General features: G+C 40.8%; 3 protein-coding genes across 3 annotated transcripts in view; 1 reads left to right on the top strand and 2 right to left on the bottom strand.

Annotated features, from left to right (window-relative positions):
- The first annotated feature begins 14,979 nt into the window (after window positions 1-14,979).
- LOC149298423 (G protein-coupled receptor 37-like 1) lies at window positions 14,980-25,184 on the top strand. The gene is made up of 2 exons (XM_089487580.1): window positions 14,980-15,465; window positions 24,420-25,184. Exons 1-2 carry the CDS (start codon window positions 14,980-14,982, stop codon window positions 25,182-25,184), a joined length of 1,251 nt encoding a protein of 416 aa, XP_089343706.1.
- A 9,125-nt stretch (window positions 25,185-34,309) lies between these two features.
- LOC149298422 (ADP-ribosylation factor-like protein 8A) lies at window positions 34,310-45,468 on the bottom strand. Its single transcript, XM_089487539.1, has 7 exons — window positions 45,346-45,468; window positions 43,616-43,696; window positions 39,858-39,931; window positions 37,642-37,735; window positions 36,101-36,168; window positions 34,739-34,809; window positions 34,310-34,359 (listed from the first exon to the last, which is right to left on the bottom strand). Exons 1-7 carry the CDS (start codon window positions 45,466-45,468, stop codon window positions 34,310-34,312), a joined length of 561 nt encoding a protein of 186 aa, XP_089343665.1.
- A 22,380-nt stretch (window positions 45,469-67,848) lies between these two features.
- Window positions 67,849-72,089, bottom strand: part of LOC149298421 (ubiquitin-conjugating enzyme E2 T-like) — a 6,385-nt gene continuing 2,144 nt past the window's right edge. Inside the window, exons 2-6 of the mRNA XM_089487579.1 lie at window positions 69,357-69,426; window positions 68,861-68,966; window positions 68,663-68,761; window positions 68,206-68,289; window positions 67,849-67,956 (exon numbers count right to left, since the gene is read on the bottom strand). Of these exons, the coding sequence (XP_089343705.1) occupies window positions 67,849-67,956; window positions 68,206-68,289; window positions 68,663-68,761; window positions 68,861-68,966; window positions 69,357-69,426 (467 nt within the window). The remainder of the gene's footprint in view (window positions 67,957-68,205; window positions 68,290-68,662; window positions 68,762-68,860; window positions 68,967-69,356; window positions 69,427-72,089) is intronic.

The following is a 72,089-nucleotide window of genomic DNA, read 5'->3' as shown; positions in this document are numbered from 1 at the left end:
TTCTCAAATGCGCATGATTCAGTAAACTTTGAATGTAATTGGTAGCAGGGCTTTATATTATATATAATAATGTAAAAAAAGAATAGTGCATTGCATATTTTCAGAATGTGGATTTCGCTTTGATGGTATGGCTCTCAAGTGGTTAACAAGATAAGTTATTAGCAGATATGTCCTTTAACCAAATTTGCATATGCACGATCCTTGGGGATTTCCCATAACCGCAAAACCAAAAGCAAGCTTGGTCAAAGGGCTTTTACAGTTAGCAATTTAACCTGTAAACGGGCTTTAAGTAGCTTAGAACAGTACATAAGTTAACGTCACCTGCTGGATTTTATTATATAACACAATTACCTTTAGATCTTCTTTTACGTGTAGGCCTTAGCAATACCTCTTTTTGCTCACAGGTTATGATTGTATAATATATATTTTTATAAATATAATAAGCTTAATATAGCATACTAGAATGACAACTATTCATTTAGACCATTCTGGTCTAAATAAACAAGTACATGAGAAAAAAATGTTTTGTGGATTTCACTGAATGACTTTCCATATGTATGATATGTGTCATGCGTGCAACAGTGTCTTGGCCCCAAGGTGTAGTCAATGTTGGTAAATATGCAAGCCCTTCAAGAAGACACAAAACATAAAAGTTATGTCATCATTCTTAGTTCTTCCCGTAAACCAGCTACACTAATACATAATTTCCGAAGGATCTCACCAAACTAGTTTTTTTCTTTTTTTGACAATCTGATGCGTGTTGAAGTTCAAGGACAGTACTTTCCAGTCAAGTTTTATGTGTGCTCCTAAGATTCAATCACAGTATAAGTGACAGCCCAACATAGGCGTCTCTACAGGGGGGCGAGGGGGGGGCAATTGCCCCTCCAAGATTATTCCTTGCCCCCCACCGAATGTGGAACCCCCATCTAAACGTATGGGCATACGGGACAGTTGTCCAAGTGCCCTACATTTTGGGGTCCCCATGGTGAATCACATTGCTGACAGCAATGTGATTCACCATGAAGCCCCTAAAACAGTAGCGTATCTATAGGGGAGGGGGCGAGCGGAGAGGCCGCCTTCCCTGGCATGGTCTTCAGGGCCACGCCGAGACAGCTGTAAGATAGTGATTTCCCCAACCAGCCCTGCCGGGATATGACATCTAATTCTGGCGTTCTGCATCAATAGAAGGTGCATAGTAATGAGGGAGCACTAAAGCAGAGGTCTGAAATGACAGACCCCATGCTCCTATGACAGGATGGAAGATGAGAAAGGTAAGATATGGGGAGAAAGGTAAGCTGGTATGTGTAAGGTCAGTGTATGTTTATGGGCAGATGTGTGTAAGAGCAGTGTAGGTAAATGTGTGCTTGTAAGCTGGTGTGTGTATGTGTATATGTGTGTTTATAGGGAGGTGTGTGTAAGGGCAGTGTATGTGTATATGTGTGTTTATGGGCAGGTATGTGTAAAGGCAGTGTCAATTAAATAACCTCTGTAAAAAAAAATAGTGGGGGGGCATAATTTTCCATTCCTGCCTTGGACGCAGAAGGAGCTAGCTACAACTCTGCTCACAACAACCAGGCGGCACGAGTGCTGAGTCTCTGTACTTATTTGTAAAGAAAAGTTTTCCTCTCTTCCTCAGGTCTGAAGCAATACCTGAGAAAGACAGGAAAACTTTTAAGTATTATGTTACTCCAATAAAAAAGGTATCATTGCATACTGCAATACTCTGGTATTCTGGCATCTTATTTATATATATTTAGTTTTTTCAGTGGTATGATTTAGTTGTGGAACTTATTAGTGCCCCCTTCCCCAGTTTTGACTGTGGTATCTTATGTGCCCCTCCCCCCATATATAGTTCTTAGAGTCGCCACAACAGCCAAGGATTTAAGAGTGTTAATATTCTTCATTAAAGTACGTCTGATGCTGCATTACATTATTGTTTGGGTAAAATAAAGAAGTGCAGTGCCATGTGTACAGTGACGGTTTCTGTGCACAGTGCCCAGTGAGTTAATCAAACAATTAAACAGACATTTCCTGGTTACACCAGTAGACAGGTTTCTGTACGTTGAATGTGAACTTTAATGTTAAAATGAGAAATCATAAGAGTCGTAGGTTAGTTGTTGACATGATTGATGGTATGCACTAGAGACAAAGATCTTAAAGCTGTCAGTGCTTAAGATGTGATAGAGGTGAAAAGAGCATCATTTCAAAGTTGATGCTTTAAAAAAAAAAAAATACCTTGCCTCACCAAGGCGAGATTAAGGGGTTTATGGCGTGTGTAAGGGCAGTGTATATCTGTGTATGTGGGCAGGCATGTGTAAGGGCAGTGTATATAGAAACATAAAAATATAGAAAGTGAAGGCATCCAGTCTGCCCAACCTCTGAATACTTTTCTTAGTCCCTGGCCTTATCTTATATCTAGCTTAGCCTTATGCCTAGTCCATGCTTGCTTAAACGCCTTCACTGTATTAACATCTACCACTTCTGCTGGAAGGTTATTCCATGCATCTACTACCTTTTCAGTAAAGTAATATTTTCTGATGTTACTTTTAAACCTCTGCCCCTCTAGCTTAAGACTATGTCCTCTTGTTGTGGTATTATTTCTTCTAAATAAACTCTCTTCCTTTAACATGTTGACTCCCTTTAAGTATTTAAATATTTCAATCATATTCCCCTGTCACGTCTTTCTTGCAAGTCATAAATGTCACAGAATTCTATCGCCTAGCAGTAGAGACCAGCTGGAACAAGCCAGCCCTGTTCCATCAGTTTCAACTCGGGTTAGCGGCACCACTGATAGGTAAGACGTCTGACAACTGTACACCCGTATCATTAAACGGTGCGGTCACTCACCTCTCTATTCCGGTGTTGTTACAGTGGGGAGAAGAAGGTTCCACTGCACACCATCTTATTGACCGTCCGATTGACCTGCTACCTGGTGCAGACATCCCATTTGGTCGCATGTCCCAGACAAACCAGATGGGCATTGTTTTTCACCTGATTCAGGTTACACATCACTTATCGACCTGGGACTAAAAACACCTATCCCGTCTACATGACCCCTCGGGGAAAGCCCACATGCACACAACACCAACCAACTCACTTCTTGGCCCTAACCACAACGTTAAGGGACCAGCTCCTGAAATATAGCGGGACCCTGGACAACCATCCCGAAACTGCTTCCTGCAGGCTCACACAGGGTCTGTATGTTCGGAACAAGTTGTTTTACGTTCCACTACCCGCCGTTCTCCGTTATGTGCATGACCTCCCAGTAGCCGGCCATAGTGTTTTTTCGTCAGACCCTGGACCTAGCCCAGCTCACATTCTGGTGACCCACAATGCCAAAGGATGTTGACATATACGTCCGTTCCTGCTCCGTATGCTCCCGGTCCAAGAACCCCACAACCTCCGCTACAGGACTCCTCCAACCGCTTCCCATACCCGATCATCGTTGGAAAGAGATAGCCGTCAATTTCGTAGTGGATCTTCCACCCTCCCAGGGACACAGCATGGTGATTATGGTGGTTGTGGACTGACTAAGATGGACCACTTAATTTCGACTGCCGGTCTGTCTACTGCCTCCAAGACCTCTGACCTGTTCCTGCGTTCCGTGTTTCGTCTTCACGGGACACCAAGTACCATTCTCTCGGACCAGGGCACCCAATTCACTTCCTGGTTTTGGAAGGCCTTCTGTGCGGGCCTCAACATACAACGCTGTTTGACATCTGCCTATCACCCCAGAACCAACGTGCAAACCGAGAGGGTGAACCAGATATTAGAACAATACCTCTGCTTTTATGTGTCCCATTTGCAGGATGACAGGTTTTCGTTGTTACCCCTGGCTAAATTTTCCTACAACAATCATCATCAAAGGTCCATACAGATATCCCTCTTTCGGGCCAACTATGGATATGATCCTTCCTTCCTCTTTGATATACCCTCAGCCCTGGGCGTCCCCCCAGCAGGAGACCATCTTCAGCTCATACATAGCACCATACCACTGTCATGAGCCTCGCTCCAGAAACACTGGCCGCTTACAAGCGGCAGTTTGACAAGCACAGAAGGCCCCATCCCGTGTACATCTCCTCCCGTCACATTGCAATGGAAAACCTGTCTAAGAAACTCAGCCTGAAATTCCCGGGCCTGCAGTTGTACGACTGCAACTCCCCACCTCATGGCACATCCATCCTACTTTCCACGTCGCCTTGATAAAGAAATGTCGGTGCCCCCTCCTACAGTCCTGGCAGATGACACCGAGGAATTCGAGTTGGATCGTGTCCTTGACTCTTGCGTGCGGAAAGGACAATTTGAATACCTGGTCCTCTGGAAGGGCTACGGCCCTGAAGAACGCTCCTGGCAACCCTTAGCTGATGTTCATGCTCCAGCAAAGCTCAGGGCATTCCATCGTGCCCATCCCGGTCGTCCCAGACCACTGACTGCCCGGAGGTCGCTCGTACAGGGGGGGTGTCTGTCAGGCATGGAGGCCCCCTCCCACCGTGTCCGGGTGACCTCCGTCCCAACTCGACGCTCCCGTCTACCGCATGGCCGCATCGCCGCGTCGCAGGCCGCATCCTCCTCCTCGCGGTAGGCGTGCACTGCGTCTCTCAAACGCGGAAGCGCCTCCGGCGGGGAGGGGGCGTGGTGTAGTCTCCCGAGGTGTGACAGCCAGGCAAAGATATGCTAGGGGAATGAGAGGAGGCGTATTCCTCTGACTCCACCCCTCTCACAGCTACGAAAGGGGAAAGGAGGAGATACCAAGAAAGGGGGAGGGACTATTACTAACCCAGCAACCACAGAGTGTACACCTGTGTGTTACCTGCTGTCTTGCTGTGGAGATTACTTGGATTTTGACCCTTGATTGTGATCCCGATACTGCCTGTTTACTGCCTGTCTTGACCCCTGGACTGTGACCCCAATATTGAACGTGTACCGCCTGCCTCGACCTTTGGACCGTGACCCTGACTATTCTCTCTGGATTTGCCCCTTGTGTACTGTTGCTGGACTTTTTTCCGCATCCTGCACTACACTCCACATCCTGACCTGACAAAAGCCTTTCAGAAATCTAGATATGCAATGTCTACTGCACCACCTTGATCAATTACTTTAGTCACCCAATCAAAAAAAGAATATTAGTTTGGCATGATCTTCCTGGTGTAAACCCATGTTGTTTTTGATCTTAAAGCCCATGTGACTTCAGATGTTCAACAATCCTATACTTTAACATAGTTTCCATTAATTTCCCCAGTACAGATGTAAGACTTACTGGCCTGTAGTTGCCCGACTTCTCCCTACTGCCTTTTTTGTGAATGGCTCAACATTTGCTAATTTCCAATCCTCTGGGACTATTCCAGTTAACAACGATTCAATAAATAAATCTGTTAGCAGTTTTTCTAGTACACCACCAAGCACTTTTAATAACAGAAGTATTAATTAAGGCAGTCAGCTAGGCTTAACTCTTCTACATACCTTCCTTCATTTGTTTTTAATCTTACCACTCCTTGATTTTCTTTTATCATTTATATATCTAAAAACATTTATCTCCCTTTTTTACTGACAGGGCAATTCTCTCTTCTGTGTGTGCTTTGGCAGATCTTATAACTGTGTGGACAGATATGTGTATGGGCAGTGTATATGCGTGCGTATGGACAGTACATATGTGAGTGTATGGGCAGGCATGTGTAAGGGCATTGTATGTGCATGTTTATGAGAAGTGTATAGGCATGTGTATTGGCCCATATACGTGCATCCCCATACACCCGCATATACACTAACCATAGACATGCATATACACTGCTCATTTACACGCATATACATGCATGCCCCCCAACTGATTTAGGCAGGACAGTCCCGATTTTGTGTTTATGGGCAGGTGTGTGTAGTGGTCCTGGGAGGGAGGCTAACATTAAAAAAAATCTCTGCTGCTGTGGACTACTCTTCCAATGATGCTCAGCCAGCATTATGGTGGACACCTGGCTGGCTGAGAATCATAGGAATTTTAGTTCATAACTAGCATCATGAAAGTAGTATGTCTGGCTGAGCCTTATGGGAATTCAATTCAATGTGTCACTGTGGTGACAAAAATGAAGCGTGTGGCAATGCAAGCTGGACATTTTAAAGTGCAATTGCTTGTATTGGTGAGTTCCGCGAGATTAAAAAAAAAAAAAGTGTGCCCCTCTTTCACATTTTGAAATGCTGGGAGGTATGTACATTGCTTATTCACATGCATATGAACTACCCATACACAAGCCTGCCTTCCTTCACTGTCTATATAAGTGTGTCTAAGGTAGGTTGTCCACATGTCCCGGATTGCTCGGGACAGTCCTGGAATTAAAAAGCCGTTGTTTTTTTGACGAGGAGCAGAGAGAGGCGCCAAGCGGCTGGTCATGAATACATTTTCAGCAGCCATTCGGCCCCCTTACTCTCATCCGCGAGGCCTCTAGCTTGGTGACGGTGCCGGCATTTCATGCTGAGCGCCAGAATATGACGTCATATTCCTGCGCTCAGCAGTGAAGCGGTGTGCACTGCGGCAGAGCAGTGAGGCAGAGGTCTCGTGCAACCACCGCAGGACCTCTACAAGGTAAGTGAACTACAAAGGGGGGGAGAGGGGGTAAATAGTGAGAAGGGAGGGTGAGGAGGGTAGATAGTGAGAAGAGGGTTAGTAATGAGAAGGGAGGGGGAAGACAGTGAGAAGAGAGAGGTTAGATAGTGAGAAGGGAGGGGTGGATAGTGAGAAGAGAGAGGGGGTAGATAGTGAGAAGGGAGGGAGAGGGGTTGATAGTGAGAAGGGAGGGGGTAGACAGTGAGAAGAGAGAGGTTAGATAGTGAGAAGGGAGGGGTGGATAGTGAGAAGAGAGAGGGGGTAGATAGTAAGAAGGGAGGGAGAGGGTGTGAATGAAGATTATGTGAATGAATTATGTGAATTAAAGTGTGAATTAGTGAGTGACTGTAAAAGTGTTTGTATGTATCATATATGAGTAATTGATTTGTAGAAAGGCAACAATGGCACAAACAGGGTGTTTGATCCTTGGGGACCAAGATAGCACAGGCAGGGTGTTTATGGGACAAAGATGGCATAGGACGGGCTGTTTGGGGACAAAGTTGACTAATGCTGGCCTGTTTGGGAACAAAGATGGCAAGTCCTATGTGTGTAATTTGGATGCTGGTCAGGTTCTATGTGGGCTGGCTTTGGAGTTTGCAACCTGTAATTTATGCCTGTAATTTAGTGTTTTATCTTTACCTTTAATGCTGAGTTTTTATGTGAATTCCAAATGATTTTTACCTGCAAAGCTGGGTTTGTGTGTTATTTTGTTGATCCATATCTGCTATGCTATGTTTCCATACATTATTTATGTACACCTGCAAATACAGGGTTTGTATGTCTGATTCTGTTTATTTGATTTATACCTCCGGTGCTGAGTTCACATGTGAATTGTAATTGATCTATATATGCAAAGCTGGGTTTTGTGTGTTAATGTGTTGATCTATTCCTGCTATGCTGTTTCCATACATTATTTATGTTTACCTGCAAATACAGGGTTTGTATGTCTTATTCAGTTGATCTATATGTGCAAGTGCTGTTTCGTGTGTTGTTTATTTGATCTATACCTAAACTACAGGGAGTAAATAAAAGAGAGGTATGGCTTAGTGAATGAGGAGACACTGGGATGATTACGGGGGAGAGGACCTCTCAATGTCACAGTAGGGTCAGAAGGAGGGAAGGCTCTCACAGTCTTCCCCTAATCTGCAGTCGGTGTGGCGAATATTTTTTTGGGGGGGTTTGGGAGCAGAGGAAGGGATTGCATGCTAGGGAGAGTGGAGCGCGGCCCAAGGAAATGCTTGCGTATGGTCCAATTTTCTAAATCAAGATCATCACGATCACAAAAAAAATCAAAACAGCCCTAGTAATGAGAGGGTTAAAACAGCAGAGCTAACTACAACTAACTGTATTATGGTTCCTCTATGCTGCAGCTAAAAGCTAAATTTGACACCCCCTAGTGCTTCTAACTATTCTCTACACTGAGGATCAGTAAGCCTTCCATTCATAAAACTGCCTTCCTAAATCACACGGCTGCAAGATATCATCGGCTGTGTATCGTCAGGTGATTCTTGGAAACATGGGCATCCGCTGGGGCTTTAAATTGCCCGCATATACAGTACATGTCATCGGATAGTCCCTGACACACCTCTATACTCTGATTCATTTTCCCTTCACTTGCATAGTTCTGCAAACGGGTTTTTCTGCTTATCAACACGTTTAAATAATCATCAAGATCCAGAAAGGTCTTCCCCACGGCATAAAATTATAGTGTGTAGAGATGGACGTTATGTCCAGACAACTGTACATAGAATTATATTATTCACCACCCACTACACATAGAGAGCATCTCAACGTTTTTGGAGGAGGAGGAATGCTGCCTATGACCCCAAGGACAACTTCACCACATCAAAGGGACAATGGATGGGGCCATGTACCGTCAAATTTTGGGTGAGAACCTCCTTCCCTCAGCCAGAGCATTGAAAATGGGTCGTGGATGGGTATTCCAGCATGACAATGAAACAAAACACACGGCAACACAAGGCAACAAAGGAGTGACTCAAGAAGAAGCACATTAAGGTCCTGGAGTGGCCTAGCCAGTATCCAGACCTTAATCCCATAGAAAATCTGTGGAGGGAGCTGAAGGTTTGAGTTGCCAAACGTCAGCCTCAAAACCTTAATGACTTGGAGAGCATCTGTAAAGAGGAGTGGGACAAAATCCCTCCTGAGATTTGTGCAAACCTGGCGACCAACTACAAGAAACGTCTGACCTCTGTGATTGCCAACAAGGGTTTTGCCACAAAGTGCTAAGAAAGGTTTTGAAAAGGGATCAAATACTTATTTCACTGAGTAAAATGCAAAACAATGTATAACTTATTTGAAATGCGTTATTCTGGATTTTTTTGTTGTTATTCTGTCTCTCACTGTTCAAATAAACTTACCATTAAAATTATACACCGATCATGTCTTTGTCAGTGGGCAAAGGTACAAAATCAGCAGGGGATCCAATATTTTTTTCCTTCACCGTTCTCGCAAACACCGCAGGTGAGGCTTCAAAGTTTGTAGTTGTAGCCGTGGGTTTTTATATCTGTTGTGGGGACTTTTCAGGATCTCTCATACTATTACTGTTTTGGGTACTTCACTATAACCAGAGGCGTAATTAGAAACCACAATGCCTTGTGATTACCACCTTTCCCCCCAAAGAGCTTGTAAGTGCAACCTTTGCTGCAAGCAGCTAATCAGTGCCCTCCTAACCACCAAACAGCCTGCCTGTGCCATCTTTGCTCCAGCTTGGCATTGTCCCCAAACAGCTTATTGGTGCCATCTTTGCCTCATAACAGCCTGTCTGTGTCATTATTGCCCCTTTGCCCCCTCCAACATACGCTGTGAAACACTTATGTAAACACACTTACACACACGTACACACTCATTCTAACACACACTCGCTCTCACACCACACATGCTAACTCACACTCCATCTCACACCATTTACACATCTATGGTCACACACATACACATCTATGCTCACACTTAAGACATTCATGCTCACACACTTATATATAGACATCCATGCTCATATACATACTAGCATACACTATATGGACAAAAGTATTGGGAAACCTGATCATTACATCAACAGGGACGTTTATGACACATTCTAAATATAAAGACATTAATGTAGTTGGTCACTCATTCATTCACCCTGAATGAGTAAATGAATAAGTATTTGTGAATGACTATTTGAATGAGCGAAATAATATTTTTGAATGAGTGAATGAATATGTGTGTGATAGCATGGATGTGTAAGCGGGGGGGCATGGCACAGGGAGGCTGTTTGGGGGCAAAGATGCCACAGGGAGGCTGCTGGGGGCAATACGCAAGGGTGGGTCATTAATTCACAAGGGGGTGCTGGCTGGAGCATCACATAAATCAATACTAAAGGGGGGCTATCTGGTGTGATAAATGCACATGCATGTGGGGCTGTCTGGTAAGATAAACATACAAAGTGGGGCTGGCTGGGAGCATAAATACACAACGGGGGCTTGCTGGAGTTCACAAATACACGTGGGGGCTGGTGCCATCAATACACAGGAGGTTAGCTGGGGCCATTACATAAATCAATACCAAAGGGAGGGGTAGGCTGGGGGCATAAATACACAAGGGGGCAAAACCACAAAAGACATAAGCAGTGTGGAAAATGTAAAAAAAATTTAGCCCTTAGCTTACCCCATCCGGATGCGCTGTCAGTGTGGCAGAGCCTGTCTTGGTGTGTGTGTGTTTGTGTGTCAGTGTGCCAGAGGCTGTCCTGGTGTGTGTGTGTTTGGGTGTTGGTGTGGTAGAGCCTGTCCTGGTGTGTGTGTGTCGTGTGGTGACATAACAAGTATTGTTGTCAATGTTTTTGCCAGTTGAACTCTTCCTGTATCACGTGTCTTTTGATATGTTAACGAGGGCACACCTACAGTGATTCAATATGCCTGTTCAATGCAAAATCTTAGTTCAGTCTCTCTCTCTGCCCACCATCCTGCATGGATGGGGCTACCGGTGGTGTGCTGGGTTATGTTGGACCTTTAGGTTGCAGGTTAGTCTTGGAAAGTGTTGCATTGTATGTTGGGTTGTCACTCATTTATTGTATGTTACTGTGTGTTTGTCTCTTATTAAATATCTGTTAAAGTAGACAAACCTTTGTGTTATATTTTTAGATTTCTATGTCATCGTTGAAGACCGAGCTGTCCAAGGCAGCTGGACAAATCACCCACCTTACCTCTGACATATGGAGCGCCACTAGTGCACAGCATGCCATTCTTTCACGGACGGCACAATGGTGGCTGCCCAAATATTTGAAAGACAAGGATAAGACCACTGTACCCGGTGTAGGCAGAGGTGCACAGGGTGAAAGGAGTGGCAGAACTGAAGCAGAAGGGCCGCAGGGTTATGGATGAGCAGCACACATCAGCTGACATTTTGGCATCTCTTAGGAAGATGCTGGTGCAATGGATTGGACCACCAGCAGGCACAGCAGTAGAAATGGGAATGATGGTTACTGATGGTGCAGCAAACATGGTTAAAACGGTTAGAGATGGGGACTTTCTGGGTTTGTGTTGCGCAGCACATATACTACACCTGGTGGTAAGGGCAGGTATTCCAACTGAGGGGCAGTGTAGGCTTTCAAAACTGATTGAAAACTGCTGTAAGATTGCCAGGCAATTTTAGCGCAGTCTGAAGGCAAGCAAGCAAGCAGCAGGCCTTCCTCACCACCATCTATGTCAGAATGTAGTCACCCGCTGTAACTCTACCCTGGACATGATGGAGAGGATCCTAGGGCAGCAGCGATCTTTTCATTCCATGTCCTCTGAGCAGAGCATTAGGTTGTCCAACCCATTGGACAGAGGAAAATGGCCATTAATGCGTCAGGTGGTGGCAGTCCTGAAGCCATTTAAGGATTTGTGACTGAGGACTTAAGCCAGGGCACTGCTGGAGATATATCTTTGTCCATAGGGTCCATGAGATGCAACACAAAAGGAGCATGCTAAGAATAGAGATGTAGGAGTTGGAAATAGAAATTCCCACCAGCAGTGGCAGTAGTGAATGTCCCATTCCCAATCCATTGGACTCATGCAGAGCAGCTACACTAGACCCACCGGAACATCATATATTTGGGCAGCAGCCCTTTGATACTCTGGGGGTTGTAGTACCACCCATGCTCCCCAAAGTCAGAGTAGCGCCTCTGAAACAGTGAATCATCTGCCAGTGCTTACCTGTCCAGGCCCACTGACCTACTACTACTGCTGCACCTCTTTGGCCGTCTGGAGAACTTTTTTTTACATTTTTATTATTATTGTGGTAATTTAGTCCTGCTCCATGGGCCTGCATATCCCGATCATCTGCCAGTGTCTTCCTGCCCAGGCCAGGAATATTAAATTAATTGCCCAAAAACTACACAAAAATTTCAGCCAAAGTGATTTTGCTCGCAGTGCACAAGTCTACTGTATACTCTGTGTCTAAATTGTTATCACCTTTGTTCACATTATGTTTGTACATACAGTAAGCACTGTGACATTTGTGAAATTTAACTATATACTAATCCAGTTTCAGTCTCTGTTCTCTATCTGAACTCTACCTTCTGAGAAAGCCTGAATAAAGCACTTAATTGAATTACTTTTACTTAAATTGGGTTTTATACAATTTTTTTTGTATCCGTTTAGCTTTGTACTGGATGTTACCAAAGAGTCCATAGGCTATAGTAAGCTTAGACCTTGGTGGTGGCAGCATATTACTAGTTTGGTGTGGTATTTGTGGATCCTTTGAGGTTAAGTAATTGACCAAAGGACTGGTGTTGTTAACCCTTACATACCCACACCATATGTCTCTGGTTACCTGGTAACAGTGACATCATATCCGGACTGATTGACACAAACTGGTAAACATTTTGAGTTGAGTAAGCCTCCCGAAATCTATTACTCCTTCCTTGCAGCTAATTTAGCTGTAAGTTCTAGATACCTGTTATACCCCATTTCCATATAAAGTGTAAAAAACAAAATCCCATGTGGATAAGCAAATAAATATAAATTGTTACCAGTGGCGGAACTACCAGGGTCGCAGGGGTCGCGAGTTCTGCCACTCAGGGGGGCCCAAGCAGGGCTGGCCCACCGGGATGCCGGGAAATTTCCCGGTGGGCCGGCTGATTCGCGGGCTCGGCGCTGAGCGGCTGGGAGTGGGATTGGAAGCCGCCTCCGGCGCCAGAGGCGGACAATTGCCCCCCAGGCCGTCCGAAATATAATCTAAATGGCCACTGCGTGCTGTTGCGGCCGGCCGGCGCTACTTTCTTTTTTTTATTTTATTTAATATGGCAAGCCGGACCGGACCCATCACTATACGGCCATCAGATTGTTGGAAATCTAATCTAAACGGCCGATGAGTGCTGATCCCGCCGGCCGGAGCTACTTTAATATATATATATATTTTTTTTAATATGGCAAGCCGATCCGGCATATTAAATAAAAAAAAAAAAAAGGATTAAAGCTGCTTTGGCCGGTGGCATCAGCACGCATCGGTCGTTTAGATTTACATTATATGCCTTTTAACCCCCATAATGCCACTCTGTCTCCAGAAATGCCTTTTAACCCCCTATATGGCAGAGTGGTGTATAGGGGTATTTCTGGAGGCAGAGGGGCATATAGGGGGTTAAAAGGCATATCAGGGGGCAGAGTGGCAAGCCTGTGGCAGATGTGCATAACTGGGGGGGGGGAGGTTGGCAAATTAAAGGAAATAAAAACAAAAAACTAAAATGTAGATAGTGGGAAGGGGGGTAGGGAGAGGGTAGATAGTGAGAATAGAGGGTAGGGAGAGGGTAGATAGCCTGAGATCACGATAAATATAATTCATTCTAAGAGAAATATTCCTTTTCTCTGATTTCGATTATAAGACAAGGTATTTTTTCAGAGGATTTTTTAATAAAAAAACTTTTTTTTTTTTTCGGGCACACACGGTACTTTCCCCCTCCTTTCTGTCTTTCTAGCAATTAACTTTCCATTTACACGTTTTCAAAGTATTACAGTATATGCATGCTTATGTACAAGACATGTATGTACTGGATTATTTGTAGTTTTTATTATCCTTTAGTTATATAGCACCAACAGTATCCTCAACATTGTGTTACCCAAACAACAATTTTAAATAAACATATTATCTATTTGGTATTTGTTAAAATATGTTCAAAATGCATGGTTTGCTATTAAACTGCTTGTTTAAAAATAAGTTTGCAGTTGCAGACTCTAGACAGCCATCCCTGAAAAGATACATATTCATCAATACATACATTACATTTCACATACACTTTCTAAATATTAAAAACCACGTCTGTTTACACTAACCTGACATACAACAGAAAGGTAAAATAATGAAGTGTTAAAATCAAATTAAAACCAGCATATTTTACTTGTATTTGTTTAAATCAGTAACTTGTCCCCAGCCCCTTTACTAAACAATTTTATGGCTGAAAAGTATCACTGCTTCTTTAAAAACTGAAATATGGAACCTACAAACTGTTTAAAATAAGACGTGAGTCCAATAAATTAATCTGTAAAAATTCCAAGTAAAAAAAAAAATAAATTGTGCATTTTCCAAATTTATAGATCACAAAACATAGCATATCTATACATGTGAGACATAGATGTATCCAGGGAATATAACCAAATTAGAATTGAGAGTTTTTTGTGTATTTGTAAATATTCTGTTATAGAAATCCACTGCAAAACTGCAATGTGTTTGTGAAAAATTGAAAAAAAATACGTTACGACAATGTGTGGCACAGGTTACATAGTGATCTTTGGGGGAAAATGTGCACAAGAAAAAAAGTATGTAATTTGTTTACCATTTTTCTTTTTATTTTAGTGCTAATACATATTTTGCATGAATATGGTTTAAAACAAAAGCCACACGTGTCCTTAAAAACACAGTGTATTATTTAATTGGGTACACTAAAGGCAATACAGGAAATTTGTACTGTTGAAATTACAAATAGCTCCTATTTTAAAGGTTTGAATTATTTTTGTTATGATAGGGTTAACAAAAATGTCTTTAGTTTTTGTGAAGGTGTTGTGTTTGTTTCCGCTGGGGGGTACCAGAGAGCAGAGAATAGAGACTGCTGCTTCATATTATGCATGGATGGGGAGGGGAAGAGAGATTCTATAAAGTGTTCTATTTTGTGGGAGACACTGAAGCATTCAGAAAGGATTCAGAGCTACAATTGTGTTTTCCACAGCTGGAAATCATTCTCTCCCCCACTCTCACTCTTTCTTCATAGCTCACTTTCCTTCTCTGCACTCCATCGTCTGCAGCTTCATAAGATGAGAGCCTTAAACATCCTATTAGGGTTATTATTGCTGCTTCTAAGTATCCTGTTGAACAGCCCCATCAATGCTACTGATTTGGCGAATAAGGTTAGAGAGTTTATGGATGAGGCTACACTCAAAGAATTTGGCACAGAGAAAGGTGAAGTGGTGGGGCATCGAGCAAAAAGAGGTTCACAAGATAGAACCCTTAAAAAAGCCTCTGAGGTCTATCCCAGGCTTATCCACCCACCTCCCAGCGGGATGTCTGTGGTAAAGCAAATTAACAATGATACTACTCTGTCCTCTACCTGGCATCCTCAACTGCAGAACCCTTTGTATCCACTGGGTGACAGTTCCATCAGTGCCTATGGGGTGTTGTTGCTTTCTTTGGTGGTATTTGCTGTTGGCATCATCAGCAATCTATCAGTCATGTGCATTGTGTGGCATAGCTTATATCTAAAGAGTGCATGGGACTCTATCTTGGCTGGCTTGGCTCTATGGGACTTTCTTTTGCTTTTTTTCTGTTTGCCTATTGTTATCTTTCAAGAGATCACCAAACGACGGTTTCTTGGAGTAATATCCTGTCGAATTGTACACTATATGGAGGTAAGAGTTGTTTGTTATCTTTTACATTTGTTATTCGATAAACACAAAATTCTGCACACTGAAGTACTGCCATTTTATGTATTCTAAATACTACTGAGCTGAAATTCATGCAGCATTTATTGCTGCACATTTTTATATTTTTAAATAGCCTGTGAAAAAGGGGCGTACCTAGATTATTTGGCTTCTGGGGTGGATCCTATATTTGTCACCCAACTTGAAAAATATAAAAATATCCACAAAAAAGTAATGTTTGCAACAATATTTATTGCACAAATTTGTAAATAGCTTTTTCTCATAATTCCTTGTCCCTTTCTACAATTACTTACTTGTTCCCTGGTGATCTAGTGTAGTGTTTTCAAAAGGGGGCACAAAACTACACTCTCCAGGGTCTATCTAGCTAGCAGTGCACAAAACAGTTTGCAGTGCCCCTGTATGTAGGTAGTGTGTATCGTGCATTGTAAACCCAAAACCAGTTTAACCCACCAAATAACGACACGGAGACCGAAATTGGATAAAGCAGGCCACAGCACAATTTTATTATAAAACCATAAAACACTGTGTTGGCCCAAAACACCATAAACCAATAAGAATAATATACAATAACCGATAAATAATAAATACAAATATACAAATATACATAACACATTACCGTAACATATTCAAAACATAACCAACACAGGAACCGAATTAACCCCGTCCTTGCCGGCCTCTCACACTGCACAATCCAGACCACAGGTACTCACCTCCCCCCTCGTCCAAACAAAATTGACAGCTACCTTTCGCTGCCCCACCACCAATGCTAACCACCAGCCGTCCAACAAGCTCGGTGGGCACGTCCAATAAAACACCAGAGGTTAGGGGAGGATTGAGCCTTCCATTACACCAGCATCCAAACTCCATCACTTACCAAAACCAGACCGGCAAGGACACACAAACCGCCAGCTGTGACAAAAGAAAGAAAGGTAGTACACAAGAAATAGGGAGGGAGGGTGGGAAGCAGGTAAGACTGTTGGCCGTGCCTGTAAAAAAGGACAGTGACCGGGGTCACCCAGAGGGCACCTTATATCACCTAGGGTCTCCCACCCCTCAATTAACATACCCCAATCAAAACACGGACATGCCCTGAGCATGCACTAACCCACACACATACATGCTCCCTGTCCATTTAGCTACGCTGATTCCCAGGGGCCTAAAACAGCTTTTCAGTAAACCTCTGTCCCCAACCAGCTTGCCAATGCCCCCAAAATAGCCTGCCTGTGCCATCTTTGCCTCCAAACAGCTTTTCAGTGGCCCCAAACTGCCTGCCTTGGTCATCTTTTTCTCTAAACGGCCTGCCTGTACCTAAGATTACACCAGTGGAGTGTTCTTCTTCCTCTGTGCTGTGTGCAGATTGATTCAGCATGCAGGAAGTGGATGTGATGTCACATCTTGCTTACTGGATCAGATAGACACAGTATGCAGAAAGAGAGTGTGAGAGATTATTTGATCATTTGACTCTATGTGCTAAGTGGAAGATGTTGACTGCACCTAGTGGCTCTATAGGGCGATCACATGGTTGCAAGGGTTTTTCAGTGCCCCCTTTAGTGGCATGCCTGGTTACAGTACCAAACCCTGTGATCTTAATTGTAACACCTGGCTGGAGGTCTGTGTCAGTGCGGCACCCCCTGATGAGTGGCACAGGGGTGTACCGACCCACCCCACTGCCGTAAAGTATCCCTAAGCTTTAGTAGGTGTCATAACTATCTAATGTGTTTTAAAGTGTGTCCCTGATGGGCTCAAGTCAGTCGGTGGCTTTATGTCTTATATTTAGGATAATCATATGTCTACCCTACAGTAGTGTGATAAAGAAAGTATGCCCACTTTGAATTCAATGGGTTTACATATCAGGACATAATAACCATCATCTGTCACTTACCAGGTCTAAAAATTAGGTAAATGCAACCTCAGAGGAACAGCAACACATGACATAGTACACCGTGTCATGATTTTGTTCAATTAAAAAAAGCCGAAATGGAGAAGCCATGTGTGAAAAACTAAGTACACCTTATGATTCATAGCTTGTAGAACCACCTTCAGCAGCAATAACTTGAAGTAAGGTCCCAACACGGCATTTCAATTGGGTTGTGGTCTGGACTTTGACTGGGCCAGATGGCCTCACATTTGACTCTAGAATACTTTGGTATACAGATGAGCATATGGTTGACTCAATGACTACAAGCTTACAAGCTGTGGCTAAAAAACAAGCTCAAATTGCTTATTCATTGTTTTTTGCCAATTGTGGTGTTGTGGGATCCCAGTGGTGTGCCCTGCCAGAGGGCTTCCCAGCGGTGTGCCCTGCCAGAGGGCTTCCCAGCCGTGTCCCCTGCCAGAGGGCTTCCCAGCCGTGTCCCCTGCCAGAGGGCTTCCCAGTGGTGTGCCTTGCCAGAGGGCTCTGGCAGGGCACACAGCTTGGAAGGTAGGTATTTCTGAGACACAAATCAGGATCGAGAACGTAGCCAAGCTCATACACAGGAAATCAGAATAAGCAAATAGATCTTTAGCTGCAAGCAGTCTAACAGGGACCCAGGCCAAACAAATGCAAAGGTCCAGACTGAAGGGGAGAGCAGTTATAAAAGGGCAGGGCTAAACTCAGGTAACAAGGCTCAGCTGTCCCAGGTGGACCCTGACAACTTCTAACCAGGGAGTAAACTGATCAAATATGCTAAAACTTTGGCTTCTATAGCGGTGACCATGCCTGCTGATTATCAATTAAGCAAGTGCATTTCATTGGCAGCACATGTCTGCTACTTAGCATCTTAAGTCCTGTGGGAGCAGTAAGGGTGTACTTATTTTTTCACACTTGGCTTCTCCATTTTGGCTTTATTTTTGTTGAATAAATTATGACACAAAAAACCCTCATTTAATAATCGATTCAACTAATCGATAATGAAATTCGTTGGCAACGATTTTCATTATCGATTATTATCGATTTTATCGATTAGTTGTTGCAGCCCTAGACGTTTTGAACTTTCTCCAAAATTGCAGCTCTCTTGGGGTGTTCACAATCTGAAGTGAAAAGAAAAGAGTGATATTCAGCGCTTTAATAAAAATGCCAGATATCTGGTGTAATGACACAACTTAAACAAGTATAATACCTTGGTGCTGCAGAACCAACACACTGACCACAAGTGTGTAAAAGATAATACATAAAACAAAGAAATAAAGTGCTGCGCAAAATTTACAAACGACACCACAATGTGTGCAGAAATGAAATAATATTTAAATTCATTAAAGTGGATTCTTCAATAGGTTCCTCTGATGGGAAGCCCATAGAGCCCCTTCTGGGGAATGGAGTTTCTTCTTTGTACCGGTGTAACAGAAAAGACCGAAGGGGAAAGAGTTAAAAAAAGTAGTAGCTTTAATATAAATAAAAAAGTAGTATCTTACATATATGAATACTTTAACGCTCCCGTGGAATGGACTGGAATAATGCTGTGTTGTAGCAGTAACAGCTTGGTTCTCACAGGATTCCTCTGTGTCCACTTCCTCAATGGGCGTATTCAGCACAACGCGTTTCACCAATCGGCTTCCTTAGGTGCATGTAATGGACGAAGGCTGGCCTATGTGGTCAAATCCAACAGACTAACTACTTTAGCTCAAATAGCTGTAAAAGTTAATGCTGGTTCTGATGGAAAGGTGTGCATCAGGGGCGTACCTAGAGTATTTGGCACCTGGGGCGGATCCTGTATGTGGCACCCCCCCCCACTTTAAAACTGCATAGCTTCTACTGTTATATACCGGCGCAGACACTGAAGGTGGTACAGCATAACACTTACTGTTATCATTATATACTGAGGCAGACATTGACGGTGGTACAGCATAACACTTATCACTATATACTGAGGCAGAAATTGACGGTGGTACAGCATAACACCTATCACTATATACTGAGGCAGACATTGATGGTTGTACAGCATAACACCTACCACTATATACTGAGGCAGACAATGACGGTGGTACAACATAACACCTATCACTATATACTGAGGCACACATTGACGGTGGTACAGCGTAATCCCTATCACTATACATTGAGCCAGACATTGATAATAGTGCAGCATAACTCCTATCACTATATACTAAGCCAAACACTGATGTGGTGTAGGCCTACCACTTCATTAGTAGTAGGGATGCACCGAAACGAATTCTGGACTGAAACCGAAAATGCAGCATTTACCCCCCACACCATAAAAAAAATTCTAACACTTTTATTTCAAGTAAGTAACACACCAAAATAGGACAAAACAATTAAATAACAATATTAATATATATATATATATATATGATTGTTAACAGCAATCACATTTCTATCATGCCCAGGCATACCCAGATTCCAGGATGTACTCTCAGACTTGGCATGATAGGAGTATGATTGCCCTATCACTCCCTTTTGTCCTACCTACCCCTTCTCACTCCCTTCTCCCTATCTACCCCCTATCCCCCCGTCTGACTTCCTTCTCCCTATCTACCCCCTCCTAACTATCTACCCTCTCCCACTTTGAAGTTCACTTACCTTTCAGGAGTCCTGCGGTGGGGGTGCAAGGCTTCTGTCTCCCAGCTCTGCCACTGTATGGAACAGTATAGAGTGATGGGAGTTATGATGTACTAGAGCATAATTATATAATGAAAAATACATTGGAAATGGTACAGCATAACACCCATCACTCTCACACACTTACCAATCCGCACATATACCAATCCACACACATACCAATCCACACACACACCAATCCACACACACACCAATCCACACACACATCAATCCACACACATACCAATCCACACACACACCAATCCACACATATACCAATCCACACATATACCAATCCACACACATACCAACCCACACACATACCAATCGACACATATACCAATCCACACATACCAATCCACATATATACCAATCCACACATATACCAATCCACACATATACCAATCCACACACACACACACACCAATCCACACACACACCAATCCACACACATACCAATCCACACATATACCAATCCAGACATACCAATCCACATATATACCAATCCACACATATACCAATCCACACATATACCAATCCACACATATCAATCCACACATACACCAATCCACACATACATACCAATCCACACACATACCAATCCACACACATACCAATCAACTCTCACTCACTGAATGCTTTCCTACCTTTCCTCTTTTCTCCTTACAGCTTCTTTTCCTCCTCTTCGCTCCTCTTCTTCAGTTCTTCTGTCTTCTTCCGGGTCAGAGGGCACGGACGGCAGGGGGCGCGGCTTCAGTGTTGTGCGCCGGGATCTGACAACAAATCCCGGCGCACAGCAGCTGTTGCCGCGCGGATCGCAAGGGAGCGATATCGGAGGTTTTTAACAGACCTCCGGCTCCCTTGAGTGGTTTTAAGCCGGGTTCAAGGGTTGAACCCGGCTTAAAATCACTCAAGGGAGCCGGAGGTCTGCTAAAGACCTCCGAGACCGCTCCCTTGCGAGCCTGCTCCTCCAGCGGCGGACATTGCTGTCCGTCTCTGGAGGGGTGCCGGCAAGTTGGCACCCCCCTGATGAGCGGCACCCGGTGCGGACCGCCCCCCCCGCCCCCCGCTAGGTACGCTACTGGTGTGCATCCCAGTTTGTTGCATATGGAGCTGCATAGCCGCAGACCAGTCAGGGTGCCCATGCTGACCTCTGTCAACTGCCGAAAGTGCCTACAGTGGTCATCTGAGCATAGAAGCTGGAGCCTGGAACAATGGAAGAAGGTGGCTTGGTCTGATGAATCACGTTTTCTTTTACATACACATATATTACATATACACTAGGTGGAGAGAATAATGGTCTAACCAAAACCAATATGATTTATACATTTAACTAGTACTGTATACTATCGTGCCTATAAATTGCACATTGATCTGTATCGATCTTTTGCATACCCAGTATGTTGTTACATGTATTATTGCCTGTACTGGGTGCACCTCCTACACCAGGGGCGTCCAACATGCGGCCCGCGGGCCAAATGCGGCCCGTGGGACCTCGAGGTGCGGCCCGCGTGAGATCGGCAGCCAGGATCACAAGAGCCCTGCTGCTTACTTGTGGGAGGGTCTAATTCTCTGCTCCAGCTGCTTCCTCTGTGGGGAGAACGAGGGAGGCCTCGCCCCCTGCTGAAGTCTGTGAGCGGCATCGAGAGCTGTAGAGCAGGTAAGGGGGTGGGGAAGGTTGTGTGAATGAGTATGTCTGATTGAGGGAATGAATCTGTGAATGAATGAATTTGTGTGTGTGATAGCATGGATGTGTAAGTGCTGGAACCTAGGCATGATGGGACTGTGATTGCTGTTAACAATCCCACTCCTATCATGCCAAGTCAGCCAGTACATACTGAAACCTGGCTAGCTGCCCCCCTTGTGTATTGATGCTGCCAGCAGTATGGGGTCTGCACTTACAGCCACCCTGTACCAGCATGTACTGGCTGATTTGGGATGATAGGAGTGTGATTGCTAACAGCAATCTGCTAACAGCAATCACAGTCCCATCATGCCTAGGTTCCAGCCTTTACTGGTTGCCTGGGTATAAAAACAGTATGTTTGCTGTTAGCAATCACGCTCCTATCATGCCAAGTCAGCCAGTACATGCTGAAACCTGGCTAGCTCCCCCCCTTGTGTATTGATGCTGCCAGCAGTATGGGGTCTGCACTTACAGCCACCCTGTACCAGCATGTACTGGCTGATTTGGGATGATAGGAGTGGGATTGCTAACAGCTAACAGCAATCACAGTCCCATCATGCCTAGGTTCCAGCATTTACTGGTTGCCTGGGTATAAAAAGAGTGTGTTTGCTGTTAGCAATCACACTCCTATAATGCCAAGTCATATTGTTGATTTTTTTTGTCCAATTGTGGTGTGTTATTTTTAATAAAAGCGTGGTTACACACTAAAATTGGACAAAAAATACCGGTACAATGCCCAGCCAACCAGTACATGCTGGAATCTGGGTATGCCCGAGATTGCTGTTAACAATCATAATATATAATTTTTTGTACAATTTTGGTGTGTAACTTACTTTTATTAAAAGTGTGTGGGGGGTCATTTTCAGTTTCGGCTAAGTGAACCCTGAATTTTCGGTTTTGGTCCAGAATTTTCATTTTAGTGCATCGCTAAAATAAATAGAACTATTTTATTTTTACTTATCCAGAATCCTGAATTTGTAGGCCCAGAAATCCCAGAAATCAGTGAGAGGAAAAGTAAAGGTTTTGTGTCATTTACTTTATTTTAATCTGCATATCTTATTAAAGGCCATATTTTCTCACAGTGAAAAATGAGTGCGGCCCGCGCACGTATACAATTCTGATGAAGTGGCCCACTGCAGAAAAAACTTGGACGCCCCTGTCCTACACTATATATATATATATATATATATATATATATATATATACATATATATATATATAAACATAATATACTTTACAGAAGGCACTATGCATTCCGGTAGATAGCATTTCCGTGGCAACCACCAAACCCAGATTCGTCCATTCATAATTTGTGATTCCTAACTCCAGAGAACATGTTTCCACTGCTCCAGAATCCAGTGGAAGGAATATCTACACCTCTCCAGCCAGCCCCTGGCATTGTTTGTGTGCAGCTACCCGGCCAATGAAACCCATTACACAAAGCTCCTGATGCACAGAGCTTTTGCTGATGCTTCCAGATGCAGTTTGGAACTCCCTAGTAAGTGTTGCTACAGAGAGCAGGCACAAAGAAAAAACACTGCTCTTTAGCCCTTGTGTGCGTGCGTGGTCTGTCTCCTAGATGCTTCCTTTTTCAAATAATAGCACTTACAATTAAATTGTGACAAAGCTGGCATCCTATGACACGTTTAAAATCACTGAGCACTTAAGTGAGATAAATTCTACTGTCAGTGTTTGTGTATAGAGAGGCATGCCTATGTGCATTATTTTATATACCTGTTAGCAATGGTTGTGGCTAAAATACATAAACTCAATAATAAGGAGGGAAATCCACATACTATTTTTCATAAAGCGTACACAAGTCCCCACTTTTTTTTTCTTTGAAAGTCCAGACAGTAAATAACAGACTTGTGCATTCTTTTTCGATGAATTGCAAATTTACAGAATTTAACAAAAACGAGGCCAGCCCCCCCCCCCCCGAATTGGTAGAAAACTATGCAAAAAGCTATGAATTTTCATCCGAAATTGGTGGGTCCATGGTCATACTCTTTCACTCACTCATTCTCATTTACTCTCCCTCTCATGCTCTCTAAATGTTTCTCTACCTTCTCTGCCGACCACTTCAGCTTCCACATCTTTTTCCACATCTTCTAATCATCTTCTATGTTCAATCTTCAATCTCTAATCTGGTATCTTCTTCCGCATCTCCATGGACATAACTCAGAAACTTCCGCAAAAAAATAAACTTCCACTCAGGGGAGAGAATGTCACTGCAAGTGCCGCCATATTGCTCTCAGTTGGCGCTTTCGGTGACATCCTCTTCCGCGATTAGATGTACTGGGAGGACTTTACAGCAGCGCCGCCATTTTGGCGGAAGTTGCCGGGTTATGTCTGCGGAGATGCAGACAAAAAAAGAAGATACCAGATTAAGGATTTTGAAAAATAAGAAGAGAAGTGAGAATATAGAAGATGAAGACGAAACTGGAAGCAGTCGGCAGAGAAGGTAGGGAAACATTTAGAGAGCATGAGAGAGTAAAAGAGAATGTGTCAGAGAGTAAGTAAGAGTGAATGTGGGCCCCGTGCAATGAATTCCGTTCCCGAATTAAAAATGCCCACAATTTTGTGCCAAACAGATTGTAGACGAAATTTGTTTGGCCCATTTGCACATGTCTTGTAAATAATACTATGTTCTTGGGGAAAGTCGTGTACTAGCTGATCACATCTTTTTATTCTTGTCCCTAGGTTTCCTCTCTTGGTGCTTCAACATTTTCCCTCTGCGCTTTAGGAATTGATCGTTTTCAGTCAATTACCTCTCCCCAGCCATCATCACGGCCACTTGAGGGATGCCAGTCCATTCTAGGCAAGTTATCAGTTATTTGGGTGGGGTCCCTGACCCTTGCATTGCCAGAAATCTTGCTGTGGCAGCTTACTGAGGATGGTTCCCCTGCATCAGGATTTGTAAGGCAGTCATGTACAATGCATCCAGCCCCCAATCTGCCACCTGTGTTGCATTCTTTAGTTCTTACTTACCAGCATGCCCGTATGTGGTGGCTGTTAGGCTGTTACTTCTGCCTTCCACTTCTTTTCACTAGCATCTCCTTGTTGGTGACACTTCGTATTGCGGATACAACAAAAGACAAAAAATATGGACAGTGCCAGCGACAGCTCAGTTGGTTGGTGGCCAGCCTGGCTACTGTTTACGGAATCTGCACTCTGCCAGGGAATGTTACCAACATCCTGGTGACCTATACAAGCTTGAGTGTCTCTAAGGATCTTCTGTCATTTGTAACCGAGTTCTTTCTGTTCCTCAAATGTGCCGTATCACCAGTTATACTCCTCTGCCTTTCCAAACCCCTAAGACAGGCATTCCTGGATTGTTGCTGTTGTTGTTGTGATGAAAGAAAACCTGACTCTGCTAGAGAAGAAGGAAAGAAGCCTGTTGATGAGCCCCAAACTCATTTGTTCTGCATTAAAGAATCAGAGCTGCCTCTGGGGACACCGTGCTAAGCAAAACTTTTTTAATTGTTTTTCCCAAACATTGGAATGTGTACCCCTCTGTAACCTGTATAATTATATATTATGTTAGTATTCTTGATATACAGTGAATATAAATACACAGTTTGTAATCCTTTTAGTGGACTGAAAGGAAATTGCTGTATTAGAAAAAGATAACAGCTTCCTACTGCAAAAATCTCTATCTGATCTACTTGGTGATTACTAGTGCCAGACTTCATATCTGCACACCAATATATGCTTAATGGACAAATACATTATATAAGATAAAGCAATATAATTGATCTACATAAAAATATACACCTAACAGAAAAGCCAGAGAAGCAATATGAGCCTAGGAATTACAGGTTTTTAAGGATAGGAATCTAATAAATATTATATTTACCTTATATAAAGTCATAAGGTTTTATTGTTCCTTATTAATATGGTTGTCCAGTTAGCATATATTACTGTCCAGATGTATTAATTTTGTAACTGATGTGTAATTATAGTGACACAGGAGTCAGTTTTATATAGATATTTTTTTATCTTTATTTGAATGTGTTTCTGAGACCCATGTGTGTTCTCCTGTGTGTATATGTTCCACACAACTTTTTGTGCAAATTTCCATAACTAGTCCTCACTATACTACCATAGCAGACGATCCAGCAGATGATTACCTTTGTGTCTTTCCAAAGACATAAATAAACATGGTTGTAAAATGGTTTTAGGTAAACAAAGCATTCATACAGGAGAATGAAAAGTGCACATGGCTATCTAACTGGAATATAGTATAACAACCCATGTCTCCAGACGAAAAAGGTATAGGCATTGTACAAACCATCATGATGTGTGTGTTATACATGCAATACATTCAGAATTATATTGCCAGTGTCCATTATTCCAACTTCCAACACCTATGTGGTGAACATTCAAAATAGTGGTAATGTGTATATATATACTAATTTTAATAGATTTCTTAGTCTTTGTGGAAATGGAGTAAACTGTAACCAGTTTATGTATGTTGGAACCTGAATCAACAGTCAGTGACCATTATTCATAATACAGAAAAGAAATGTTAAGTTAAGGAAGCCAAATGTATTGGGTTCATGAGGAAGTGGTCCCCATCAATATAGATAGCTCTCAATTTTCTAAATGTCTAATTTTCTAAATATCTAATAAAAACTCTTACTATAACATGTATGGTCAGGGTTATTGCTTAGCCAGAAATTTACTGACAACTCAATAGAACAGGTGCCAATAATACCACCATAGAAATAATTATTTAGCTGGTATTTTATCCCAAAATAGTGGCTAGGCCATGCTGCTGATTATCATGATTTCTGGGAGGTTCAGACCTGGTAACATTTCCTTCATAAAATCAGTGTCTATAAAGTAGTACAGATTACTCTATTTCATTTGTTTCTGACACTTTCTGACTCAAAAACACTTTTGGATATTGGCATTTTGCTACCACTAAGAAGGCTAGCTTTAATAGCGTTAGTAGACTGGTACATTTGTTTCCACACTCAGAGCCTTTGCGTTCTGTATCTAAACAGTCCCTGCTAGAAGAATATGAGCAATGTTTTATAACCTGGATCTTATACCAAACATACTTTGTAATCAAGTGACAGAGAAAATAATTCTAACACAAGTGAAAAAAATAATCTGTTCATGTGTGTGTAATATACTAAGTCTATATATATGGTGTGCTTAGGATATCCGCTATATTGGTAAATAATTAATTTGAAGAAAGATGTGACAATACTATGCTTACTGGACCCTTTTGGGGCTGTCAATTCCTTGCAGCTTTGAAGGTCCTGAAGTAGCACTGTAATTTGTAACTAGCTTGATTAAATTTACTCATTAATACAATGTCATACATTAAATGAATGGCAAACTATTTGACAGTACAAACATTAGGAGCTTCACCAATTATACAATGATAGCATTTGTATACAGTCAATAACAAACAGTACACTTAAAACAAACAGCTGTGCAAAATAAAAATAAGCAACTGTAATCACATAATACAGTAAAAAAAAAAAAAAAAAAACATTTAACATTTCCAGGGTTGCAGAAATAGTGGCCTTGGTGCTGAAGTAACTCCTGGGGATGGAGGTGTTATGACAAAAGTCAAAAGGTTGGGCATTGAGGATGGAGTAGTGCCTAAACAAGCTGAACATCAGGAGAGCCACCTGTTCCCTACCCAGGATTAGACCTTTCCTGCAAACCACAAGGCATTCTTAGCCCCTTGAGTCCCAGAGGTTTTTGGCATCTTAAATCGCAGAGCTATTTTGACATTTTTACCATATGTTGGTTTCATTAAGATTCTCCTTTCATTTTGAAGCCATAGAAACATGCAAAAAGTAATAATTGTGATTGCTAGTGTGTAAGAAACCTAAAAAAAAATAAAAAATTGTTGCAATTGTCTTAGAACTTGTTCTACACAGTAGGTGCCCCTGTTGGACAATTACCAGATTTATGTCCTGCAACATCCCCGGCAAACATATTTTTTCATGTTCTAGAGGGTCACATACATCCCTTACATAGTACCCACTAGTGTTGTATGTTTAATAGTAATCGGTTTGGGGGTAGCGAACGGGGCACGGGGTTATACTGTTTACATGTAGTGGTAGGGCTGTAAGGTATTTTATTATAATTTTGTTAATATTTATTATTATTATTTTTAATGTATTATTGTCTCATGGTGCATTTCTGCCGATTGTGATGCTGGCTTCTGCTAACAGGGGGAGTCCAGGCTGTGAAAAGACAGTCTGATCTCTCATGTCGTGGTAGGGAGATGTCCCTGCCGCTCCAAGAAAGTCCTAAAGAGCTCTATTGGATGCTTTTTTTTAGGATATACCAGTACATTCATAGGGGACTGAATTGGGTTAACACAACAGATTAGGTGCTAAGCTTCTTCTATGACACCCTCTGTGTGTGCTCCTGGCTCCATACAAAACAGAATTGTAGGAGAGGAACCCCCTCTCCACAGAGTATTTGAGTGTGCAAGAGATCAGAGAACCTGTGCCACAACAATACATACACTGAAAGGACACTGCCACAACAGATGTTAAAAGAAGTCTCCTCCACTACAATGAACTGTTGGCATTGTCTGAAGCTACAGAGCCCCCTAGCATGCATGCATTTCCTTAGGGGGAGGCCTCCCTTAATGGCCATCCATGCCATGTCCTTGTGTCTACTGGTCAGCCTGCTCAATGCCACATTAGTCCAAACTATCTCTGCTGTGGTATCAGGGAGCCTTGGAATGTGCTCTATCGCGTCCTTGGCACTGATAGATCACCATAGACGACCACAAGTCAGGTTGAACTTCCTCCAGTTAGCGTTATTTCACACACCTGGAAACAACATCCTGGTGAAATAGGGTGTGTACCAATTGTAAGGGATGGAGCTGTCCTACTTCAGAGTGGAAGCAAGTGAAACCGAGACATGGAGTTCCTGGCAGACTAACAGTTGCACACAATTGGAAGGGATCTTTTACGTAACGGAGAACTTTCCTCTGTCTATTTTGGAGCCCCATATGAAGTAGAAAACTGTCCTGGTGATGGGTCAACTGGCTGTGGTCAACAGGGGCCATGCCTGAGCCACATACTGCAACACAGGAATAATCCTGTTGTGCAGAACCAGTCCGCACAAATCTGGATGAGTGCTCTCACTTACTGGCAATCTGCAAAGAACATGATCACGTCATATGTGGAAGTTAGGTCTTTGTAGCAACAGCAGGGAGGGTTAGAGCCTTGGCTATGCATAGTTATACAGTGCAGAACAATGTTACAATCTATAAAAAAAACAACAAAACAAACATTCAAAGGCGGTTTCCACATCCACTGACCAGTAAAAAAAAAGACGTTTGGTTTAAATTAACATACAGGGTGTAAGGGAAGGGGAGAGCAAACAACAAATTAAATAACTGCCTACTTTACTGAATACAGGGAACCAGTGCAGACAGCTTGGTTTAACCTTTATTGGGGAAGGCTGCCCTGTGTTAGTTCCCCATATTTGCTTACATTCTACTTAGTCAGGACTCATCACAGTCAAATGTAAGTGCACTGAAGTAAAAATCTGTAGATACAAATGAGTTAATAAGCATTCTTACAGCTTTTCAAAAGGATTTGTTCTGAGACAGAGAAGCGATTGTTCTTGTTTGGCTGTGTGTGAGTGGATAACTGGACAACAGTGCCCAGACATGAAAGAGAGGGGGTATGGGCTTGACAAATCACCATGGAAACCATATACTTACCCCAGTGTTCTGGAACCGGCAATGAAGTCATTTGATCTGAAGGAAATATACACTGTATGCTATTACTCCTTAGTGAGGAGGCCTGTGCATCATTGACATTCTTCTGTGGATATTACAATTATTTTGTTCCATGATGGCCTATTTTCTCCATTTAATACCCTTTATATGGGTGGGGCATTCTTTTCTGTTCCTTGTCTACTGATGAGACAAAAGCAGACACAATAGATGGTAACAAAACCACTGGGGCAGAATAATAGGATGTCTGTGTGTATGTTTGGCAGTGCCTTGACTTAGTTGATACAGTGCAACGTTTCTTTGTTTTGTTTTAGAAAATCAGTGGCAATTATTTTTGAAAAACTAAAGCTTGAAGGAGCCACTTTCTCAACTGTAATAAAAAAGCAAATATATTTTCTATATATTGCAAATCCCCTATTTCTGTTATTCATGTTGTAGATTTTCTGTTTTAATCTCTGCAATTCTATCACATTTCCAATAAATTGATAGACAAAATGGATCTACTTATTCTAAGTGTATTCTAAACAATGCTTAGAGACATATCAAGGTCTTGCACTCATGCCTTTTACAACATACATATTACTTGTTTTTTCTCCAAATTTGACATGCTGTAGTAACAGTAATTTAGATAAAAAAATTTAGAGAAAAAGACACATGCCCAGCAAGTTTAAACTTTCCAGTTTACCCATGGAAAAAATCTTATTTTTGGAGGAAGTTAAGCTTTTCATTTCATATCATTTGAAGTCGTACATAAAAAAAAAAAAAAAAAAAAAATATATATATATATATATATATATGTTTTTAAAACTACAACATCCATGTTTTTATTAAATATATGTAGAGTTAAGTACATTTTTGTAAATATACACTGAAAAATGCTAATAACACCATTTTTTTTTTAAAGGTGAAAGTGCTAAAGTCCATTGTGAAACTGGTATAAAGTTTCAAAATAAATATACCTTTCCTGAAAGCCTTGCAAACTATATACTGCCTGAAAGCACATCACCTGAGGATTTCACAACTTGCTTTCACTTTCACTACTTACTTTCTAGGGGGCCATGGCAAATAAGTAACAGAAACACAAAAGTTTTTAGGAAGACATTTTGGAAAAAATTCTGCACACTCAGTTACCTGGAACAAGAAAGAAAACAACAAGTTAATTTGCAACTACTTCTGAGCACATATCTGTGGAATGTCAACATTACACAGTTATAAGAGACCCTACATCATGAAAGTCCCAAGTGGTCTTAACTTTTTTACAGTTGTACCAGGAGTACACACCTCATGATTTATTGGGGGAAACAACTTCTAGACCACCACAAAAAAGTAGTGAGTGTACAGCCTGTATCACAATGTAAATTTGCTGTCCTCTCAAAATATTTCAACACACAGCCATTAATGTCTAAACCTTGGCAACAAAAGTGAGTACCCCCCTAAGTGGAAATGTCCAAATTGGGCCCAATTAGCCATTTCCCCTCCCCGGTGTTGCGTGACTCCTTAGTGTTACAAGGTCTCAGGTGTGAATGGAGAGAAGGGGGGTTAATTTGGTGTTATCACTCTCACACTCTCTCATACTGGTCACTGGAAGTTCAACATGGCACCTCATGACAAAGAACTCTCTGAGGATCTGAAAATAAGAATTGTTGCTCTACATAAAGATGGCCTAGGCCATAAGAAGATTGCCAAGAACCTGAAACTATGCTGCAGCACGGTGGGCAAGACCATACAGCAGTTTCACAGGACAGGTTCCACTCAGAACAGGCCTCGCCATGGTCGACCAAAGAAGTTGAGTTCACGTGCTCACCGTCACATACAGAGGTTGTCTTTGGGAAATAGACGCAGGGCCGGCCCTACAATGGAGCCGACTGGGGCAATTGCCCCAGGCGGCACTTCAGAAGGGGCGGCACAAGCCGGCACCGTGGCATCACAGGGAGACTCACCGCAGGACTGTTTAAGGGTAAGTACCGGTGGGGGGTGGTGGCATTTTAAACTTCGCCCCAGGCGGCGTTAAGTCTTCGGCCGGCCCTGAATAGACGTATGAGTGCTGCCAGCATTGCTGCAAAGGTTGAAGGGGTGGGGGTGGGGGGTCAGTCTGTCAGTGCTCAGAAGGGTAGCAAATGCTCCTTCTTTGTTGTTCTTACTGTAAAGAACTCTTTTCACTGCTGTAAGTGAAAATTCTTCTTTGAGTTATCTGGATGACACTGTGTTTTTGTACAGCCCTGTTAATGAACAGGTCATTAGAAAGTTGCAAGTGTTGTCCCTGTATGCATTTGTAAATTATATCATATCCCCTCTTTTTTTTTCTAGCATATCTACATTTAACTTCTCTACCCTCTTTTCATAATTAAAGCGTTCCATTCCCCTTTTTATTTTTGTAGCCCATCTCTGCACTTTTTCAAGCTCTCCAATGTAATTTTTACACTGCACATTCAAGGCGGGGTCTTACCATTCTTATACAGAGGCAACATTTTCTTCCCCGTGACTCAATACACCTTTTTACACATAATATCTTACTGGCCCTTGCATCAACCATGTATTCATTTATTTACTTAGTAAGTCAAACTAGGATTTTAGAGACGGAATCTGTCAAAGGGAAGAAGTGGGAAAAGGGAACCAATAACAAGACACTGGCACAGGTTTAAGGGAAAATCACGGAGAGGGGAAGAGAGTAGGCCAATGGTAAAATGTTTGCTAGAGCAGGAGCAATTAACATTCTAACCATTTGGCTGTGGCTTCACAGTGAGAGGGGTTGGAGAAATGTAACATTATCACAGTACCAATATTTCCATGGCAATGTATAATTTATCTTCAGTAGTAGGAAGATGTGTGTCTGTCAGACACAGGCGCAGACCTCACACTTTTGGTTCTACTTCTTTGTTGGCCAGAGGGTAACAGCTTATTGATCCAAGGAGAAATCTGACTGCCATTTTGGGGTCAAGAAGGAATTGTTTTCCCTGGTTAGTGCAAAATTGGAAAGAGCCAAACTGGGGGTTTTTTTGCCTTCTTTTGGATCAACAGCAACAAATTAATAGATATAGGAAAGGCTGAACTTGATGGACGCATGTCTTTTTTCAGCCTATATAACTATGTAACGAGAGGTTTATGATCTCATCAAAGAGATCTTCTGCCTAAGTCAAACCAGCAGTATCGATACATGACACTTCAGGGATGATCTTAACTGTATTTTCAAACCATACTGTACATATCTTGTATTCTGTTGGGAGTTTCAGGAAATTATGTATTAATAGCCTGGGAACTGTCTTTCATTCATAGTCTATTACCTAGTCCACAGGAATAATGTTTTCTGTAATTATGGCTTAACATAAGGCGACAATAAATGGCAAACGAACAAAGCATCTGTAAAGTTGTTAGGGGACATTTCTATGAATTACCAATGGTTTATAGACCTATGGAGTGCCAGTCAAGAAATTATTATGCTGCCATACCACCCTGAAACTTGTTCCAGAGGTGGCAGCCCGTGTTACTTTATTAGAGACTGGGCCCCTACTGAGTAAACAACCTCTATAGTACACTTGATCTAGCAGCTGGAAAAAAAAATCAAATCTCCCCTGAGACGTTTCCATTTATTTTCACCACAGATTTGTAATTTATTCAGGATCTTTATATAAAAAAAACAACATACTAATTGCTCAGCGCTGTCCTTTAAAAGGGGGAGAAGGAGTTTGAATAGCCTGCTGACAGCACTGGGTAGGTGCCCACTGGGAAAATGTTACAGTTACATCAGTAATCCTTTTTTATAAATTTTGGTTCTTTGTAATAAACATGAGTGTTTTATTGAATAAGATATTTGAATGCTCACAAATTATTAATTTATTAGAAGTAAACAAATTAAATACTGAAAAAATACATTACAAAACAAAGATATAGATGAATTTTGATTAGGGGCTTTTTGTAGAAGAGAACTGTCCAACTCTAACCCCAGAAGGCTCGTACATATGTCAGGATTCTGGGGTAATACTTATTATATTGCTTTGTGGTACAATGAATTAAGTACTTTTTAATTAAGGAAATTGTATTATTTGATTATGGCCATGAGGAACCTATGAACACAGCCTGTTGTAGGGCCATATCTATATGATATAATCATTAATAAGCCACACTTATCAGCAAATCTCACTCATTAGTAAGTCTCTGTCTGCCTTTTATTAACCCATCATCAAATTTCAGAAAGTGGTTTTATAATAGACAATATCTTCATAATCCAGCCAATAAAATGTCTCATGACCCCTGCCTACAACAAGGTTAATTCCTTAATTAATCCAATGCCTCTACTTGTGATGAGTTATAAGAATTTATGTAAATAAATTAATGCTTTTGGAGTTCAAAAATAAATAAATAAAAAAATAAAAAAAATTGTGCAAACCTTTAAAAACCTGTAGCTTACATACAGAGATAAGTAGTATGTTAATGTTGCACTGGAATGTTTTATCTATTTTCTCTCATCATTTTATATAAATACAATGGAGAATGGCATACTAAACTAAAGTCCTACATTAAATAAAAACATATACATATATATATATATATACACAAACATACATACATACATGTATATTTATATACACTCACACATTAACAATAAAAAGGGAAAGAAATGGACCAAGGGAGGTAAAATTATTTTTTCTTACAAGGGAAGGTGACAGGAAAGTGTTAAATACAATTTAGAAGAATGCAGGAAGAAGATGTTGATGTGAAAACAGAACAATAATTCACAGACAGATGAAAGGAGAGAGCAAATCTTAGGGTTTGGGCGCCTTTCCATTTTCTTGATATTGTGGCAAGTCCCAGACACAAAACACTCTCCAAGAAATTTAAAATGGCAGATGAAGATATGGCGTCCTCAGCTCCGTCTAGATTTGGAGTGCTGGATAAGCCATTGTAATGTAATGTCTGAAAAAGGAGTAAGAGAATATAAATGTGATTAACAATTGCTGCAATTGCTTTCACCTGCCAGAAGTGCAAATTTTCTAACATTTTCAATTTTTTCAGTCACCCAATATTCCCATGCTACTACATGTAGTTGCCGACTCAATCCAAAGATTAATTACTATGCGTAACTTTTATACCACTTGATAAAAGTCCGTTGGTGGCAATGGAGTGTGGAGTCTGAATATGCCACATTTTTAATACATCACTGAGAATTTAAAAAATTATCTTTTATTTATATGTGCTGTTCTGGTTGTGTTTGTATGCAGCATTATAGTAATATAAATATAAAAGATTTCCAATTATCTCCTTTGTCCCTTATTGCCATATTCCCTTTACCCACCTATATTGTCTTTTTCTTTGCAAGAGATGGAATAGCAGCAGATCTCTCTATCCTGGATGGCAGACAGGTTCCTGCACAAAAAAAAATGTGATAGAGAAAAATTACGTTTTTATAAAGTATTTGAGTATTGGAAGGACACGTACTCAGTATTCTATAATAGATCAATTTATTAATTTACATGATAATTTAATTTAAAGGTGCTGCTCCACATAAATGTTTTTTCACAGCATTCCTAGATTTTGCACTCTGCAGTCTATATGATGGATAGTTAAATAGATAGCTAGATAGTTATCTAAATAGAAATGTTCTCAACTACACTGGATGTGTATAGTTTTTTTTTTTTATTAAGGTATAATATATAATCTGCATGGTTAAACTACATGGAGAGAGTAAAATTTGGATTGAAAAGCAAAAGAGTGCAAATAACCTTTTACTCCAAAAAAAAAAGTCCAAAAAAAAAAAAAAAAGAAGAAAAAAAACCCTTATTTATTAAGTGGTTAACCACTGAATGACATTGAGATCACAGTGGGCCAATGTTTATTTTTAAAAACAAAAAAAAAGTGATAGCTGAAAGAAGATAGCTTGACAAAAATATGAAAGTCATTAGCAAATAAGACAAGTTGTTGTTTCCAACAAGACGAGTACATATTTAGGTTTTTTGCTTCAGCAGTGTACGGTTTATAATACACTACAGCTCGAAAATGTTGAGGTCACTTAGCAGTTTTCATGGAAAACAAGGACGTCTTTATCTGAGCTAACATTATAACAAAAAGATTTTTCTAATGAAAAGATAGCCTTTTAACCCTAAACTTGGATTAGCAAACACGACGTGACATCAGAACACAGGAATGATGGTTGTTTGTAAAGGGCCTCTGTACGCCTATGAATATATTACATTAAAAATCAGTCGTTTTTAGCTACAATAGTCATTTACAACATTAACAATGTCTGCATTGAACTTCTGATCCATTCCATATTATTTTAGTGGAAAAATTTGCTTTTCTTTCAAAAACAAGAACATTTCTGTCACCCCAAACTTTTGAACGATAGGTAAAGTGTAAAAAAAAAAAAAAAAATCTTCAGTTATTCTTACTAAATGATAGTCTATATAAAGAGTATAAATAGTATAGTATATATAATCTGTGTGGGTTACTAAAAGGGAAATTAATGCTAATCGAGAAAGAATGGATATTATCATAGCAAGAAATGCTTGATTTGGTATATTTCAGTGCCATCTAGTGTCTTGTAATAATAATACAACACTGTGACAAATTTAAAGTGCACCTTAATTTATTTATTTATTTCTAAAAAAAAAGGTCATATAGTGAATTGGTTCTCACAGTAAAATGATTTCATACTCACATCCTTTCAATTAATTCCTTCTCATCCAAAGCTCCTGGAATATCTCTCTTATTTCCAAGAACAAGCACCTGGAAGACATGAATTACCAGTTCTTATAATCATAAATTATATTTTGTATCAACTACAGTGCTTCTATACTTTATTCCAATGTATTTAATTAATATTCAATAAACAAACATTTCCAGACACACAGCTCCTTAATGCAACTCACTAAATACGCACAAGCACCTAAAGCTGACGTGGCGATATATCCTTACTGAATATTCTTACTTTGAAGTAGCGGATTGCACAGTAAACACATTCACTACAAACGCGTATAGTAGTCTACTTTGCAGGGGCGTTGCTAGGTCTCCAAATGATCCGAGGCTAGAGCCCACAGCAGATTTGATAGCAATGGAGTCCTCAGAGTGGTCGCTCACGCTCACACACATTTGCATAACATTTATAAAACAAAATACTAATTTCTTTATTTCCATTAACCTCTGTGAAATACGTCTGTCTGCTTTAGACATTCAATTTTAACTCTATAATATGTACTTAAGGACTTGTCCCAGTGCTCAGATTGCACCCACAGTGGTCTCCTCTCAGAGTCTCAGGTCTCCACTTGATCCTACCCTTAATTTTTCTTATTCCCCTTGATTCTTATTCTCTCTTCCAATTCTCTTTATCTCTCCTCCAATTTCACTTTATACCTCCCTTTTCTCCATATCTTCCCCACTTCTCGTTATCCCTCCTACTATTTATTATCTCTCCTCATCTTTCATTATATCTCTCCTATTTATCTGAATGACTCTTTATCGTTTCCCTTTGTCCACATTTCTTCATTTTATTACTTACTTTTGCCCCACTTATTATTATTATATTTGGCATGGCATTCCCACATCATTCCTGTGCATTCACAGTGGCACACACACACGCACTTACACGTCCATGGTCACACACATCCTTACACATACACACCTATGCTCACAGAAGCCCAAATCCTTGCTCACACACACACAAATCCATGCTCACAAACACTTACATATGCATGTTCAAGCACAAAACATACATATATGCATGAATGCTGACAAACACTTACACACTTTTCCTACTTATCATCTCTCTCCTTCCTTCACTCACACCTCTTAGTTCAGATTTTCTTTGCTGCTTGCAACTTCACCTCGAGTTAAGTGGAAACGCTCTGTTCCTGCCTCCCTGGGCCAGTCCAAAATTGTTCACAAAGGGCTTTTGGACCAGCTTGGGGGATCAGTTGTGGGACCCAATGGTAAGCGTATACTTTAGCCCGAGTCTACATTTGGGCCTATGAAGTGGAGATTCTGGGTTTCAGCCCCAGTAGCCCCCATACCGACACCCCTGCTACTTTGTTTATTTGAATCTATTCAGTGAAAGAGGCACTACATCAACTCAAGAGATTACAAGAATTTAAATGTGATATTCTTCTCTTTATTTTTATTTCTATAGGATTTGCAATTCAAGGGAGCCATTAGTTAGCTTAACTAACTACAAATGCTTAAACCATAGATGACATAAATTCTCACCGGTATCCCCTGTAGTTGGGCCTTGTCCAGCAAGTTATGAAGTTCATTTTTTGATGCCTCAATTTTGTCCTGATCAGCAGCATCCACCATGTAACTGAAACATATATTCAATGACGATTAACAGTGCAGTATTAGTAAAATAATACTTGCTCAGTATTATAATAAATCACAACAGTATGTATTTTTAATATAATATCCACCACGGATTTTCATTGTTGGTGAGGTTTGTATACAGCAATATTATACATTTGGGAATGAACAGCGACACAGCTGTTTGTTATTCAATACATATATTAAAATACCTTTCCATTAACCCAGGGGTTGGGACACATTTTTCCATGGGAGGCCAGGGCAATTTTTGTTATAGTTATTTTTAGGAGACAAGTTAAGTTACTTAAATATACCTAGATTAGGGCAGACAGTACATCACATGATATAGTGGTAAGACTCCGTCCCAAAAACCCCAAAACATTTTTCCATATTAATCTCCACCTCCTTCCAATAATCCGAACAAAACACTAAAAGTAATGAAAACAGGACAATTTTCTCAAAACCCCCCATCCCCTACCTTAGTAAAGTTATCCAAAAGCTGTGGCTGTACATATCTATGACGGTTACACAAGTAGCCCATGCAGGGGATAGTACAGGGACGTCCAACATGGCAGCCATGGCAACCAATCTTACGCGGGACGCATCTCGAGCCCTGCTACAACAAGAGCCCTGCTACTTACCTGTGGGAGGGTCTTTTGTACTGCATAGAGGAAGCGGGACCCAGCAGAGTTCACGTGACATCACATGACTCTGCTCCAGTCCTCCTTCCTCTGTGCAGTAGCAGAGAACGCAGAGGGAGGCCGCGCCCCCTGCTGAAGTCTGTGAGCGGCATCGAGGACCTGCAGTGCAGGTAAGGGGGTGGGGAGGGTGTTTGAATGAGTGTGCGTGATTGAGGGAATTAATCTGTGAATGAATGAGTGTGTGTGTGTGTGTGTGTGATAGCATGGATGTGTAAGTGCTGGAACCTAGGCATGATAGGAGTGTGATTACTAACAGCAATCACACTCCTATCATACCCAGGCAACCAGTAAATACTGGTACCCAGGCATGATGGGACTGTGCTTGCTGTGATTGCTGTTAGCAATCACACTCCTATCATGCCAAGTCAGCCAGTACATGCTGAAACCTAGCTAGCTGCCCCCTTGTGTATTGATGCTGCCAGCAGTATGGGGTCTGCATATCACTTACAGCCACCCTGTACCAGCATGTACTGGCTGACTTGGCATGATAGGAGTGTGATTGCTAACAGCAATCACAGTCCCATCATGCCTAGGTTCCAGCATTTACTGGGTGGATGTGTAAGTGCTGAAACCTAGGCATGATGGGACTGTGATTGCTGTTAGCAATCACACTCCTATCATGCCAAGTCAGCCAGTACATGCTGAAACCTAGCTAGCTGCCCCCCTTGTGTGCTGCCAGCAATATGGGGTCTGCACATCACTTACAGCCACCCTGTACCAGCATGTACTGGCTGACTTGGCATGATAGGAGTGTGATTGCTAACAGCAATCACAGCAAGCACAGTCCCATCATGCCTAGGTACCAGCATTTACTGGTTGCCTGGGTATGATAGGAGTGTGATTGCTGGTAGTAATCACACTCCTATCATGCCAAGTCATATTGATACATTTTTTTGTCCAATTGTGGTGTGTTACCTACTTTTATTAAAAATGTGAGTTTTTATTATAATTTTTAAAGGTGGGGGGGTCATTTTCGGTTTTGGCTAAGTGAACCGTGAATGTTTTGGTCCAGAATTTTCATTTTGGTGCATCCCTAGAATAAATAGAACTATTTCATTTTTAATTATCCTGAATTTGTAGTCACAAAACTTTCTAGGCCCAGAAATCAGTGAGAGGAAAAGTAAAGGTTTTGTGTCATTTGCTTTATTTTAATCTGCATATTTTATTAAAGGCCATATTTTCTCACAGTGAAAAATGAGTGCGGCCTGCGCACGTATACAATTCTGATGAAGTGGCCCACTTCAGAAAAAACTTGGACACCCCTGGGATAGTATATAACACTTGGGCACGGAGGGGGATTTAACTTGATAACCATGTTAAACAGACATACACATCTTCACAACTATGGCAAACTTTTTGTACCTTGGGTTTACCTGCTTTTAAGAACTACAACTCCCATGACCCTTATCTTATTGTTATACTCACACAATTGCGCTGACACCTCTGCAGTATCTCTCCCACATACTTCGGAATCGTGGCTGCCCTCCTATATCCCAGAGCTGAAACACAAGAGTCAAAATCATATACCTATACATTTTTACAGAAAACGGCAGAAAGCATGCCACATTTAAACTGATTTTACTAAATTGAAAAACAAAAATGCCCATTATAATTCTCTGCCTCAGAGGACACTAGCACTCATGGACAAAGGTGTCAAGTACCCATTTTAATTCAGTTACCTAAATTTCTGTGTTGTATTGCGATGATCTCTATGGGATACACATCCGGTGTGCTCATCGGTTCTGTGACGTACCTGGTCTGGACATACCAGCACATCAACCCTGAGACCCCCCCAAGCCTGACAGGAGTGATTTTACAGGCTCAAGACGCAATCGCCGGAAAAGCCTGCAATCGCGTTCCCAGCTGCCACATGCAGCTCCAGGGAAGGAGGCTGTTTGTTGCTTGAGTCCCCTGAACTGCAGCGTTAACCCCTTCAATGCTGCGATGAGGTATATTGGGGGTTAATACCCATTTCGTAGGGGGCTCTAGCCCAGGCAGCCTAGCAACAGCAAAAAAGAGCCCCCACAAGCCCTTTGATCAAAGAGGCTCCTCCCCACAATTGCCGGTTTACCGGCGACTGTGTCCCAGCTGCCATATTGTTGATTTTTTTTTGTCCAATTTTGGTGTATTAACCACACTTTTGTTAAATGTAAGTAACACCAAAATTGGACAGAAAATCATGCTAAGTCAGCCAGTACATGCTGGAATCTGGATATGCCTGGGCATGATAGGAGTGTAACTGCTGTTAATAATCATATTTATTTATTAATATTCTTACTGAATTTTTTTGTCCAATTTTGGTGTGTTTCTTTTAATAAAAGTGTGGTTGTTTTTTTTTTTGTTTTGTTTTTTAAAGTTGAGTGCTCATTTTCGGTCAAGTGAATCCTGAATTTTCCGTTTCGGGCCAGAATTTTCATTTCGGTGCATCCCTAGTTTTTATAGGTGAAACTGAAAAATGTTCCTTTTTCCCCCTAATTTCCCCCACATTTTTTAGACATTTCTTATGCTTAATGATAATTTGTGGGGGTGCACTAAATGAGATAGTGGGCAATCACAGTTGAATAAAGACATAGTAAAAACAAAAACGGCTCTGGTCATTTAGTGCAAACATGGTAAAAAAAAAACAACCCTGGTCCAGAAGGGGTTGAATTAGACATATATTCATCTAACACTACATTATTTATATTGGTTTATATTCTCTCTAGGTGTATATTTTAGGGCAGAGCGAACTTCAATGAGCTTACAGTGGCAATTCTGTGTTATTCTCAGACAAAACAGTTGACATCACTGTCCATATATTCTCAAACAGTAAGTAAAAGCAATAAAGCTACTGTCAAATTTAGATTAATCTTCACTCACATTGTGTACAAAAAACAAAAGCATGTAAACCCATACACATTAGGTCATGGCATGTCCCAGTTACTTTGACATTACAGAAAGTTTGTTCTTACACAAGATGCAACAGACCTTCCAGACTATAATCACAAAGAGTGTTCTTCAACAACACTGAGGCATAATCAGGCTTTTTTCCCATAAAAGCAGTGGTGTCAGGGTTCTTACAGTCAGGAGCAGCAGTAAACAGCTATTACAGCTGACATTACTAACATATGACAGATAACATTTGTAACAAAGCTTACACACACAAGTTTCAGGCAAGCCTCACACAACTGATACATTGTCTTCCTTATATGTTTCTGAATCTAATGTATACTATTGACATAGGAAGCAAGGGAGATAAGACACAACACTCCTCTTTTCCCATCGATTACTCCAAACTTACTCTAGTTCCAGTCCAAACTTGCAATACAGGCACACAATTTAAGTTACAATACAGAGCCTGAGATCCAGTCCATAATAAGACAAGAACAAAAATAATCTACACTTCCTTTTGCATAGCAAAATCAGGGTGGTCACTACACCACCTAGCACAAATAAATCAACTCTGAATCAACTCCAAGCTCTTATATAATGGAACATTTTTCACACAGCAGTTAAATCTAAACTACACAAAACACAACAGTGGCCAACGTAGCATGATCACTTTTACAGTGCCATCAGAAAATAAGTAGTTGTAATCAGGTAAAGACAAGAACTCCTTTCAGCATCATATTTCCTCCATTCTGATGCTTTGTTGGTCTTTCTGCCTTAAGTTTTGTCTTCAGCAAGTGAAATGCATGATCCATCGGGTTGAGATCAGGTGATTGACTCAACCATTGCAGAATAGTCTACTTCTTTGCCTTAAAAAACACCTGGGTTGCTTTTGAAGTATGTTTTGGGTCATTGTAGGTATGTAAAGTGAACCACCATGCAATCAACTTTGCTGAATTAAGCTGAATCTGAGCAGACAATATATCCCTATCCACTTAAGAATTCACCGGGTGCCTCTGTCAAGCATCAATAAACACTAGTGACCAAGTGCCATTGGAAGCCATGCACGTCCATGCCATCACACCGCTTCCACCATATTTTACAGATGATGTGGTATGCTTCGGATCTTGAGCCGTTCCAAGCCTTCTCCATACTTTTTCCCCCCATCATTTTTGGTTTCATCTTTAAAAGAATACTGTTCCAGAACTGTTTTTTTTTTTTTTTTTATGTTTTTTGGTAAAGTCTAATCTAGCCTTTCTATTCTTGAGGTTCATGAAAGGTTTCCACCTTGTGGTGCACATTCTGCGTTTGCTCTTATGAAGTCTTCTCTTTATGGTAGACTTGGATAGTGACATGCCTACCTCCTGGAGAGTGTTCTTCACTTGGCTGGATGTTGCGAAGGGATTTTTCTTTACCATGAAAAGGATCCTAAGATCATCCACCACTGTTGTCTTCTGTGGATGTCCAGGCCCTTTAGTAATGCGGAGATCATCAGTGCATTCTTTTATACTCTAAATCTACCAAACTGTTGGGTTGGCCACTCCTAACGTTCCTGCCATCTGTCCGATGCTTTTTTTCTTTTGCAGCCTAAGGATGGCCTGTTATACTAGTATTAAGAGCCACTTTGACTCCATGTTGTGGGTTCATAGCAACAGCTTTCTAATGCGAACGCCACACTTCCTTTTCTTCTCTATCTATCCTTCTTTCTCTATGTCTATATTCTCACTTTATCTTTATAAAAGGCAGTTCCGCCAACAAAACACTATCCAACAGTCGCCCCCCCTGAACACATATACACACACAAAGCATCTGATAGCCCTTTACCTCCCCCTGCCGCATTTCCTCTCCTTGCTGCACACAATATGATCCAGCAGGCTCTACCTCCAATTCCAACACACAACATGATCTGGTACCCTCCCTCGAACCTCCATACACACATGATAATCCACCAGATAATATAATTTCTGCAGCCCTTTTTTAAAGTGAGTGTATATGTCAGGTTGCATTATCAAAAACATTTACCTAATCACCTATGGTATAAAAGTGAAAAAGAAAGGGTGTTTCAGGGTGCAGAATGCATGTGCATTGACTAACAGTAATAAGTGAGCAAAAATAACCATTATTGTATTTGTCTTACACAGTGTGCAATTGTCCACACAGAACTCTAACCAAGAGTTTTTGTAAACACTAGACAGGAAATATTTGCCACATAAAATCTGGTGCTAAGGGTAAAGCCAAAAAATATAATTGCGTGTTCAATATTTTGAGGTTGTTACATTTCCCTTGGCCATTAACTGCGTTAGGCACGTGTTTACCTTAATAGTCACATTCCCTTTGGTGATTTTTCTCATGTTAAACCCAACAGTCGGTATCATGTCTTCATTGAACTGTCCAGACTGCAAGAAAAAAAAAAGGAGGCTAAATGAAATATAGCTAGTTAATTATTCCATGCTGGCTTTGTTACTGAAGTTAGAACTACATCAAGTAAAAATATTTTGACATAAAATGGGAAGTACATGCATTTGTAAAATGGGTAATTAGAAACCTGTCATCAGATGTACTAAGTATATATGCATTCACACACTAAACAATGTGCAGTGGAAAGGGATTCCTGAGGATAGATAAATGTACCCCAAAACAGGTAGGCTGGGGTTCACTGGTGATATTTAAGGTCAAATACTGGTATAGCTGTAAGAAGCATTGGAAGATAGAAAACCCAAGTTTGCGGAAAATTTAAACCTGTTGCAAACTCTAAAGAGAAGTAGTCCTATCGTAAAGATAGCCATATACCGATATCCCTGCATGACAAAATGTCATTGGAGTGATATTTCAGAAACAGTTGAGGTTCAATATTTGAGTATCCATGTCCCAAGGAGAGTGATGACTAATGGTTATACATATATAGCCTTGGAAAAAAAGAGCAAATTAAAGCTCTTAGGTCTCCACTCCACCACCATCAGATTCCTGTTGTCCAGGCTGTCAGGAGCACCATTTCTGCATACCTTATTGCTAAATGACATTAGACACGCATCAGTATTTAGAATACATTTAAAAGCTGCACAGACTGGGAAGAAGACATTGGCACTGTTTAAAGAGAAACAAACATCTACATGCAGTGCCAAAAGAAAGAAGTATTTACTTCATGTTTTCTGATTGTAGGGAGAACAAAAAGCACTCAAGAGTATTTTTTTTTTTTAATTCCAACTGTGGTGGTTTGCTGAATATATATATATATATATATATATATATATATATATATATATCTGCCAACAGGAAAATAGGTATATCCAAGGAAGCCACTATAGAGGGTTAGATTACAGTGACCAAGTTATGCACTAGTCTTAGGGGCTGAATGCAAACAGAGGGGAAGATTGAGAGGAGACAGAAGGTGGTAATAGCTAGTAAGGCCTACGCAGATAAAGATGAACCAAGAAAAAGAAATTGACACACGCATGTATTGGTGTAAAATATATAGACATAAATATATTGTATATACAGAGAGAAACATATACAGACACAGACATACATATTATATATACACACAGACATACGTGTCAGTGTGTGTACATACATAACCACATTATATACACTAAAGGATTTTGAAAAAATGAATATTCTGTTATAAATTGAAATCATGCAGAAATGCAGCCATGAACACATCATGACGACACGTGAGATGATGCTATTCCTGGGGGGTTTACACACAGACTTCCCTAAATGACATAGATGGGCCCCGTGACAAGATAGGAGAACATTGTATAAGGATATTTTTTTATTAGGATCAAATTCGGATTCAAGTCTAGCTACAGCAGAACGTAATGTCAGGGCGATAATCTTCCGACTCATGTAATTGTTAATATTAGATGCGCGACGAAATAACACATAGGCATTTTTAAAACATTAATATTCAATGTATATAATTCAAAACCAGACGCTACTACTTACTACTGATTATTTACCCAAAACGCAAGATACAACCGGATTAAGCCCACCCATCCATCCACCCACCCGTCGGGCCTTCTCCGCTCTCCCACATCCCTCTCACCGCAATCACGTTGACAAAGGTGGTCTTCCCAGAATACTGCAAGCCCACAAGCGTCAGCTCCATCTCCTCTTTCCAGAACAGAGCCTTGAACCAGTCCAACAGCTTGTTAAACAAGGCCAGCATCTCTAGAGCAGCGCTGAGCGCGGACCACCCAAAAATCAAGGCCGTTCACAAAGCCCTGGAACCCCGCAGCCTCTTCGATTCTCCTGTACTGGTTAAATAGATAAATAGTAAATTCCCTTTCGGAGAACCAGCACCCTACGCCGTTCTACTGAAAGACAATATGTATATATATGTATTTTACAGCTACCAGAGGAAGGAGAATTAGAGGTGCTACGGTTTGAATCCCTCAGCTGATCGCCCTTTTCCGAGATTCTGCTCACATATGGGTGGGGCCAAGAACGGTACCCACCAGCGACTCCTTTCTCTCCAACCCCTCCCCCTGACCATCCACAGACAAAAGGGGAATGAGCTATTGAGACTATGGCAGATTTCGAACCGTACGGTCTATGCTGCCCTCTGTCTTGGAGGATTTAAGATTACAGTTCCTGATAATCTGCCTAACGATGTGTATATGTGCATGTACATATCTATATGTATGAAGGGCGAGCCTAGGGTTAGTGGTGCCTGGTTGCAGTATTCCTTAACCCCCCCCCCCCTCCCACCATATAATTATCACGCATACGGTAACACCTTATACTTACACACACACACACACACACAGTTCCTCCTCCTAGGCTCACCCCTGAAACACCATGTGCTAACACAAACCCAGGTTGACCTCAAACACTGACACCCACTCACACTTACATGTTAATACTTACACACACACGCTAACACCTAATTGCCCACCTGCCAAATAACAAAGCACCCGTTCCCTTTGGCTTCCCAGCAGAGTATTATACATTTTTAAGCTTGCGCATAACTCACGCTTTTACAGCCAGCGGTGTAGTAGTAAAGGAGTCCAGTTGCCGACGTTTACACAACTCTGGCAGGCTGAGGGGCAAAGGGTTAATCCAAAAGACAGGCCAGGGTCAGTATGGCAGCCAGCAGGCAATGGTTTAATCCAAAACCCTTGGAGCTGGAGTAAGGCATCAATCTGCATAGTACTTGTACCTTTCTTGTGCTTTGTAAGTGAGCGGTGAAGACAACCAAAGGAAACGCATACATTCCTGAAATGAGTTGATGACTCGGAAACTGTTCTGGGAATGAGCGAACGAGGTAACATGATTGAGTGGTAAACATAGGTGGTGAAGAACGAAGAGATACTTGGAACGTTGGCCCTGATTGTTGTAAGCATATTCAGCTGTAGGAAATAAGTGAATCCAGTTGTCCTGCATATATGTCACAAAACAATGATGATATTGTTCAATGATCTGGTTTATCCATTTTGTTAGCCCATTGGTTTGTCGGTGGAATGCTGACAATAGGTTCACCTGAATGTGTAATCCTTGACAGCATGCCAGAAACAAGAGGCAAACTGTCTATCACAATCAGAACTGATTGTTTCATGAAGCCGGAGGACGTCTCTGATAGAAAGTCTTAGCAGCAGTAGGTAGTTTTTTGGTAGGTATAAAATGTGTCATCTTGGTGAACCTGTCTACCATATCCAGTATGGTTGTGTAGCCTTGCGCTGGTGGTAATTCAACTATGACGTCCATGGCCCATGGATATGAAGAAATTGCCAGGGGCTGCATAGACTTAACAAGAGGATACATATGCAGTGATATCTTGTAACATGGTAAGCAACAAGAAGGTTCTCCTTGATAAGCTCCTTTGTCTTTTTCAGGCCACTTTGTCCTATCTCTGAGTACAGTAGCGTGATGCAAACAAAGAGCTCCAGACACACTGGTGGGTGATTATAAACTTTGTTGTGATAATAGGAACAGGTATGTAGTGTCTCCAATAAATGATAACTAGATGTCTTTTTTGGTTAAACATATAAGATGTTGGACCGCTTTAGGGAAGTCCTGAAAATTTCTGCTAAAAATTAGGGAAGCCTAGGAAGTGTTGCACCTCCTTCTTGTTGGTTGGACAGGGCCATGATGTCACTGTAGATATTTTCTTCCTGTCCATCTGAAGAACTTGTGGTAGTCTTGAAAGAGCACTTCTCAAATATCTTCTTGCTTTCTGCGATGAGTGATGCTTATGGATGCAATGTTCTTGTTAGGAAGGTGAGAAAACCAATTATCGTCAAGGTAGGTGACAACAAATACATCACAAAAGACGTTGTTAAAGAAGCATTGAAACATGACCTTACAGTGTACTCATAATGACCATATAGAGAATGGAATGCTGTCTTTCAGTCATCTCCCTGTCTTATAATGTCCAGATTGCAAGCCCCTCTGAGATCAATCTTGAAATAAATTTGGCTGTACTAAGGCAGTCTAGCATCTCTGGTTTCAAAGGTAATGGATATATGTTTATGATAGTTATGTCAATTAATGCACTGTAATCCACACAAAGAAGTAATCCCCCACCCTTTTTTCTCACAAAAAAATGTCAGCCCCTGCAGGAGAGATAGAGAGATGTATTTAACCCCTTAATGACAAACCCCGTACATGTACAGGCTCAAAATGCATTGTTCTCAATGGGTTTAGGGACCGCCCATTGTCCTTAAGGGGTTAAACTCTTGACTAGTATGTCATCTATGTACTCCTTTAAACCCTTGGCGTCAATTAATGTGCCAGGCACGTCACAGAAATGCATCCCCTTAACAACAATGGATGTACCTGGCACGTCATTGAGTAAAGAGAGCCTAGAAAGCAATCAGCATTTGCTTTGTTCGCTCAGCTGGTGCTGCAGCAACACCAAAAAATGTAGGGACCCCATCAGACTGCTGCTAGTAGCAATCGCATTCACCATACTGAAAGGCTATATGCCTTTCAAATATGGCACGCCAGGCAGCAAAAAAAGTGCTTAGGAAGCAATCAATGATCACCTCCTAAACTCAGCCAGTGTTGTTGAAGTGCCTTGATATAAACACATTCAGCATCAGGGGTCTTGTTTGATCCCTCTTAGGAGCATTTAAAAACACCACTAGAAAGAGACATGCTGCCTCTAATGATGGCAGTGCCCATCCAGACTACAGGGACTGCAGCCAATCATGCAGGTCAATGGAGCCCAGTTCACTAATCACTATGTGATTTAAACCACATAGTAGTTAAAAACCAAAAATCTAAAAGTGAAAAGGACCCCAGTGATGTCACCATGACATTATAAAGGGAACCATCCAGATCAAAGAAAATATGTCCACAAAATGTTTTTAAAAAAACAATACTGGCATGGAAACTGTTAAAATATTAGCGTTTCCCTGGGCATGTCTAGTTTTCAAAAATATATGGTTTGATGGGGTAAATTTAATTGCCCAAATAGGGGATGTGCACAAACTGACCAGATGTCAAAATCCCCCCCAAAATTTGCACCCCCAAAATTTGGACTTTTAGCTCCACAAACAACTCATGTGTTATCACTGTACACAGGAGATGCTGCTGAACACATATTGGGGTGTTTGGCAGTGACATATACCAGGAGCTGTAAATTCACACCTGAAGTACAAAGATTTGACAAATGCTGGTAGTAGAATTAGTAAACCATATTTTAAATAGTTTTAAAATATTTTAATATTTTAAATACCCTGGAGTGTCTAGTTTTCAAACATATATGGTTTGATGGGGGTAAATTGAACTAACCAGCTTCAAAAGATGTCCTAAATAGGACATGGGGAAGATTTTTTTTAAAATGGTTATGGAATAGCAAAATTCTATTTGTACTAATTGCCATATAACTTAAAGCATGAGAACATTGGGTATTTTTAAACTCAGGATAAATATTAGAGTCTATTTAGCAGGTTCTTCCTTTAGCTTTTGGACGTATGTAAAATATTTTTCATGTCAGCAACTGTTCATTTTTCACCATATTTTACAATTTTATATAGTAAATTAGATGATTATAATTGAAATAATGGTATCTATAGAAAACGGATTGCAAGGTTATGGAAGGAGGAGGGGGAGTGGGTGGCTGGCTTGTGAGTTTAGTTGAGGTTGTGCCAGATCCGAACAGTAGGGGTAATGGTGTGGTGGTGAGAGTGTGGTTAGGGTTCAGAGTTGAGAGGGAACCATATAAGAGATTGGAGAGACTACATTTTCTTTATGTATCCAGTGTTTTTGCATTTGGGTTGGAGGCCCACTATGCCGCTCTTTGTAGGTGAGTTGCTTCATAGTAACCTTTTTAGGTGTGGGAGGCCTACGTGGTGTTTTGATCTTAGATTGTCATAGGGCAGGCTGGCAGTTCCCACAACCCAGATAGATCGGAGGCATTTCAAGCATGGTAGTGAATTAGGAAGATGTTGGAAGAGTTATAAGATGTGGGGGATGTTTATTTTTAAGACCTCTATATATCCCGATCACGTGATATAAGAGAGTGCCCAGCCATCTAAAGAGAGACATTTTTGTGGCCAGGGCTGGCTGTCGGTTGTCTGTAAACAATGATGCCTTTGTGCCTTTTTTGTGTCACTAGAAGTGTGTAGATGACCAGATGCCCAGGTCATCTACACACTTCTAATGACACAAAAAAGGCACATGAATAACCTACCTTAGTTGTTGTTCTCTGACAATCCTCTTTAGTCACCCTAGCCTCCATATTTCTCCTCAATCTCTCAGCTGTCCCCTCAACCACCTCAACTGAAGATTTTCTCCCTTCAACCACCCCACCTGACTGCTTCAGCCCCTCATTCTCTTACCTGCACCCTTCAGTCACCCCATCTGCTCCCTTCAGCACCCATCTGACCCTCACATATAACTACTGCCCTTTCAGCCTCCTCAGCCCCAAACTGTACTCGTACTAGGCCGCAAGACTTCTGATGGCAGCCATGTTTGGAACCCCATTTATTTATTGCATGCCATGCATAAAGGGTTGTAGAAGAGGAGGGGGTAAGGCGTGCCTCCATGTGAAATTTTTAATAGGGCCACTAGGTTGGGTTTAAAAAACATAACCCCTGTAGCGCCAGAGCAGTGATTGCAGTTCTCTGGCACTGTATTACAGGGGGAGTGATTGCAGTCTGAGAAGCCTCTAGTATGCATGAGAAGCCAACATGTGGTCTGAGGTCGTTTTTTTTCTTCAGCTTTAAGTGAAGCTACACCTCATTTTTTATAACATGAAAAAGTGATTAGAGCTAAACCTAGCACTTCTTTATGGTGATTTTTGTGGCAATTTGTTCACAAGGTTTGGCTTAGAAACTACTCAATGGATTTGGATGAAATTTGCAAGGTTTAAATGGATTGCCATTCAGAGCAGGAATCCAAACTTTGGCAATTCATTGGCAATGAATATATATACATACAGCGTACATAGCTTGGGATAGCCATGTAAGTTCAGTAATATAAATTTTAAAAATTGATAGAGGGATGATAAATGGTCAAAAGCTTGTCCCAAAAAATAAGGGTAGTAGAAGCATTATTAAAACACTCATGTACATGCAAATAAGGTCAACAATGATCACCGTTTGCCTCTATATCCACTTTTTACATGAATCCCTTGAAAGTAATTGCCCGCTGTACAAGACAGCTTTTAGACATCAGAGTCAGCAGACTGACCAGATTCATACACAGGTTAATGACGCCAAGCAGATGTACCTATGGATGAGGCAAATGTATACTTAAATTAGAGCTCAGAGCAAGGGTCTGAAGCCAGTGAGAACTTCATGCACAAATGAGTAAAAAAAAATACAAATACCAAGGCACTCACGTGTTTTGAGCAAGTATATATTTAGGCTAGTAATTCCTTACATCCATTGGTATAGCATCAGGAGTAATAGTAGTAAGCCCAAAGAGTAGTCAGTATGAATTTTAGAGGTAAACAAGCCTTTTGATGGCTATGTGGACAAGTAAAGTAAAACCAGGACACACCTTTTAGGCTCATTGAGCATGTGTTGTCTATTCACTGAAACCTTACACATACAAAATAATATGAGATGACCTACAATGCTGGTGAAGGTATTACATACAATCTCGTAGTGTGACAGGAACAATTGTATGGAATCGTAAAGCTGAGAGCCATCCACAAGACAAAAACAAGTTGGAAATCAGAGACAGTAATCACAGAACACTACAAAACACACAATACAGATTAACAGAAACGTATGTTATATTAAAGACGCATAGAGTTATAATAAACAATAAACATGTTATTAAGATTTGGTTTCAACTAAATTCTTGTGAAGTCTATAATAAAATGTGTTAAAATACTTTTCTGCTTGATGCAATTTGCTTTTTTTGGGTTGAGGAAAAAGGGAAAATAGTCTATTTCTGACACTTAATACAGGCAATGTACTACACAGACTCTTATCACTGTTTTAGCAATTGTAGTTTGATTAGTATATTAACAAACTGCTGTAAAAGAAAAACAACTAGTAATAACATGATTGCATTTATTTGAGATATGCACAAAGAGCATTGTAAGCGTCACTGCAAATTTCCACCTATGACTTAATGTACCTGGTTACAAAGAGCCCCAGGGGTTTTTAGGAAAATATTTTCTTTTGAATACGACAAAGCTTTAGGGGATAATTAGAAGCAGATTTGCAGGAAACTAAAGATGACTCCACCTTGAACACGTCAAAATGTGACTGTTGGTTTTAGAAGCGAGCAAACAAAACCTATGCTAAGGTAAGAGCACAAAGTGTTACCTGCCTCCCGACCCCAAGCTTACTCACTTGTAGACTTTAAGGAATGATATGTATTACATAATGCAATTATTTTCTGTGCAAATTTTCTTCTCAGGGACTCTGGATCACAGTCATGGCTTCAAGGTAAGTGGTAAAACAAAAAAAAAACAGGCATAATGAAATAGGTATACATTCCTTGCAATGTTGTTTTGACTCTTGGTTTGAATCGTTTATAGTAAACTGATTTAAATATACGCGAACATCACAAGTGATGCATTTTCTCACTGTTGTATAACAATTCAAATTCTAGCTTTAATACATGTGGCTTGATTAAGAATACTTTTACAACCTCACAAATAATGTTTTCTTATGATGTTTTATTGCCGATTCACTAGAATTTATTCACGGACTGTTACAGGGTTAATTTGAAGACTCTCTGGGTTAGCTCAAATCCCCAGGTATAATTATAGTAACTATACAATTTGTACTACCATTGTGTAGTGCATAGGTTAACCTAGAATAATAGTGAACATGTCTATTGCACTTACTCTTACGATGTAAATAATTCAATTTTCTTTTACAGAAACTATGAGCGCCCGATCCCAGATGAGAGCTTCCAACAGGAATTTGAGCGCAAATTAAAAAACAATGAATTCCTGCAAGAGTTTGAGGTGAGGGCAAGATATAAGTGACACTACATTGCTTTTTCACCCACTGAGACTGTCCTAAAATGTAAATGGCCAATATGTATATACAATAAAGCAAACACTATTTAAAAGCACCTGAAGCTCAAATGTTACTAGGCCAACTAGCCTTAGGACAGCAGGTTCAGGGGGGCGTCAGCCACTCTAATAGTGCCACATTGAGCCTGACCTCCACAACCGGCCCATTAACAGCATGGAGGGCTGTGCCATGTAATTTTCTTCCTCCTGGGGCCATGTCTCCTTAGAAGGTAAAGCACAGAGATATAATGTCATATCCTTGTGCTCAGCAGTAAGGACGGCAGGGGACATAGGGGAAAACTAGTGGTGGTTTAGGCTTGTCACCTGCCCCGGTTTCACCTGGACAGTCCCGGACTTACCTCTTAATGTCCCAGAAATTGCTAGGCTGGTGGCGAAGACTGGGTTCAGTGTGTGTGTGGGTTTGTTAGTGTGCCTGTGTGAGTGTCTGGGTATGTTGGTGTATGTGACTAAGTGTGTTAGTGTCAGTGTCTGTGTGCATATGTATGCAAATTAACAGAAATAGGCTTAGGGGCAAATGTCTGTATGTTGATCAGAAATTGGCTAAAAGATAGAATGCAGAGGGTTGTTGTGAATCGATGTTTCTCAGCCTGTACGCAGGTATTAAATGATCTCCCAAGCTGCATTGAGAGCCATGTCACAGTTTTTGCTGATGACACAAAATTAGGCCGGGTAATTCAGACGAATCTGGATGTTTCTTCTTTGCAGGAAGATTTAGACAGAGTTGGGGACTGGGCCTGCAAGTGGCAGATGAGTTTCAATATAGAGAAATGCAAAGTTATGCATTATGGTAAAAATAATAAAAATGCGACTTATTCTTTAAATGGAATATCCTTGGGGGAAACTACCAATGAGAAGGATTTAGGAATAACGGTTGACAACAGACTTGACAACAGTGCGCAATGTCAGCAAGCAGCTGCTAGGGCCCATAAGGTTTTAGCATGCATAAAAATACAAAAGGTATCGATTCAAGGGAGGAGGATATTATCTTGCCTCTTTACAGATCATTGGTAAGACCTCACCTTGAATATGCGGTTCAATTCTGGGCACCGGTCCTTAAAAAGGACATTATGGAATTAGAAAAAGTGCAAAGGAGGGCTACGAAATTAATAAGGGGATTGGGAGATACTAGTTATGAAGAGAGACTAAAAAAGTTAAAATTATATACGCTAGAAAAACAGCGTCTCAGAGGGGATATGATAACATTATGTAAATATATGCAGGGCCAATATAATGCGCTCTTCAGTGTCCTGTTCATTAACAGAAATATACAAAGAACAAGAGGTCACCCTCTGAGACTGGAAGAGCGCAGGTTTCATAGACGACAAAGGAAGGGATTCTTTACAGTGAGGACAATAAAGGTATGGAATTCACTTCCAAGGGAGGTGGTGTTATCCAATACATTAGAACCCTTCAAAAGGGGCCTCAATATTTTCTTAGAAAGGCATGACATACAGGGATATGAATAGAATAACATTAATATTTTAGAGCTTCTTGATTCAAGGAGAAATCCAATTGCCTCTTGAAGTCAAGAAGGAATTTTTTTCCCCTGTTTGCAGAATTCGAAGTAGCTTAATTAGGAGGGGGGGGGGGGTTGCCTTCTTTTGGATCAAGAATAGGAAGGTTAAGTAGAAGGGTTGAACTTGATGGACTTAGGTCTTTTTTCAACCTTATGAACTATGTAACTATGTGGGTGTTTCACTCTTCTGTCATCACCATCATTTTTTTGTTACATGTCCTCTCTCTTCTCTTGCCCCATACCCCTCATTTATCTCTTCCCTTCTCTTGGCTGCATATTGTAGTTTAAATAATAATTTTTAGCAAAATTACCTTAATTCACTAGAATTGTAAATTTTTATTACTGAATGTAGTATATTGAAACATAGTAATAGTATTAAAAATCTTTAATAAGAAAATATATAAATCCCTGATTTTTGGAAACATGATTGTAAACAGAAAAAAATAACCCATAGTCGAGAGATTTGATTGATAACATGATTACGTAGAAAACGCATGAAAAACCATCTAGAAGTCCCTTCCCTATTTTGCTAGTAAATTACGGCAAAAGAGGTTATTGACACTAGCAATAATCAATTTAGGTACTCGGTTAAAAAAAAGTCATCACAAAACACAGTCCAAATTAACAATTCAGGTAATTAGTTCCAAAAAAATCATCAAAATACTTAGTCCAAAATAAATAAATACTCCAAGTGGATATTTTACATAAAGCAACAACTGAATTACTGTAATCCTCTTAAGTGTCTTGGTGCATGTGCATAAAAAATAATGTCCATAAGGTGGCGCCACACGAAGTAACAAGTGCATGGTGCAAGCGAAAAAAAAAGTTTTTCAGAATATGTATTGGTAAACAATTCCTAATGACGACTGGTCTAAAACTAAAGGGTCAAAGATTTAGATGTAACATCTTACATTTATGGTAAGTTTTATTTTACCATAAAGGTGGTAGATAAATGGAACAGGGGTCCAGCAGTAGTGGTAGAGGCAAAAGCAGTGGGGGAATTTAGAAAGCTATCCTGATTGTAAGATGAGAAAAATTACTGTTTAAGGTCTGAGTCTTTACATCACGAAAAATGAGCAGACTAGATAGGCTAAATGGTTCTTATTGGTTATCATATAAAAGTTACCTTCTTGTAAAAAAAATTAACATGATTGCATATTTGCAGGATACATGTCTACTGACTGATGATAACTAAAAAGTCTATACTTCTCAAGCTGGAACTTTCAGGAAAGAGAGGGAAATGTGCAGGAGACATTCTACATGGAGACTACTACTCTATGGCTAGGTTTCCACTTGGTTTTTTTTAGCTAAAAACGCCCATAAAAACGCCAATAGCGCCACCTGGCGTTTTTTTAGTGAAAAAACGCAGCAGCCAGATGTTAGCTGTTCTTCAATAGGAAATCGCAGAATGCCATATCCACTTGGCGTTTTTCTGTTTGGCGTTTTTTCAGTCCTCTTTGGCGTTTTTCTGCTTTTTTGGGCTCTGTGGCAGTTTTTCAAAATCGCAGCATGTTGACACTCTGGCGTTTTTTGCAAGGAAATCTTGGCGTTTTTCTCCAATAGAAGTCTATGGGAGAGAAAAAACGCCATGAAAAAGCCATGTGGGTTTATTGCCTTGGCGTTTTTTATGGCGTTTTTTCCACAGTTGCAATGCAGAGGATGGACCCAGTATCTGTATGTCCTACGAGAAATAGGCTGGAAACAAACAGTTTCACACAAAACAAAGTTCATATTGAATTCTACACCATTTGGAACAAACATGCCATTACAAACAAACATACGCGACACATCAACTGGATCCTGCGTGCCAAAAGCAACAGCAAACAATTTGCACCATCATTTGGGGCCAATCTTCCTAGAGGAGCAGACATTCGGAATAAAGCACGCCTTACAAACCACAGAAAAGTGACAAAAGGGTCCGCCGGGGCGTTTAAGTAGAACTCTACCAAGTAAATGACATCAGGGGGCAGATACTTGCCATTTATCCTAATCCCTTTTAGCTGGGTGAAACTTCTAACTTGTAAAGGCTGGAAAAACTGCCTAAGGTCAAAAAAAGCAATTTCCACAGAAAGGCTAAAACGCCAGAAAAAACTCCAGAAAAAAACGCCAAAACGCAGAAAAATGCAGTGGCAGTTTTCTTGGCGTTTTTCATCAAGAAAAAAAACGCACAACAAAAACCCAAGTGGAAACCTAGCCTATATGTGGTACGACACAAAAGGGTTATAACATGTATGCTTTTTTATTTCATTTTTGCAGGAGCTTAAGCAGGTCGGCAACAACCAACCAAAGGTGGAAGCAGAATTACCAGCAAATGCAGCAAAAAATCGATACCCTTACATTTTACCATGTAAGAGACAAACTGAGATCATATACAACAACAACAAATTAGGTTGTTTTTTTATGGAAGATACCAGTAACACCTGTGGTTGATTGTCTAAATTCATGAATACTCTAGGTACCACTTGTAACAGAGCACTAAAATTGTTATGTCTGTATAAAAGTTCAGCTGTAACAGATACTATAGCGATTGGTCCTGTTTGTTAGGAAGTCCCAAATTTTTTATTTTTTTTACTCAACCATGCCATTTTATTATAGAAAAACATGTAGGATATACAGAACTAATCTTTTTTTAAAAACAAACTGTTTTATGCATGATCATATCCCATCTCCTCTTATTAAGATGCTGATTGCTACAGTGCAGTCACTGATTCACCTTTCAGTTCTAAATTGGTTGCTAGGGTGATATTGAAAGTATTTGTTGAAACTATAATTACTTTTTTTTAACATAATGCACTTTGTCTTCTCCTTCAGATGATCATTCCAGAGTAAAGCTAACATTAACAGACGGGGACCCCCATTCTGGATATATCAATGCAAATTACATCCCGGTGAGAAATGTCTTACTGTTATTCAATAATGTCATTATACCATAATTCATAACGGTGTCTAACTGACTATTACCCCTTTTATGATTGGCTTTTCTGTTACTGTTTCTGTCTCTGCAGGGTTTTCATGCAGACAATGAGTATATTGCAACACAGGCACCAACCCAAGCATCCCTCGTTGATTTCTGGCGCATGATCTGGGAGCAGAGAGTAAAGAATATAGTGATGTTGACTGTATGTGAGGAGGAAGGGAAGGTGTGTCATTCACCTGTAACTTTTTTCACTAACATTTTAGTAATATATATTTTTTTTACAAAAATTTATGTATTACATACTGTATCATCATGCAAATAATGGGCCTTAAAGCCTTTGGTACATCATGTAATAAGTAGTGGTTCACAGGGGTGGATTAACAATGGGGAAATTGCCCCAAGGCCCTGGTGGCTTACTTGCCGAAGTGTAATTTATGTATGTGTCTGTACTGCACTGTATGCATACAGTATTTCTAGTGCTGGGTGATGTAGGAGCCCACATGGTGCAGATAGGGTACCACAGGGTGCATGAGGGCTGTAGAATGTGTATGTTGCATGTATGTATAGATGTGTGGAGACATGGGGGTGGAAGCAGAAAGTAAAAACTAGAGGAAGAGAGTAGGATTCATGAAGGGTAACAGCAATAAACTCTTTTTCATCACAAGGTTCACCTGTCTACCCCACCACTGTTTGAACACATCTACATGGTGCGGGTAGAAGCTTGGGTCTATTAGAAATATCAAGTATTTAAACCCATAGTGTGTCATAGTGACACTGAACGGAGTTGCAATACACAAAGACAGGTGCAGGAAGAAGGGCATAGTAAGAGGGTGCATTTTCTCCCTAAATTGTGTTTTTTGATATATGCAAGTTTTTGTTTGAAGAGCAAGTACACTAAAAATGAAAAGGGGCAATCATGGTTGAACAAGGATATAGTAAAAAAATACCTTATTGATTCTACATCGTTAGAATTTTCTTTGTACTTGTAATCTCATCTCATGCGTAGTCATTTTCTGTTATGTTTACAGAAGCTGTGTGATCAATACTGGCCCTCAGACTCTGCTTCGTATGGACCATTTAAAGTGTTCTTTGTAGCAGAAGATCCTTGTAAAGACTGGACCAAACGCCATTTCAAACTACAGCATGTAAGACATGTACAGTTGTCCCATATGACTTCATCAATGATGAGCTCAAATTAAAGTACTTTGTAAGTACAGTACTTAAACATGCATTTTGCAACCTGTAAAAAAAAACAACCATTTTCTTTAGTGCTTTAACTGTTTTATGTCTCTGAAAAAATGCATTTTAAAGTACTTTGATATGATTTCTTCAACCCTTATTTAATAAATAAATAAAATCATTTACTTTTAGGAGATTATATTCCAATTTAGCTGCATTAAATTGCATTAAATTGCAGTTAACATAGTGCTTCTGCACATGCACAGACATACCTAGACACATACACACACACTGACGGACACATCCAGACACTGGCACAACATACACACACTTAGATACTCAACATTAACACATATGCACACACATTAATATATATACCTAGGCACACACTAATGTTTTCACTCAAACACACACATCCAGACACTCAAATTAACACAACTTGACATTTATCACTAACACAAACACCTAGACATTCACAATAACACACACATCCAGATGCTTGTATAAACAAACACACACAGCCAAGCACTCACACATATCCACACAGACACCAAAACACATGCACACACTTACATACTCAGACACTCACACTAGTACACATCCACACAGCTAGACATTCAACACTAATACACACACAAACACTTACACTAACGCACATGCTAACATACCCAGACACACACACACACCATAACATACCCAGACACACACTCGTATACCCACACAGTAACATACACAGACATACATACTTACAGTAACATACCTATACACGCCTTCTAATGTACTCTGACACACACATACACTAATATACCCAAACACACACGCTAACATACCCACACGCAACTCACTTAGCCGGTGAAGCCTCAGCCACGTGACCCATCTTAAGCCCGCTTCCTTACTTGAAATTAGGGAGATATAGGGGTAACTCCAGGACTTGCCTCATAATCCCTACTCCTTTCTCATTCCTATCTGATCTGCATATAGGCCAAGCTAGCAGCGACACTGACTGTTGGTGGGTACATCACATGAGCACGGGCAGCAGGAGGTGAGGGAAATGCAAGGGAATCACTCAGTTATACAGTATGTATTAAATAGTAGTTTAGTGAAGTCTAGTTTTACCTCATTGCACTTAATAGGGTTATGTTTCTGACCATAAAATCTGAAAGGTTGTTTCATAGAAGTACAATATTTAATATTTAATCATTAACTACATGTGTCAAAATAGCACAGTGGTGAGGTTGTATAAATTATTATTCTTACCTGTTGATTTATGTAGTGCCATTATATTTGACAGTACTGTTCAATGTGTAAACATGACACAGCAAGCAGCGTATTAAATTATTTCACTATAATGGAACATGGCTCAGCTTTGCATTGGGCAGTCAGAAACCATAATAATGGCAATGAATTATGCTTTAATTGCTCTGCTTCAGGTAAGGTCTCAAACTGCTAGATGCTTCATGACTACAACAATACTCTTGATAGGCTGAATGTAATCTACTAACGTGTGCCCATACATGTTTGGTCATTTGTGGTCTTTTGTAACAGATAGGATACCCAGCTCTCACTAGGTACTACCCAGCTTGGGTCAACTTCAGGACAATTGCTAAAACATGATATACCAGACATCAAATCTTAAAAACTTCATCCTGTCTGAAGGGGATTTGTTTCACGTCTGCACTGATTTGTGTGGATCACCGCTACAGTTTTTTTTCTTATTTTTTGTTTCTTACTTGAGATCTGTCATCATTTCTGACATAGAGCAAGATTTGGGGTTTTCCCTCATAATAGGCCATAAAAGACACTGAAACACATTACTGGTGCACCAACAATGCTGATGATAATACATAATCAACTCCTGTATTAACAACATTTTTACATGTGCGCACGTAAAGGCTTCATCATTCCATTCATCATAATAAGAACTTCAGGGTCTGCTAGTATAGGAGCTTCACCTCCTGCTATAGCAGTAAAAATGGTGCTTTGATTCCAATAAGCCAACAATATTGTACAAGCCACTTTTTAATCCAACCTAACACATAGCACTATCCAATATAACTAAACTTGGCAGTAAAGACTAACTACTGCTAATCTAAATTTTTGTTGATGGCAAAATCTTTCTTCTGGGTGATTTTATGAAAATACAAAAATACAGAATGATACCTTTTGTGGACTAACGGCAATATTTTATGCACTGCGCGTTAAATGAGAATGCGAAAGATTGTGAGTAAAATTATTTGTATTTCATTTTAGGTTGCAGAAAATCAAGTGAGGCATATCTTTCAGATGCATTATGGAGCATGGCCTGATCGTGGTGTTCCTCAATCCCCAGCTTCCTTGGTTACCTTTGTGGAGATTATGAGGAGTCAGATCCAGTCTGCTAAAGAGTATGGACCCATAGTGCTACACTGCAGGTGTCTTCAAGTTTTATCACAACTGTTATCTTTCTTCAGATTATATATATATATATATATATATATATATATATATATATATATATATATATATTAAGGGATTTAGATTGACATGAGTGCTCTTAACCTAGGGTAGGCTATGGAAAATGTATCAGGTAGGGCTGAATTATCACCTTACATTTAATTCTTAATGTGATATAATAGACAGAAATCTACTGAGATGGCATTTTTGGTTTCTAAACTTGAATAGTACCAGCTGTGCTCTACATTTGGGTTCAAGCCCGGACTGGCCATCGGGCACACCGGGCATTTGCCCGGTGGGCCGGACCACGGCAAGGCCGCATTGACTTAGGGGCTGATGGAGCTGCAGCTCCAGGCCCCTACCCTACCTACGGCCGCATTAACCGCCGCAAAAACCCGATGTTTTAATTTAAACCCTGTGCGGCCGCAGACCCCTAAGGCCGGCCATGGTGGGGGCTTCCCGGCCCCTTAGAGCAGGGCCGGCCTTTGGGGTGTGCGACCGCACAGGGCGCCACACTCCAGGGGGCGGCGGCGGGGGGCGGTCCGCACCGGGTGCCGCTCATCAGGGGGTGCCAACTTGCGGCACCCGGCACCCCTCCAGAGACGGACAGTAATGTCCGCCGCTGGAGGAGCAGGCTCGCAAGGGAGCGGTATCGGAGGTCTTTAACAGACCTCCGGTTCCCTTGAGTGATTTTAAGCCGGGTTCAACCCGGCTTAAAATCACTCAAGGGAGCCGGAGGTCTGCTTAAGACCTCCGATACCGCTCCCTTGTGATCCGCGCGGCAACAGCTGCTGTGCGCCGGGATTTGTTGTCAGATCCCGGCGCACAACACTGAAGCCGCGCCCACCGCTGTTCGTGCCCTCTGACCCGGAAGACAGAGAAGACAGAAGAACTGAAGAAGAGGAGGAAAAGGAGCTGTAAGGAGAAAAAAAGGAAAGGTAGGAAAACATTCAGTGAGAGTGGATTGGTATATGTGTGGCTTAGTATATATGTGTGGATTGGTATATATGTGTGGATTTGTATATATGTGTGGATTGGTGTATGTGTATATTGGTATATATGTGTGGATTGGTATATATGTGTGTGGATTGGTATGTGTGTGGATTGGTATGTGTGTGGATTAGTATATATGTGTGGATTGGTGTATATGTGTGTGGATTGGTGTATATGTGTGGATTGGTGTATATATACGTGTGGATTGGTATATATGTGTGTGGATTGGTATATATGTGTGTGGATTGGTATATGTGTGGATTGGTGTATATGTGTGGATTGGTGTATATGTGTGGATTGGTGTATATGTGTGGATTGGTGTATATATATATATATGTGTGGATTGGTGTATATATATATGTGTGGATTGGTATATATATATATATATGTGTGGATTGGTGTATACGTGTGGATTGGTGTATACGTGTGGATTGGTGTATACGTGTGGATTGGTGTATACGTGTGGATTGGTGTATACGTGTGGATTGGTGTATACGTGTGGATTGGTGTATACGTGTGGATTGGTGTATACGTGTGGATTGGTGTATACGTGTGGATTGGTATGTGTGTGGATTGGTGTATGTATATGTGTGGATTGGTGTATGTATATGTGTGGATTGGTGTATGTATATGTGTGGATTGGTGTATGTATATGTGTGGATTGGTGTATATATATGTGTGGATTGGTGTATATATATGTGTGGATTGGTGTATATATATGTGTGTGGATTGGTGTATATATATGTGTGTGGATTGGTGTATATATATATGTGTGGATTGGTATATATATGTGTGGATTGGTATATATATATGTGTGGATTGGTATACGTGTGGATTGGTATACGTGTGGATTGGTATACGTGTGGATTGGTATACGTGTGGATTGGTATACGTGTGGATTGGTATACGTGTGGATTGGTAAGTGTGTGAGAGTGATGGGTGTTATGCTGTACCATTTCCAATGTCTTTTTCATGATCTAATTATGCTCTAAAAGTACATCATAACTCCCATCACTCTATACTGTTCCATACAGTGGCAGAGCTGGGAGGCAGAGGCCTTGCACCCCCACCGCAGGACTCCTGAAAGGTAAGTGAACTTCAAAGAGGGAGAGGGTAGATAGTTAGGAGGGGGTAGTTGCGGCGGGCTTAAGGGGCTCTGCGTTAATGCGGCCATAGAGGACCAGTCAGTCCGGTCCTGACTGGGCTTATTTTAAGGTGGGGGCCTGGAGCTGCAGCTCCATCAGCCCCTAAGTCAATCCTCCCCTGCCACAGGTGCGGTCGCAGTTGCTACTTGTTCCGGCTACAAGGTTAGTAGGGTGAGGGAGGGGGGTGCAGTGAGAAGAGGCAGAGGGGGGTTAGATAGTGAGAAAGGGGGAGAGGGGATAGATAGAGGTGGTACATATTGAGAAGTGGGGAAGGGGGTTACATAGTGAAAAGGGGCAGATAAGATGAAGAGAGGAGGTAGTGTGAATGCGTATGAGAATGAATGAATAAATGTGTGGATGAATTGTGTGAATGCGTATGACAATTAATGAATTCATGTGAGGATGAATTGCTTGAATGATTTGTGAGACTGCATTAATGAATGTGTTAATGATTTGTGTGAATCATTAAATGCAAAGATGGTACATGAAGGGTGGGCTTTAACAATAAATAAATAAATAAATAAATATGGGCTGCTCAGGCTTAAATGCCCGGGCCTATTTTTTGTCCCAGTCCGGGCCTGTTTGGGTTAATCAGGTTAGGTTAGGTTATACAAATATGGGAACTACTACTTTATAATACAGAGGACATAGAGTGACTTCCTATTTTGGCACAGTCTCTTCAGAGTCCATGTAGTAAGAGGCAGTGATGTCATACTCCTTTACCACTACAACATCATGAGCATATTTTACAAAGCATTATGAGCATAAAGGTGAGTCAGAGATTCTCTGGGGAGTGATTTTTGGAATTGGCAGCAATTATCAATAGTAAGCACCAAGGTGGTATTCCACTTCTATACTACACACATGGATTTATTTTCAACGGCCTATATTCTTATTTTTTTCTTCATCTTGGACCGTTCAAAAGTGCTGGTGTTGGGCGAACTGGGACACTAATTGCCCTGGATGTGGCTTTGCAGATGTTGAGAGCTGAAGGCTATGTAGATGTATATGGCACTGTATATCAAATGCGATCCAGCAGAGTCATGATGCTACAGACTCTGGTAAGTGTAACAGGAAAATATGTGGTAAGTGTAACAGTAAAACAGAGAGGGTTATTTCACCATATAGATGGAGATTTTACAAAATTTTACCTTTAACCTATGACTGTTATCATTAATACAAGATAAAATAAATGCTTTAGATGTTTTGACAACATGGATAAAACTCCTCTAACAAAAATGCCTGCATGCAAGATACTCAGTTAACAAAATGCTATTTGGCTACACAATAATGTAGTGTTTTGCTCTCATAGGAGCAATATATATTTGTGCATCGTTGCATCCTTGAAACAATATCACAGAAGGGAAAAGGGAACTTCAGTGTGTGAGTATCACTTTTTACAAATGCTTATTTTGGGGTATATTGAGGTAACCTTTATCCCAGAGAACCCCAAGAGAAGCACCGTGTCATGCCCCTCTCACCCTTACCTGCTCTCCCCAGCTGTCCTCCGTCACTGCATGCCATCCAAAAGCTCTGCGATCGCGGAGTAGGCCAAAACTGCGGCCTAAAGTTTCAGCAAACCCCAGGGAGGACTTCCAGGTGTTGCCCAAACATCAACATAATGCAGTACACCTGTAGAGGGGAGGTAACAACTGTAATCCCCATTAAGTATCCACCAATGAAGGCCACACACTACATAAATGAACCAGGTGCTATGGATTCACCCCTGCCTGGTAACCAATCCAGTAAGGAGCTTCTTCAGCACAGTGGAGAAGTAGATACCTGCAACACTATAAAAACCCCTCCAACTGTGAACACTTTACTCCAGTGTTTTGGTTCCTATATGTCCATGGACTTCAGCTTCCGGTTCTCCTCTGCTTGCTCTGCTACAGACCCTCTATTGGATTCTTCATTACTTGACCTTTGGCTTCCTTATTGGACTACCCCGTTTGCCTGTTACCTGTCCCTTGCCTGGACTACCATTAACTCTGATCGCCGCCTGCCCCTGACCTATTGCTTTGTTTACTGACATCGCTTTGATCTATCCTTTGCTCTTATGCTCCCAGCCCAATCCTGACACACCGGTTCTCCAGGTTAACATCCGAATCCTCTATTTCCCCGGCCTCCGGTGAACCGCCCACTGTCATCAGTGGGCAGTCCTGGCTGCATCCCACAAGGGCTGGCTCCCAGGTATGCTCATAACTAATTCATAGATTTTGCAAGTGCCTGAGACTGCCTTTTATGAATTCCGGGCAAGGGCATGTGAGTTGATTGAAAACTTGCATCCTCAAGATTGGGCTGATGATGACCCCCCTATCCCTACTTTGTGTATAATGGAAAATCAAATAAGTTTTGGGGGTATAAATCCAAACTATACCCACCTGAGAAGTGGATGATGATTAATTTCTAAAAATATAAGTTACAGAAGACATAGACACCCAAACCCAAACCTTACCTCATGCTGGCATTTAACTTTTAGGTTGTCTATGCATCCCCAATAAATTTGCTGTATAAACATATATATGCTATGGAAGTTATAGACACCAAACTCATACCTCACCCCATCTTGGTATTTAATGCGCACCCCCCCCCCCAAGCATTCATTAACTGGAGGCTGGTGAGACACTCACACAGTGCCAGGTTCTTCAATAATTAATCAGGAAGCCCCACCTTCGCTCCCCCACCAACAGGGGCAGTCCCAAGCACCTGAGGCAATAAATCCCCAGAATGCTTGCAGCTCAGTGCCAGACTATTCTGAAGCTCAACTTTCAGTAGTTCAGCAGTTCTTCTGGTTCCTGCGATCCTGCACCCGTGTTGATTCCTGGTTTATTGACGTTTGGCATACTCTCTGGACCTCTGATATCGTGCTGCCTGCCCCGACCCTGGATTGTCTGACCACAGCTTTGTCTCTTTCCTTATTGGACTTTTTGCTTTTGTTTGCTGGTACTTGCCATTGGGTTTCAGTTCAACCTAGTGGAATGTGTCCTGTAACAGATGTGTCTCATGACAGTTCATCAGTGTGTAAGGGCCTATCATCCTGTTAATCAGGGCAGTAAAACTACTTTATATTACATCTAAGCATCTGACCCCCTAGATTAGATTATAAACTCTGGTTCTAACATTTCATCTCATTTTAAATAAACTTTCCTCATGTACTTTGTTAAAACAGTTCATGTATTTAAATGTTTCTATCACATATATTCTTCTAGATATTGTGAACAAAGAAACAGTTGTTGTGACAAATACTTGCAAGATCATTACAGTCCAGAGGCTCCCGTAGATTGTAACACCACATGGAAAGAAATGCCATATTAACACTGTCATTTGTACATCTAATACAATTGAATTAGCCAATAAAAGTTATTGTCTTTACTAAAAGTGTTCTTTTTCCTTTCACTGCTTAAACATGCTAAAGCACCTAGTTTCACAACCAGAAATATGCCAACTGGTCTTAAGTTACTTGTAGAAACCTCTGTCTATAAAGACTTAATAGGTTGGCACTGCCAGAAACAATGGAGTAGGTCCGCTTCAGGTGTCAGACACATGGCACAAGTGCCATCCCCGCTGAAGCCCATTTTGTGTTGTTTCTTTGGGGAAAGATATACTACATGGGCCATCTTGCATGTCATCTCTCATCTAGTCTGATCATCTGAAGTTTGCCAGAAGAGCATAAGGTCATTATATATATGGTTCATCTCTGTTATAGTCAACAAAGCTTTTGGCACAAACAGCAGGAAACTGATGACCTCCGAGAGAGCCACATGGGAAACATGATGAAGCAAGTCATCTACATCATTGCAAATTTGACTTTGGTGTTCAATCAGTTTCTTGCAAGTAGGTACAAAATCCCTTAGTTAAGCAAACAATGTGACTGAGAAATGGTGTGCTTTATTATGCCCCACCTCAACTTAATATTCAATTTACATGCCAGACTTCTACATTCAGGGGCACCACTGTTCTCCTGTGTATTTTAGAAACTACTAAGGAACATACAATCATCTGTACCGGTACTGTATTTTTTCGACTGTGCAGGGACAGGTTTAGGACTTAGAACTTGGGGCAGGCAGGTGTAGATTCACATGGCTGCAGACAGCTGTCTGCTGTAGCTTCATGCTTCTTCTTTGGAGCCATCTACAGGTACAGGGTTGAAAGCCAATTGGGAAAGTGGCAGCAGACTTCGGAATGGTCAGAGGAAAATTGAGTCAGGCTAGCCAATGTCATACAAGAAGGGTACTGAAGGATAATCCAAAGAACAATCAAAGTCCAAGCCAAAGAAATCCCAGTAACAGAGCCTCCTGATGGCGACAACCATTACTGAATGGTCTGCCATGCTCAATGTCGCTCTTTCAAGTCCTGTGATTTCTGGCACATACCATGTCTTCTACTATTTAAAACAAAGCTCAAACTCACAGTGCCAGAAATATGTCTTTAACCCAAGATTATATTTTATTTGTAAGGTAAATATTGCAATTTAGCACTGCAAATGCTGTACATGTTAAGTGTTCATTGTGTATATGCATAATTGGTTTACATGTTTATTTTTCTAAAAAAGCATTAGATGTTCCAGGCTAAAGTATCACAACAATCACTTGGTTTGGCAAAAACTAACATGTAATTTTTCAAAGGCAGAGTGTGGTCAAAAGGAACATGGCTCACAGTGGTAATATCTATGAAAAATATTGTTAGTTCTGGAATTCACAATAGTATTCTCTATAACTGTTTGAGCGTTATAGAAGGTGCATTAATCAAAAAATGAAGATATAGCATTTCAGGTCTCCAGGCAGACAAGACAACTGCATCTATGACAATGAAAAATGGTAACCTTTAAAGATATGAAACTATAAAGGGTACATGATAGTACATAATTGATACCATATGTACACACAAACACATGCTCTATAGACCCATCAAAATCACTTGAGACGTTTATCTTGGTCTCCAAGAATTTCTTCACACTTTCTTTTCTGTGAAGTGCCTGCAGCAGTGGTTACCATTTCTTCTGTATTTTCCTCTTCCATAATCTAAGCAGAAAAATGATTATTATGGTGAGAGTTAGAGATAGAAAGAGAAACTAGGGTTTATTCTCAGCAACAATAGTTTACAAGCATGCTGCAATTTCAGCTATACATTATGATGTACCAACCCTGGTGAGTTTCCCATGCAACGGTGGCTTGAAGTTGGCAAGTTAAAACCACAACTATCCTTCAACATCCCTCCATAGTGAATAATTGTGGGCATTAGGCATGAAACAAAACACTAGCCTTACTTACCTGTGATTTACCTGCAGCATGCTTCTCTGTCCATCTCCGTGCATTGGAAAGAAATGCAGCTTTGTTATATTTAAATTCTGATGACTAAAAGACAGAGAGTAGATGGGTAAGAGAAACACCATATTTGAAAGGTAAATCAGTTTTTCATTAGAACAGAATGTTTATACCAATGTAAAAGCTGCAGACCATTGAAAACAAAGCTTAATATTGATTATGTTAATATCATTCTGATTACTACATACTTCTTGCCTTTAATCCCAATGAGCTGATTGCACAGGGTATACTACACTACACAGCTCATTTTAGCAGGGCCCTCCTCACCTGTTGTCTCTGTAAGTCAAATTGGTATGTTACATACTACTTGTTTTGTCCAGCGCTATAGAATTTGATGGCGCTATATAAAACAATAAATAATAATAAGAGTCCTAAACAAAACAAATCTTTGTGTTTCACTTACAATATCTGCCATTAGAGGGTCATCTGGATTTGGTTCACTCATTAAAAGCTGGATAGAGGTGAGTACAGTAGATATGTTGAGAGCTGGTCTCCACGCACCCTGTATGGTAGAGAATGGTAATGTCACATAAAAGGAAAAAAAAACATGTATAAGCTATTAACCAATTTTTCTGAAAGGGTCTCTCTCTCTCTCTCTCACCTTGGGTGGCAACTTGAGAATATCCAGACATATCCTCCCTGCCGTATCTATATTAGGATGGTAAATTGGAGTTAGAAAATGAATTTTTGGGGGTTCAAAAGGATATCTGTAAAATAAAAAAAAAAATGATAAGATTAACCCACTGTTTGTACTAGTGTCTATACTAGGTATCACAGTAATACAGAAAAACAAAAACAGCATAAAATGAATTACTAGGGATTGGATGTATTACTAGTACAATATGGCAACTGGAAACAATTCAACAAGATGTTTTTGAAATACAAAAGTAATAAGAGTTGTCTAGGATGATGTCCTCAAAATCTCACTTGAGAGTTTAAAACCAAAATGAAGTTGTATGAAGTACATATTTTCTAAACACTCAAGAGGGTGGGGATTTTAAGTTAAACTCTTGTTTCCATAAATTAAGGTAACATTACATACATAGTGTTTTATGGTAAAGTCTGCACGGAAAATAAAGTTTAGCAATTAAACCAACCTCTCTGGAATCAGGATCTCCAGGGTGAAGATGCCCCCTTCATATGGAGAACCAGGGCTGCCAACAACTTCTAGGAGTGAAACAAGAAAATATAATGAAGAAAATGAACACACTTGTCTGAGCAAGTATGCATGATTAAGTAAATGAATATCTGAATGATTAGTATCTGTGAATGAATGTTTGTGAATTAGTGTGTGTGTGTGTGTGTGTGATAGCATGGATGTGTAAGTGTGTGTGTGTGTGATGGCATAGGGAGCCTGTAATCACACTCCTATCATGCCCAGGTTCTAGCATGTACTAGCTGCCTGGGTATGATAAGAGTGTGATTGCCATTAATTTATATATATATATATATATATATATATATATATATATATATATAAAAACACTTTCAAAAAGATGGTCAGCACTCCAGGTCTTTAAATAGACAATTTCATTTTATTCAAAGTCAAGTCGACGTTTCAGTCATTACTGACTGGTCCTGATGTCCTGATGAAAGTCAGTAATGACTGAAACGTCGACTTGACTTTGAATAACATGAAATTGTCTATTTAAAGACCTGGAGTGCTGACCATCTTTTTGAAAGTGTTTTACATGGAAACTGCTGGTTACTAGCACCGGGCTTGGAATATTTGGAATGGTGTGCAATGGACTCTGTGAGTAAATATATATATATATATATATATATATATATATATAATTGCTAACTCAAAATATAGATTTTTTTGTCCAATTTTGGAGTGTTAACCACACATATTAAAAGTAACACCAAAATTGGACAGAAAAATTCAATAACAATAATATATATTGTTAATAGCTATCACACTCCTATCATGTCCAGACAACCAGTACATGCTAGAACCTGGGCATGATATTAATATTGTTATCACATTTCTGTGTACAATTTTGGCGTGTTACTTTTAATAAAAGTGTGGTTATTTATTTATTTAAGGTGTGTGTGTGGGGGGTCATTTTCGGCCAAGTGAATCCTGAATTTTCAGTTTCGGTCCATCCTTACAGAGAATGGTTTGAAAAAGAGAAAATATCCAGTGAGCGACAGTTGCGTGGACAAAAATGCCTTGTTGATGTCAGTGGAGAATGGGCACACTGGTTTGAGATGACAGTAACTCAAATAACCACTCGTTGCAACCAAGGTATGCAGAATACCATCTGAACGTACAACACTTCGAACTAGGGCTGCAACTAACGATTATTTTAATAATCGATTAGCTGGCCGATTATTTTGTCGATTAATCGGATAAAAAAAATACATTATTTTAAATTGAAGAAAAATTGCAATAAAAAAAAACGTACAATTTACACTTTCATCTCTTCATTGCAATGGCCTCTTCTTATTTTACTGACATAATAATAAAAGCTACAAGAACCCAAAACACAGTGTTTCTCAAACTAGGTTTTAATACAAAGTTATTAGTAAATATTAATTCATATGTTAACTATTTTTCATATTTAATAAAAACTGAGAAAAAAGCCTTGTTTACATTTTTTTTATTTACCAAACTGCCCCCAGTTATGCACATCTGACCCCCAGCTTGCCACTCTGCCCCCATATATGCCTTATACCTCTTATATGCCAGATTCCGCTGTGCCCCTGATATGCCTTATACTCCTTATATGCCAGTGATATGCAACTGAGCCCTCTGATATACCTTTTACCCCCAGATTTGTTTTATGCCCCCCTGATATGCCTAATATCGATATGCCTTATACCCCCTATATGCCACTGAGCCCCCTGATACCTTTTACCCCCAGATATGCCTATATGCCCTGAAATTCATAATACCCCCCATACACCACTATAACTCACCCATACACCACTCTGGCTCCTCCCCCTCCCATACACCACTACCTCCTCCCCCTCCCATACACCACTCTGGCTCCTCCCCCCCTCATACTCCACTCTGCCTCCTCCCCCTCCCATACATCACTTTGGCCCCTCCCCCTCCCATACTCCACTCTGCCTCCTCCCCCCTCCCATACTCCACTCTGCCTCCTCCCATACACCACTCTGGCTCCTCCCCCTCCCATATACCACTCTGCCTCCTCCCCCACACCACTCTGGTATATGGGAGGGGGCATTTGCTCTGAAAAAAACTTTTTTTAATCGATAAAAATCAACGATTGACAACGATTTTCATTATCGATTATTATCGATTAGTTGTTTCAGCCCTACTTCGAACCTTGAAGCAGATGGGCTACAGCAATAGAAGACCACACTGCGTGCCACTCCTGTCAGCAAAGAACAAGAAACTGAGGCTACAATTCACACAGGCTCGCCAAAATTGGACAAAGGAAGACTTGAAGAATGTTGCCTGGTCTGATGAGTCTCGATTCCAGCTGCGGCATTCAGATGGCAGGGTCAGACTTTGGTGTAAACATGAAAGCATGGATCCATCCTACCTTGTATCAACGGTTCAGGCTGGTGGTGTAATGGTGTGGGGGACATTTTCTTGGCACATTTGAGCATCATTTAAACGCGACAGCCTACATGACTACCAATGCTGACCATGTCCATCCCTTTATGACCACAGTGTACCCATCTTCTGATGGCTACTTCTAGCAGGATAATGCACCATGTCACAAAGCTCACATCATCTCAAACTGGTTTCTTGAACATGAGAATGAGTTCACTGTGCTCCAATGGCCTCCATGGTCACCAGATCTCAATCCAATAGAGCACCCTTGGGATGTGGTGGAACGGGAGATTCGAAT

The sequence above is a fragment of the Sceloporus occidentalis genome, unplaced genomic scaffold (genome assembly GCF_023333645.1).
Source record: "Sceloporus occidentalis isolate IW3139 unplaced genomic scaffold, rSceOcc1.0.p SCAF_33, whole genome shotgun sequence".
NCBI classification, from domain to species: domain Eukaryota; kingdom Metazoa; phylum Chordata; class Lepidosauria; order Squamata; family Phrynosomatidae; genus Sceloporus; species Sceloporus occidentalis.
This window is presented reverse-complemented; position numbering and strand designations above follow the sequence as displayed.

Coding starts and splice junctions, on each gene's coding strand:
- LOC149298422 (XM_089487539.1), bottom strand. CDS start 45,468: ATGCTGGCCTTGTTTAACAAGCTGTTGGACTGGTTCAAGGCTCTGTTC. Junction 39,932..43,615: donor AAGGGAATGTGACTATTAAG/GTAAACACGTGC, acceptor CTTGTGTTTCAG/CTCTGGGATATAGGAGGGCA. Junction 34,810..36,100: donor AAGGAATTAATTGAAAGGAT/GTGAGTATGAAA, acceptor TTTTTTGTGCAG/GAACCTGTCTGCCATCCAGG.
- LOC149298423 (XM_089487580.1), top strand. CDS start 14,980: ATGGATGAGGCTACACTCAAAGAATTTGGCACAGAGAAAGGTGAAGTG. Junction 15,466..24,419: donor GAATTGTACACTATATGGAG/GTAAGAGTTGTT, acceptor TCTTGTCCCTAG/GTTTCCTCTCTTGGTGCTTC.